Below are 72089 nucleotides of genomic sequence, written 5' to 3'. Positions count from 1 at the left end.
ACTAACTGAATGACCTTGCACAACTCAGTTACTCTTTCTTTAAAGCCTTATCTTTAAAGCCTTATCTTTAAAATACTGATGATAAAAATATACCTCTCAGGAGGAGCAAGATGGCAGAGGAGTAGGGACCTAAATTTCGTCTGGTCTCAGGAATTCAGCTAGATAGGGATCAAACCATTCTGAACACCTACGAACTCAATAGGAGATTGAAGAAAAGAATAGCAGCAACTCTCTGAACAGAAAAGCGACCACTTTCTGGAAGGTAGGATATGCGGAGAAGTGAATCCAAGGCGATATTTGGGAGGCTAGACAGCGGGGGAGGGGGCCTCTGTCCACAGCTTCAGGCAAGTGATAGAGAAGCAGAGCACAAAATCGGAACTTTTAGAAGTCGGCTCTGCTGAGGGACATCACTCCAGTGGCTAAGCAGGGGGTGGAACCCTCGCTGGTACAGTGTGGTCTCAGGACCCTCAGGGTCACAAGAAGTTTGGGGGTTCCTGAGTGCGGCAGAGCTCCCAGGTATCGGAGGGGGGAAGCTGACTGCAGAGAGGGAACCGAGGAGGGGGCTCTCAGCTTGGGGTTGCCATAAACCGTGATCCGCAGCACAGTCGGGCCACTGCTCCTCCAGCAGGGACCCAACAAGCGGCAGATCCGGGGAGACTCCCCTTCTTCCCCTGGGGAGGAGCGGCGTGGGAGCGCACTGCAGGGATCTGCTGGGTTTGGAGACTCCACACGGGGTCAGGTGCCAGAGATAGAAATGCTCGGTCACAGGCCGGGTGAGCACGGAGTGCAGCTGGAGACCGGGGAGACGGGAGTGACTGACTGCTTTTCTCTGGGGGGCGCACTGATGAGTGGGGCCCGAGTACTCGGCTCCTCCGGGGCGGAGATTGGGAGGCCGCCATTTTCACTCTCATCCTCCAAAGCTGCATGGAAAGCTTGCAGGGAACAAAAGCTCCCAAGAGCAAACCTGAACAGATTACTTAGACCGGACCGGCAAGGGCGGGGCAATTCTGCCTCCGGCAAAGACATTTGGGAACCACGGCAACAGGCCCCTCCCCCAGAAGATCAGCAAGAACAGCCAGCCAAGACCAAGTTTACTGATCAATGAGAACAGCAGAACTCCAGCGCTAGGGGAATAATGCACATAGAATTCATGGCTTTTTTACTATGATTCTTTAGTCTTTCAAAGTTAATTTTTTTTTATTTTCTGTATTTTTTCTTCTTCTATTTTTTTTGAATTTTTCTTTTTCCCTTTTTCAACTAAAATCTTATCTTATCAATCCCTTTTTTAAAAATCTTTTTACTTTTAATTTTTAGAGTCATATTCTATCCCTTCATTGTAGTTAACCTTATTTTTTGTATATATATCTATATATATAAGTTTTTCTCTCTTTAAAATTTTGGGATACAGTTTCTTCTAACAGACCAAAATATACCCTAAATCTCTAGTGTATGGCTTTGTTCTAGTCTCCTGCCTGATCACATTCGCTCCCTTTTTTAAAATTTTTCTTTTTTCTTTTTTCAACCAACTTCTTATCTTCTCAATTCCTTTTATAAAATCTTTTATAATTTTCATCTTTACAGTCATATTCCATCCCTTCATCGTATTTACCCTTATTTTTGTACATATATAAGTTTTTCTTTCTTTAAAACTTTGGGAGGCACTTTCTTCTAAAAGACCAAAATACACCCAAAATCTAAATGTGTAGCACTGATTTATGCACCAGTCTGATCATATTTGAACATATTCTTTTTTTTTTTTAATCTTTTTTTTTTCTTTCTTTCCCTTTCTTTTCCCCTGGTTTCAGGTCTCTTCTGATTTGTTTAGTATGTATTTTTCTGTGGTTGTTGTTACCCTGTTAGCATTTTGTTCTCTCATTCATCTATTGTCCTCTGGACAAAATGACAAGATGGAAAAAATCACCTCAAAAAAAAGAACAAGAGGCAGTACTGACTCCCAGGAACCTAATCAATACAGACATTAGTAAGATGTTGGAACTAGAGTTCAGAATGACGATTTTAAAGATACTAGCTGGGCTTGAAAAAAGCATGGAAGATATTAGAGAAACCCTTTCTGGAGAAATCAAAGAACTAAAATCTAACCAAGTTGAAATCAAAAAGGCTATTAATGAGGTGCAATCAAAAATGGAGGCTCTAACTGCTAGGAGAAATTAGGCAGAAGAGAGAATTAGTGATATAAAAGACCAAATGATGGAAAATAAAGAAGCTGAGAAAAAGTGAGATAAACAACTACTGGACCACGAGGGCAGAATTTGAGAGATAAGCAATACCATAAGATGAAACAATATTAGAATAATTGGGATCCCAGAAGAAGAAGAAAGAGAGAGAGGGGCAGAAGTTATATTGGAGCAAATTGTAGCAGAGAACGTCCCTAATTTGGGGAAGGAAATAGGCATCAAAATCCAGGAGGCACAGAGAACCCCCCTCAAAATCAATAAAAATAGGTCAACACCCCAACATCTAATAGTAAAACTTACGAGTCTCAGAGACAAAGAGAAAATCCTGAAAGCAGCTCGGGACAAGAGATCTGTAACCTACAATGGTAGAAACATTAGATTGGCAACAGACCTATCCACAGAGAACTGGCAGGCCAGAAAGGACTGGCATGATAGATTCAGAGCACTAAATGAGAAAAATATGCAGCCAAGAATACTATATCCAGCTAGGCTGTCATTGAAAATGGAGAGATAAAAAGCTTCCAGGACAAACAAAAACTAAAAGAATTTGTGAACACGAAACTAGCCCTACAAGAAATGTTGAAAGGGGTCCTCTAAGCAAAGAGAGAGCCTAAAAGTAACATAGACCAGAAAGGAACAGAGACAATATACAGTAACATTCACCTTACAGGCAATACAATGGCACTAAATTCATATCTTTCAAAAGTTACCCTGAATGTAAATGGGCTAAATGCCCCGATCAAAAGATGCAGGGTATCAGATTGGATAAAAAAACAAGACCCATCGATATGCTGTCTGCAAGAGACTCATTTTAGACCCAAAGGCACCTCCAGATTGAAAGTGAGGGGGTGGAAAACCATTTACCATGCTAATGGACACCAAAAGAAAGCTGGGGTGGCAATCCTTGTATCAGACAATTAGATTTTAAACCAAAGACTATAATAAGAGATGAGGAAGGACACTATATCCTACTTAAAGGGTCTATCCAACAAGAAGATCTAACAACTTTAAATATCTATGCCCCTAATATGGGAGCAGCCAATTATATAAGCCAATTAATAACAAAAGCAAAGAAACATATTGATGATAATACAATAATAGTAGGGGACTTTAACACCCCCCTCACTGAAATGGACAGATCATCTAAGCAAAAGATCAACAGAGAAATAAAGACTTTAAATGACACACTGGACCAAATGGACTCCACAGATATATTCAGAACATTCCATCCCAAAGCAACAGAATACACATTCTTCTCTAGTGCCCATGGAACAGTCTCCAGAATAGACCACCTCCTAGGTCACAAATCAGGTCTCAACTGGTACCAAAAGATTAGAATCATTCCCTGCATATTTTCAGACCACATGCTTTGAAACTAGAACTCAATCACAAGAGGAAAGTCGGAAAGAACTCAAATACATGGAGGCTAAAGAGCATCCTACTAAACAATGAATGGGTCAACCAGGAAATTAACGAGGAATTAAAAAAATTCATGGAAACAAATGAATATGAAAACACAACTGTTCAAAATCTTTGGGATACAGCAAAGGCAGTCCTAAGAGGAAAGTATATAGCAATACAAGCCTTTCTCAAGAAACACAAAAGGTCTCAAGTACACAACCTAACCCTACACCTAAAGGAGCTGGAGAGAGAACAGCAAATAAAGCCTAAACCCAGCAGGAGAAGAGAAATAATAAAGATCAGAGCAGAAATCAATGAAATAGAAACCAAAAGAACAGTAGAACAGATCAACGAAACTAGGAGCTGGTTCTTTGAAAGAATTAATAAGATTGATAAACTCCTGGCCAGACTTATCAAAAAGAAAAGAGAAATGACCCAAATAAATAAAATCATGAATGAAAGAGGAGAGATCACAACCAACACCAAAGAAATACAAACAATTATAAGAACATTTATGAGCAACAATATGGCAGCAAATTAGATAATCTGGAAGAAATGGATGCATTCCTAGAGATGTATCAACTACCAAAACTGAACCTGGAAGAAATAGAAAACCTGAACAGACCTATAACCACTAAGGAAACTGAAGCAGTAATCAAAAAATCTCCCAACAAACAAGAGCCCAGGGCCGGATGGCTTCCCAGGGGAATTCTACCAAACATGTAAAGAAGAATTAATACCTATACTTCTGAAACGGTTCCAAAAAATAGAAATGGAAGGAAAACTTCCAAACTCGTTTTATGAGGCCAGCATTACCTTGATCCCAAAACCAGACAAATACCCCATCAAAAGGGAGAATTATAGACCAATATCCTGGATGAACATGGATGCAAAAATTCTCACCAAAACACTAGCCAATAGAATCCAACAGTACATTAAAAGGGTTATGCACCAGGACCAAGTGGGATTTATTCCTGGGCTGCATGGTTGGTTCAACATCCGCAAATCAATCAATGTGATACAATACATTAATAAAAGAAAGAACAAGAACCATATGATATTCTCAATAGATGCAGAAAAAGCATTTGACAAAGTACAGCATCCTTTCTTGATCAAAACTCTTCAGAGTATAGGGATAGAGGCTACATACCTCAATATCATAAAAGCCATCTATGAAAAACCCACAGTGAATATCGTACTCAATGGGGAAAAACTGAGAGCTTTCCCCCTAAGGTCAGGAACACGGCAGGGATGTCCACTATCACCACTGCTATTCAACATAGTTTTAGGAGTCCTAGCCACAGCAATCAGACAACAAAAAGAAATAAAAGACATCCAAATTGGCAAAGAAGTAGTCAAACTCTCACTCTTTGCAGATGATAGGATACTGTATGTGGAAAACCCAAAAGACTCCACACCAAAACTGCTAGAACTCATACAGGAATTCAGTCAAGTGGCAGGTTATAAAATCAATGCACAAAAATCAGTGGCATTCTTATACACCAACAACAAGACAGAAGAAAGAAATTAAGGAGTCGATCCCATTTACAGTTGCAACCAAAATCATAACATACCTAGGAATAAATCTAACCAAAGAGGCAAAGAATTTGCACTCAGAAAACTATAAATTACTCATGAAAGAAATTGAGGAAGACACAAAGAAATGGAAAAACGTTCCATGTTCATGGATTGGAAGAACAAATATTGTGAAGATGTCAATGCTACCTAGAGCAATCTACACATTTAATGCAATCCCTATCAAAATACCATCAACTTTTTTCAAAGAGCTGGAACAAATAATCCTAAAATTTGTATGGAACCAGAAAAGACCCCAAATAGCCAGAGGAATGTTGAAAAAGAAAAGCAAAGCTGGTGGCATCACAATTCCAGACTTCAAACTCTATTACAAAGCTGTCATCATCAAGACAGTATGGTACTGGCACAAAAACAGACACATAGATCAGTGGAACAGAAGAGAGAGCCCAGAAATGCACCCTCAACTCTATGGTCAACTCATCTTCAACAAAGCAGGAAAGAATGTCCAATGGAGAAAAGACAGTCTCTTCAACAAATGGTGTTGGGAAAATTGGACAGCCACATGCAGAAGAATCAGACTGGACAATTTCCTTACAAGACACACAAAAATACACTCAAAATGAAGGAAAGACCTACATGTGAGACAGGAATCCATCAAAATCCTTGAGGAGCACACAGGCGGCAACCTCTTTGACCTCAGCCACAGCAACTTCTTCCTAGAAACATTGCCAAAGGAAGCAAGGGCAAAAATGAACTATTGGGACTTCATCAAGATAAAAAGCTTTTGCACAGCAAAAGAAACAGTCAACAAAACCAAAAGACAACCGACAGAATGGGAGAAGATATTTGCAAATGACATATCAGATAAAGGGCTAGTATCCAAAATCTATAAAGAACATATCAAACTCAACACCCAAAGAACAAAGAATCCAATCAAGGAATGGGCAGAAGACATGAACAGACATTTATGTAAAGAAGACATCCAAATGGCCAACAGACACATGAAAAAGTGCTCAACATCGCTCGGCATCAGGGAAATCCAAATCAAAACCTCAATGAGATACCACCTCACACCAGTCAGAATGGCTAAAATTAACAAGTCAAGAAACAACAGACGTTGGCGAGAATGTGGAGAAAGGGGAACCCTCTTATACTGTTGGTGGGAATGCAAGCTGGTGCAGCCACTGTGGAAAACAGTATGGAGGTTCCTCAAAAAGTTGAAAATAGAGCTACCATACGACCCCGCAATGGCACTACTGGGTATTTACTGCAAAGATGGAAATGTAGTGATCCGAAGGGGTACGTGCACCCCGATGTTTATAGCAGCAATGTCCACAATAGCCAAACTATGGAAAGAGCCACGATGTCCATGTCCATCGACAGATGAATGGATAAAGAAGATAGAATATTATGCAGCCATGAAAAGGAATGAAATCTTCCCATTTGCAATGACATGGATGGGACTGGAGGGTATTAATGCTGAGCGAAATAAGTCAAACAGAGAAAGACATGTATCATATGACCTCACTGATATGAGGAATTCTTAATCTCAGGAAACAAACTGAGGGTTGCTGGAGTGGTGGCGGGGAGGAGGGATGGGGTGGCTGGGTGATAGACATTGGGGAGGGTATGTGCTATGGTGAGCGCTGTGAATTGTGTAAGACTGTTGAATCACAGACCTGTACCTCTGAAACAAATAATATATTATATGTTAAAAAAAAAAAAAGAAGATAGTAGGAAGGGAAAAATGAAGGGGGGGACTCGGAGGGGGAGACGAACCATGAGAGACTATGGACTCTGAGAAACAAACTGAGGGTTCTAGAGGGGAGGGGGGTGGGGGGATGGGTTTGCCTGGTGATGGGTACTAAAGAGGGCACGTTCTGCATGGAGCACTGGGTATTATACGCAAACAATGAATCATGGAACACTACATCAAAAACTAATGATGTAATGTATGGTGATTAACATAACATAATAAAATAAAAAAATAAAAGTAAAATAAAAAAAATATATACCTCTCAAAGTTCTTGTGAACATTAAAGATACTATAGGTATAAAATACGTATCACTATGGCTGATATATAGTAGTTAACCAGTAATCTATAGGGTAATAAATTTTTTAAAAGGTATATGGGCACATCAAGCACTCAATGTAGGTTATAATGTAATTACTAGGGTAATATATACTAAGGCAAATATATTCACTAGACCAAAACTTCTAAAACCTAGTAATGCTTGGTCAATTAATCTTGGAAGCCCTGTGTCTAAATTTTCTTTTTTAATTCCTTCACTCAGTCATTCATTCACTCATTCGATAAACATTAGTCAGCATCAAGCCCTCCTGCAGCTTACAGTCCAGATAAAAAACACACGTTAACAAATAAGCACATAATTATACATTTTAGTTAGTGATATGAAGGAAAAGAACAAGCAAGCAACAGAGAGATTAACATAGTTAGTGCACCAAATTTATTTGTGGTATCAGAGAAGACTTCTCTGAGGAAGGGCTAAGTTAGACTGAAAAGATGAAAAAGAGAAAAGAGAAGAAAGTTAATCCAGAAAATTGGAAGAAAACGAATGAGGGCATGAGTAAAACAAAGCAAACCAAACAAAAAGCACAGTCTTACTGAGGAATTAAAAGAAAACTCAACTCAGTGAGAGTTGGGAAAGTGGGACAAAATGAGGCTGCAGAGATAAGAAGGAGCCAGATCACATACAACTGCATAGGTTATAATAAAAAGTCTTTCATTTATTCTAAATGCTTTATTCTTCTGTCACTGAAGAATTTAAGCAGCTAAATGATGTGATGTGATTTGTGTTTTTAAAAAGATCACTAGAGAATTTAGGCAGAATGAGAACATTTTTTAAACTACCCTCCCTCCCTCAAAACCCACTGAAAACAACAAAAAAAAGGCAAAAGAAAAAACATCATCTCCAACGAAACAAGGAAAGGACCACAACCACAAACCACAAAATATGATGATTATCTTCCAAATACTGAGAAATTTTGTGGTAAGGAAAGATGTTGAGAGATGACCAAGAACAAAAAACCTCCTCAGACCTCAAATCTTGGACAGGCTGCAGATATCTAAATGCATATCAATCCTGAAAGTTCATTCCAAAAATCCTTTGATTAACAATGATGAGGTTTAAAGGGAATGAGAAAGCCACAATAGGTATGATTAATGACCCAGTGAAGACCCAGCTCCAAACAGCCAAGAGTAAAGAAGGTAGATTTGAGGAGGAAGAACCCATCATTTTTATGATCTGCAACTAAACCTCCTAACCCCAGGAGATTTCTGGTGGTGAGAAGGGATAAAAAACAGGAGCATAAATCATCATATTGGTTCTTAGAGGGCCTGTGAAATAAAGGGCTTCATAACAAATTGTACATGAAAATAAGAGGAGATATGTCTCTGGGTAGAGGACAAAATAAATACGATCAGATGGTGTTTAAAGGCAGCCACCTAAATTTGACACTGTGTACCACTCCACCTTACTTCCCTTTGCCTTTCCCTGTACTATTCTAAAACAAATAGTGGCCCAGTTAGAGTTCTCTTTATTTTAAAAATGGCTAATAACCAGAAAGAAACCAGCAGGCGATCTATACATACATATCGAGGAGAGGGGGAAGTATGAGGACAGAAACGTAAATTAAAAGTAGATGAAAATTATTTATCAGAGGAGGAATTACTCCACACAACAGAGAAAAAGTTCAGTCATATAGATGCAAAGAATTTCAAGATGCCATTTTTCTATAAAAAGAGAGCTTAAAAAAGAGTTAAAAGAAATAAAAACAACAATGAAGTTCATGAAATGTGAACCAGAAGAGTTTAAGAAAGACATGAAAAGAGCAAAAAAGAAACCATTATGGATGAAAGCCATGCCAGATACAATAAAATCTGATTAAATACAATTGAAAAATCAATAAAGGTATGTGAGTGCAGAATAACTGAATTCACACAAAATTAAATAGCAAAAAGCAATCACATAGACATGCTTGTAGAGAAGATAATAGTATCTATCATCACAAAGGACATCCAACATATATGTATGTTGGGGTGTCTGAAGAAGCTGGAAAAATGGAAAAGAAAAATATTTGAGGAAATAAGGGAAGATGTTTCTATAACGAAATAAAAATAATCTTCATATTAAAGGAGTAACAGAAAAAAACCTGATACAGACCTAAATAGGTTTAATGAACTTCAGAGATGATGAAAGAACTGCACAGGTGTATGGTGGAAAAAATCATCACCTACAGGTAGGAAAAATCAGGCTGGCCTCAGAGACTTCACATAGTAACATCTACTTCAAGAAATGGGGCAACAATCCCTACAAAGTTCATCATTTCATCACCATTCACACTTTCATTAACTTTTAAAAAATCTACCTTTAGTCTTCTACCTTACGCTTAAGTTGGACCCATGAAGTTCAATAGTGACTTTCCTATCAGAAGAGCCAATGCATTTCCTGCACTGTTTTTCAGTACGCATCCTTCTTGACTTCTACATAGCTTTTGGCGCTGCTGATCAATTTCTTCTCAAAACTCTCTTCTACATTATACTCTTCTCTCCCATCTGACTGTTCATTCACATTTCTGCTTTTTTTCTGCCATAATCCCAAAGCAAATATTCCCCATGATTTGGCTCTTGACCCTATGCCAAACTCCTTTCCCTGAAAATTATCCAACCCTATAGCTTCAACTATAATATTGATAGGAAGACTCCCAAATCTATATCCTTATCTTGATCTCTCTTTTCCACTTCATTTTCTTAATTTTTCCAACAGCTGACTGAATTTTCAACAGTATCTTCAATGTTCTAACTCAGTTTCCTCTCCTAAAATTGACTTCCTCTCTTAATTACTGATTTTAGTAATGGTATTACCATTCTCTCAATCCACAGACTTAAAAACTTTAGACATCTTTGATTCTCTTCCTTTCTGTTTGGTCCCTAGGTCCAATTAATTTCTTAGTTCTACCAAATCTTTCTTCAAAATATTTCTTAAATCCTACCTTTCCTCTTCATTTTCACTGCTGTCATCCTAGATAATGTCCTAGTCTTGTAACATCAAGATGATAGCAGCAACTTCTTGTCTATGCTGGGCACTACTAACAGAATGACTTCCCTATTAGTATCTCTGCTCAGAAACCTACAAAATTCCCCATGAGAACAAGATAAAGTTAGAACTATCAGTTTGACAATTATAACTCTCCATAACCTGACAACATCTAACTTGGATCTTATATTTGTCCAACATTATTCAGTCTAACATCATGAAAGAGCTGGAGCTTTAGAGGCAGAAAATCTGAATCCAAACCCTGGCTCCATCATTTATTAGCATTGTGGTTATGAGTAAGGAAATTAACTTTTCTGGGCTTCAGTTTCTTCACCTGAAAAATGAGATAATAATACCAACCTCACCAAGTTTTTAAAGATAAGATAATGAATGTAAAGGGTATGGTAGAGCATCTGCCACAAAGTAAAAACTCAATAAATGATAGCTGTCATGCCACTTTTCCTGTATAAAAGACCAGTTCCTTTCCCCTATCAAAATCTATCCATTCTTTGAGGCCTAAGTTATTACTAACTTTGTCCACAAAAACCTATTTTGAACAGCTCAGCCTTAAGTGATCTTTCATAGGGATCTCCTCAGAAAATATTTCTCTTATAAACATTTGTACCTCATACCCTTAGTTTGTAAGCTCCTTCTGAAGAGTGACTATGATATACATACTTTGTGTTCTTGTTTTGCCCATACCAGAAACTAAGTAAATATCTGTTAAATATTATTGCTTCATCTACCAATTTTGAAATGACTATTTTGGGATTTATAGAAGAGCTTAATGCTCATCTCATCATACTGACTTTTTCTGAAGAAACTAAATGGCTTCCATAACTATTTATTTAATTTGACCTGCCCAGTAGCTCAGTTTTATTACTAAGATGTTAATAATTAATTGCTATAGCTGACAAGAGTTTATTTCTCTATAATAATACATTCTTCAGATTTTATTTTAAAACCTTTAAACATTAACTCTAATAAGAATTGTTCAATACCTATCAAATCACTTCAAACAAGAACCACAAAGGAAGCATAAGCTAAGCAGGTGACGTCATCTTCTCCCATTCAATTGCCTCTGGAACCAAACCAATGACTCAAATTTTATTTTCATCAAAGAAAGAAATACTTTAAGATATATTTTAGTCTGCTTGCAATTAGAAAATTATTTTCTAAACACATACAGGTTGAGTACTTAATATATAAAACATAAAAGGCAAAAACATGTTTCTAATGTGATTTTAAATAGATTTAAATAAGTTTTAAATGACTAAGAAATTTTTCAAATGCTCATCTGTAATTGCCCCTACACAACAAAAGAATTTCAGAGCTGAAAACATCTGTCTATTATCTCATAGTTTTGTTTATATATTATTAAATAAGTGATTTGGCTGGGTTTTTTCCCATTGAATAGACAGATGGGCTGTTAGCTATTTTTTTGTATTAGGTAGCTGGAGATTTTATTAATTCATAAACGTAAATGAACTATGTCATTAAAGATTTAATGAAATATGTTATTCTTAATAGATACTAAACTATTTCATTTAGAATGATAATGCAAGGGTTTTCTTTTTTCCAGTCAGTGATTCACTACAAAATTATCTCTATCTAAAATAAATTTTTATACTCTATTTTAATCCACTTGATATTATTTAAAGTGGATAAATCCACTTTAAACACAAAGATGTGTTTAATGATTATCAATTAATTTAATTGATGTATTTAATGTATTTTTCTTTAGTGTACTACAACTTTCATATTCTTCTCTTAACATGATTATGTATTAAGTCTATGGTTTTTCTATAAAGAATGCTGATCTATATTTAGCAGTTGAATTCCTGGTTGAATTTCAACTGGACAAGAAAAACATAGCTTACTCATCACTTTACCAGAATTAAGTAACCTTTCAGTCTGCCAATAAAAACAGCAACAAAAATACAACATTTGAGCCAGGGTTGCATTCTGGTTGGATGTATTATAATAACGACAAATTCACTCACTATAGCCAGGATATATTTCTGAAAGAGATCCGATCTGTTCTGTATTGTTCAGTCTAGAGATTTCTTTTTGATAAGTTAATACATTAAGACAGATTTAAAAAAAAAAAAACAACTTACGGGAGGTCCAGTGTCCCCTTTTGGCCCTCTTAGAGTCTCCATTTCGAGCATTGTATTAAGATCCTCATAATAATAATAATAATCATAAAGTTCAGTCTCATAGGTACTTTCGATGGGGTAGGTAGCGTCAGGATCAAATTCACCTTCTGTCCTCAGGTCAAGGTGATTGTCCACAGCCGGCTCATCTGTCACTCTGTATAAGGTAGTGTTTAAAATCTGGTGTAGTTCCATGAGTTCATTAGTGTGTAGATTTGCTGTGATAGCCTTCTTGAGATTAGTAATTGTTTCTTGTTTCATATGTGGAAGAACAGATGATATTTTCTTAAATGGTGACAAACCAGTTACTCTATCATTATGTTGTGTGATATTGTCAGACACATTTGGGAGAGAACTAAATTTCTCCTTGCTATTTGTTCTCGCCTTATTGAGATGATGGGTCACTGACAGGCTTAAATTTGTCTGAGTATGTTCCTCAGTGATCATTTCTTTGGCCTGAATTCCATGGTTTACAAGATCCACAGCAGAGACATTGCTTGAATGAAGAGAGGTTGACTGAGATTTTGATATCTGGTGTCCTTGTTGTTTATGGACTGTGGCAGAATCGTTATTTACGATATTTGGGATGCTTTTGCCTTTGGTAAATGTGTCCTCTGACATCAATTTTTCACCAAATTGTTCGGGCAAAGGAGAGTTTTCCAGTATCTCAGCTGGTACGATGGTTGTATGAAGAAGGCTTATCTCAGGGCGACAACGCTGCTTCACATATTTGCAATAATCTGCAGATGCTTCTGCAGAAGGAATAATATCCAACTGACATACTATTCCTTCAAAATGTACAGAATTATTATTCATACTTCCTAAGGTAAACACACTGTTAGAATCGAAAGTCTGAACTTCCAAAAGAGTCTCTCTGCTAAAATATTTCTTTCCACACTCAACAAACATTGAGACAACTTGGTTTCTAATAGTAATAGCAAATGAGTGCCATCGCTCATTGTGAAAACTGTAGTTGAAAAATACAGACTGCTTTCCTCCAAGGTATACTACTAATTTTTTAGGTAATAATTGCACTCCTAATTGCAGTCTATTTTTATTTCTAATGCTGAAGAGAAATGCATTGTTTACTCTATGTGACTGCAACCCAATTAATATTGTAAATGGCTGTTCTAAGTTGACTGGTAAAATTTTCAAGAGAGGTGACTCAATGTAAGCATCATTTGTTAAAATGACACCTGATTCTGTTAAATGGAACCCCTGAGGTAATGGTGTAGGTGATGATGGTACAGCAGTCACTGATGATGAATGTCTTACATCTTTGCCTCCAAGGCCTAGCTGATGAAGAATATCTATGCCTGGGAATTAAAAAGAGAGAGAGAAAGAGAAAGAATCTTACTCTTATGCATTCATGTGTTCATATAAGTGTTTGAATATGAGAACATATTCCTTGTCTGTATCAACAGTAATCCCTAAAATAAGCATGCTTTATCAATTTCCAGGTAATGAAAGATAAGGAGAGGAAGAGTAAAATGTTATACTCATAATTTGAAACACACACATACATACAAACATAGCCATGCGAGTGTGCACGCACGCACATGCACACACACGCACACACACTAATATTCCTAAACCCAAAATTCAATAAATGTTCCCTCATTTTTCCTGATCAATTAGGAATCTTATTTGTTACTCCAATGAATATTATTTCTTTAATTTAAAACTTAAAACTTTATGACCTCTATGTTAAAGAGGAACAGGGGACACAGTTACCAAAAAAAATTTATAACTTGGAAACCATTTTATAAATTAAGTTCACATAATCTTTAAACTATAGTTTTTCAGGCTATTTTCCCTGTGGCCTTCTGGGAATTTACAAGTTATATAAAAGTTTTCCCTATGCCTAATACCTTAAGTTTGCTACACATAGAGTATTCAGTCACCTTGATATCTCCTAGACAGGAGAACCTTAATTCCTATTGTTGATGATCACATACTTTTTCTTTCCATTCCAAGTTTCTCTTGCTTCCATTATTTTCTCAGTCCTCCACAGTAATTTTTATCCAAACAATTTTTAGCCTCTTTTTCAATAATTATTATATAATATAGATTTTATGTAATATAAAATTTTATAAAATTATGGCCTTTCCTGGTTTATTTTTATTGTGGTGTTACTAATAGTATACTGTTTCTCTCCTTTATCCAATTATAAACTCTTAGAAGACAGATTCTATGTCTGATTCATTATTGGATATCTACTATTCTTGCCTTGCAAATAGTTCTACAATTTCTAGATTAATGAATATGCCCCACCAGGATCTTATCAGATGCCACGTTTATCTCTGAGAGAGTCTTATAAGATAAAATACAATTTGTAAAGAATGATGAATCATTTCTTAGAGATATAGAACAGTTTCGTCAGCCATATGATCTTTATGATTTTGGAGGTTATAAACCTCCCACCTGTATCTTTGTACATATATAATCATTTCCAATAAGAAATGTCAAAGAATATTAATTCATAACTGTGATAACAGAAAAAAATAAACGTTTTTGAAGATTAGCCAAAAAAACTGTGAATCATCTTAGTTTTTCTTTTATAAAAAATTAGTAGATATTTGATGTTCATGTTTATTACAAATAGCAAACATAATGGCAAATATAACTCATGCATAATCTAGCAATACAATTAAAATGTTTTCTCAGCAGAGAGCTTTACAAAATACTCAAGTGTTTTAAGGTTATAACAATCATTATATTTATAAAGTAGTTGTAGTTTTATAATAGTTTTAAAAGTTATAAATGTTTGTATCTAAGACACAGTATGACAGCAACTCAATCTTTTCCACCAAAACATTACTAACAGCAGTTTAGAATTATATATGTCTCCAGGAGTTTGGAGGAATATTTTAAAGAGACCCCATAAAAACACAAAAAATATCTTGACTTCTCATATTTTATAATTATAATTTAGGAAACACTTTAATTTTACTCTATAATATGGCTTTTTTTTAATATAAAACATAAATTACAAGTTAAATCAGTTAACTATCCCCATCCCCAATCTTCATGGAAAATTTATACTTCTGAAACATGTCTGCTTAGTCTGACTTTGGGTACTCTTGCCCAATATATCTGCCTCTGTGGGTGTGCATATCTCAATCTGAGAAGTAAACTATGTTAGAAACACTACTCCTATAAAAATCACAATGCTTAAAATATAATCATATATTATGTGAAAGTTATCATTCTAAGATGCCAGATAGGCTATCTTTACACAAAGGAAGTGCCACATTTATGTGGTATGATAACAAGAGCTGCTCCTTGCCCAAAGAAAACTTCTCCTTGCATTTAACAATAACCCCTGCTATCTAGTACCTCAGATTTCCAATGCTATTAAAGGAAATATTCCTGGAAAGAGTATTATTTGAAAACTTCATTATATATATGTGTGTGTGTTTAATATTTCGTATATATTTTTCCTTTAATTCTATTTTATTTGAGTTTTTATAACAAATAGCTGAGATTAAGAAAAAATGGCTTTGAGAATTTGCTATTCAGTAAGTGTCTTGTTATTGAACCATCCTTGCATTCCTGAAATAAAATCTACTTGATGGTTATATATTATTCTTTTGATACCTTGCTGGGTTCTTGAAAAATAATGTATGTAGAACCATCACATCAATATTTATAAGTTAAGACTGGTCTGTGTTTTTTCTCTTATTGTACTATCTTTATCAGACTATAATATTGATTCATTATTTTCTATAGCCTAATTTAAATTGAATTTATTAGGCTATGTTTTAAAAACATAAAGTACAAATTAGATACCATTCTCTCATCACAATGCTAAAAAGTTACATTTTAATAACAAAATTAGAAAACAAAAAAACAAACAAAACCCTTTAACTGAAAAATGTAAAGGTTTTCTCCTAAATCATTTGGATCAATGGGAAAATACAAATAAAAATTACATGGTTTTTAGAAAACAACAAAAATGAAAATACTGCAGATCAAAATCTATGGGATACAGCTCTAGAATTATCTTTTAGAAAAAAAAGATTTATATTTTTATTCTGTTACCTTTAAAATTATAAATTTACACAATGTCCCTAGTCCTCTTTATTTAGACATATCTATTATTTCTTTCCTATGAACAGTGTTTCCTTTTTCTTTTTCTTCCTCCTCCCCTTTACCTTACCATCTAATATTAGCCAATAGAATTAGCGTTCTTAGCATTTACCTTTTTATTATTAAATATCCTGATAGTATTTTTTTATTTGCTTTATCAGCTTTGGATAATATTAATTCCCAGCTTCTACATATGAGCCAGTCAGCAAATTTAATATACCTCCTGTCTTTTTTCCCTCTTCCCCTCCCATTTGTCAGTGATTGTACCATTCCTACATTAATTCATATGGTAACTTATATGCAGTTCTGTTCCCACATTTTCTTCTGATAAATATAGCCAGGCTTTTGCAGTCATTTTCTCAGTTATTTATTTTTAATGAAGTTATCCTCTATTAGTCTCCTCAAGAAGCATTCATGGGAAAATTTCCTGGATGTTTGACTTTTTAGAATTGTTTGTTGTTATCCTTGTATCTTAAATTTCATTGGATATAAAATTCTTTGCTGATACTTTCTTTCCTTAAATATCTTATAGATATGATTCCACTATCTTTAGGTGTGGAATGTTAGGATAGAAAAATCTGAAGTCAGCTAATTTTATTTCTCCCCTAAGTGACTCAATTTTTTTTGTTACCAACATGCCCCAAAGAGAAGTTCTTTATCTTTGAAGTGAAGTGCATGCAGATTTTATTAGGATATGGCTTCATATTGACCCTTCTGGATAAATATTTCCAGGCATACAGTATGCCCATTTGTTGTATAGATCCAAGTTTTGTTGTTGTTTACTTCAGCAAAGTTTTCATGAATTATATCCTTGAATATTTGTTCTATTTTATAGTTTTGGTTTTCTTCTTCAAAAATTCCTATTATAAGTATTTTAATCTCCATTGCTATCTTCTATGTCTATCATTTCTCTGCAATCTTTTAAAATATGTTCTTTATCTTCAGTTCTGTTATTTTCTCACTTCTGTCTTTACAGTGTTTCCTATAATATCTAATCTCTCTTTGTGCTCCTTCCAATCTCATCTTGATTTATATTATAAAGGTTTTTTCCTACTACATCTTTTCTGAGTTCTACAAGCTCACAATTCATATCCTTTTAACATCTTGCCATATCTTCCTTCTCTTGAGTTCTTACATTTCTGTTTTATGATCTTCCTTCATAGAGGTGTTTTTTTTTTCTTACGTGTGCATTCTCATTTTGCTGCTTTCCCCTATATTTTCCTTACTGTACCTTTCTATTTATGCTGTGCCAGTTGCTTTTAGTTACTTATTATTTCATAGCCCAACAATTTATAAAAGGATGCTGAGGGAGAAGACAGAGGGCCATGCCTTCCAAATCTCAAAACCCAAAGGCTGTTTCAGCATTACCAGCATTCCTTCTCAAATGGCTTTTTGATATAGCCTCACCTTCTTCTCTAAATCAAACCTATCTAGCAGAACTTCTACAGCCAGCCCAGCTGGCAACACCTTACTCTCCTTCCCCTATATCTGCTCTCATTGGTATATGGTTCAGAATGAATCCTTCACCTTACAAAGTAGGTTTGTGCATGTTCTGAGATCTGTCCCCACTGAGCCATCTAGCTATTATCTGTACTTCTTTCTTGTACTTGCTCCTGGGCAGCTTCTGTCCTCCCCAGATCCTATAGCACTTGTTTTGTACAAGGGCTCAAAGTTAAGTACTTCAGGGTATGCTCCTCATCTTTGAGAAGTGTGTGGTTATGCTGGCACTTAATATGTTTTCTCAGCATATTTTAAGAGTTTGCAGATTTTATCAGTCCCCTAGTTTTGCTGAAAATGGAGTTTTCAAGGTTATTTATTATTTCATTCATCTTTTCTTTTCATATGATATCCAGAAACGGAAGTGGGAAGATAATATCTCATGGTTTCATGTTTATACTTAAAATCTATACCTATTTCACAGATGAAGAATCTGAGGCCCAGAGAGATTACATAACCTAGTCAAGTCATATAGCTGATAAATAGTAGAAATGGATCCAATCAGGCCAATCAGTATAGCTTCAAAGTCTCTAATCTTTGCCCCACCACACTGCCTCACAGCCACTCTATGCTCCACATCACCTCACATATCCCTTGGCAAGTCTCGTGAATCAATCATGGTTATTTCTTCCCACAGAATCTCACAGTGGGAATACTGTCTAGGTAGCCACCAGAGTTGGTATCTGAGTGGATATCTAAATGTTAATCCAGTTTTAAACTTTCAAATCTTAGTGTGAATATGTTTAGCAAATGCTTTGAGCAGATATTGATAGGAGAACAGAGAACTCTTAAGGAAAAAAGGTATAGATGAGAGGGAGTGGGGAGAACAGGAGAAAGAAAGTCTCCTATCAGAGGACAGATTCTTCATTGTTAATTTAGGTTTGACCTTGGATATCACCAAACTGCAATTTAGAAGTTAAATTTAGATCATTGGTTATGTGGGAAACAAAGGCAGAAGAGAAATTTTTAAATTTCCTTACTACCTACAGCCCACTGACAAGTCCTTGAGACAGGCAGAGTGACCTTCCTCTAGGGACTCAATGCCTCCATGTTAATACTTAGCTAAGGGTAAAAAGCAACGTTAGCCCAACCCCCAGGATCCTGTAAGTCTACTTTAACATATAAAAATTCCTTTAGAAATTTCTTTTATCTCTAAACCCCCCAAGATATCTGTTGGCAATCTTCCCCCAAGCATATGGCCTACCGACATATATATCTGAAAAGTCTCATGACTAAGGTTTTATTAGATGGTAATAAATGACTTTCCCAACAATAGCTAGCTCCCTCAAGGTCCTGGAAACCTTGCTTCCAAAATTCCTTAGAGACTTACACTATCCCTAACCCCCTCCCAACTTGAAAGTATATAATGGGCCACTCCTCAGTACCCCATGGCAGCTCTTTCTGCTCACAGGTCCTGTCCCCATGCTTTCATAAAACCACCTTTTTGCACAAAAGACGTCTCAAAAATTCTTTCTTGGCTGTCAGCTTCGAACCCCAATATCTTTCCCTTTATCAATTGGTACTGATGAATACAGCAAGAAAAAACTTAGTTGTCTATAGTAAGTTACTTGTTTCATGAGTGGCCCTAACCACAAAATCAATCCAATTTGTGTCACTTAGGAAATCAGTTACTATTTAAAGAATACTGATTACCAACTAGGCACTTCGTTAAGCTCTTTGCATTTTTTTTTTCATTAAGAAAGTTTTTTCCTTTAGAAATTTTTTTCTAAATAATTTTTTTATTTGAGTATAGTTGGCACACAATGTTACATTAGTTTCAAGTGTACAACATAGTTATTCAACAAATCTATATGTTATGCTATGCTCACCATAGCATAAGTGTAGCTCCCATCTGTCCCCATACAATGCTATTATAATACCATTGACTATATTCCCTGTGCTGTACCTTTCAACCCCATGACATCATTCCATAACTGGAAGTCTGTATCTCACACTCCCCTTCACCCCTTTTGCACATCCCCCAACCCCCTTCCCTCTGGCAACCATCAATTTGTTCTCTGATTTATAGCTCTAATTCTGCTTTTTGTTTGTTTATTCGTTTGTTTTGTTTTTCAGATTCACATGTGAGTGAAATCATATGGTATTTGTCTTTCTCAGTCTGATTTATTTCTCTTGTTCTTTGCATTTTTTAAAGAATAAAAATAATAGCAGAATTCATTAGTTCTATGTACCAAGCACTGTTCTCACAACTTTATTAAGCCACATAATGCTCACAATAACCCTATGAGGTAGGTACTATGGCTAACTCTGACAGTCATAAAAACTAAGTCACAGAGAATTTGAATAACTTTCCCAAGGTCACCTAGTAGGAAGTGTAGAGGCAGAATCTGAAAGGAGGCAGACCCCCTGACTCAATCTCTCAGCATGGCCACTTTTAGGAATGCATATGTCACCTAACAGCAGAGCTGATTTTATCTTTCACCTATTTGCTTCTTAAACAGAGAATAAATCATGGTGTCACCAAGACAACGGGCTTTGCTCTTTTTACTGTAAACACCAAGCCTAATGACTTTACCCAAAACATGATTTCAATAACCACATATGCTGACTCACAAACCTCTCTTCTGGACTTGCATGTCCAATTGCCTACTGAATTTATGCAGTAGAGATTAGATGTCCTGCAAGCACTTCTAACTCAATATATTTTCCGCCACATTTGTTCCTCTTACTTTAATGCATCTCTTAGTGAAGAACCCTACTACAAAACCACCAGCCAGAGTGATATTTTTATAATGTCAATTATATCATGCCAATCTCCTGAACAAAATCCTCCCATGGCTTCCTGTTACAGTAAAAATACAATCCAACTCTTTACATGGTGTAGGAAACCTATGTGGTCAGCTCCCTTCTTTCCTCTCTTATCTCATCTCTTTTCATTTCATCCCACCTTACTTTGCACCAGCCACACCAGTCTTTTCTTATTCCTTCAAACCACTAAACTCATTTTGAATTCGTGGCATTTGCACTTATTGTTCTTTCTGCTTAGAATGCTCTAAACCTTTCATTCATTCAGATCTAGGCTCAAATGTGACCTCTTCAGAGAGGCCTGCCCTGACAACAATGCCTAAAATATAAAATTGTCCTCCTCCTTGCCCCAGTGATTCTCCAACATCTTACTATGCTTTTTTTTTTTTCCTCACAGGACAGAAAATTTAGGGGGCAATATATATAAATATATCATATATCATATATATCACATTTTATATATGTGTGTGTATATATGTGTGTGTGTGTGTGTGTGTGTGTGTGTGTATACACACAGACTTGCCTATTGCTTTTCTCCCCATTTGAAATGTAAATCTATGACGGTACTTCATCTTGTTTTACTGTTATATTCCAACATATAGAATAATGACTAAAACAAAGTAGGTCCAAAATATTGCTTGAATGAATGAATGAATCAATACAGCCATCTAACCCAAAAACCTGGTCATCACCTTTAATACCTCCTTTCCACCCATTCTCCATAGCTATTCAGTCACCAAGTCCAACACAAACTTTAGTTAAGCTGTCTTTATCCTTAGATTATTATCTTAGTCTCCTAATAGATTTCTCTGCCTCTTTTAAGACACCCTTATCCAATCTGTAATCCACACTGCTGCCAGAGAAACCTTTCTCTCTTTGTACAGAACAAAATGAACATTTAGTTCATGACACTGCTTCCTATAACACATCAGTGGTTCTCAAAGCTTTTAGTGTAAAACTGAAACTTCTTTTTTTTAAAGATTTTATTTATTTATTTGAGAGAGAAAATGAGATAGAGAGAGCATGAGAGGGGGGAGGATCAGAGGGAGAAGCAGACTCCCTGCTGAGCAGGGAGCCCGATGCAGGACTTGATCCCGGGACTCCAGAATCATGACCTGAGCCAAAGGCAGTCGCCCGACCAACTGAACCACCCAGGCGCCCAAACTGAAACTTCTTATTTTAGCCCTCAGGCCCTTAGTGATCTAACCCCTGCCTGCATTTCCAGTCTCATATCTCATGCCTTCCTAATGAGCTTTCCCATTTTTAATTTATGCTAAACATCAAAGGTGATCAAACCCAAAAGACCAGAACAGGAAGATTTAGAATGTAGGGAAAAAAGGATCACTCTCCACAAGAGAATACACTAGAAATAAAAAAGAACCATTAAACAAGGAATGAAGTATCCATGCTCTTTCAGCCTTATGGATGTCCTGTTTAAAAAAAAAAAATTTATCATTTTCCATGCCCTCACTCTTTCATTGAAAGATTATGACTTCATTTTAAAATAATTTTTGTGTTAAGATATTCCATGGAACTGTGTATGTCTGTGACACCGTTGATGAGGTTGAGCAGATTAGCATATTTAAGATTATCCTTATAATTGTGAGTGGTATGGTGGCCTTATTGCAAACTATCAAATTATGCAAGTGAATCATTGGGACCCCCGTCTTGATTTCATTTTCCCCAGCCCTTCTTTTCCACCCTTTCCACTATGGCACCCAAAGTCCACTACTTGTGTAGTAAAAAATTTAACCTTGCCCAAAGAGCAGTCAGATGTTTGTCCTCAGCTCCTAGGAGGCACTCTCTAAGCCCTTGAATATCTTGCCTGATAAAAATATCTTTGTTTATCTGGGGGTTGTGGACCACACCAGATAGTCCAACAATGTGATTTATGGTAAGGGCTTTGGTCATGTGGTATCTGTTCAACCTCAAGAGGGACTAGAAACTGAGGTCAGCTACATGGGCAGTCCACTGTCTATGTGACAGAGCCCCAGTAAAGACTCTGGACATGAGGGCCCAGGTGAGTTTCACCAGTTGGCAATATTCTGTGCATACTGTCACATATCATTGTGGGAGAGCTGGCACTGACTCCTGGGAGAGGACCACTGGAAGCTCCATAGGTGGGACTTTCCTAGACCCTAACCCATGTGTCTCTTCTGTGGGCTGACTTCAATCCATATTCTTTTGCTGTAATAAACTGTGAGTATAACAAATTTCACTGGGTTCTATAAATCCTTCTAAAGCATTACTGAGACTGAAGGTTGTCTTGGGGACCCTCAAACTTGCAGTTGGTGTCAGAAGTAAGCTTGGTCTTGCTGACTGCCCCCTAGTTTACACTAGCCCTTACACATTTCCTTCAGTGGTATCTGCTCACTCCATGGCATTCTCCACTCTCAAGTTTTTTTCTTTTCTTTTTCTTAAATTTCTTGCTATATCAAAATGTATCTGTGTTTAAAAAAAAACTTGTATAGTAAGCACCACTGATACTATTATCACTAGTTAGAAGAAAAGAAAGGGGGAGAAAGAGAAGAAGAGAAGAAAATGGGAAGAGAGATAGAAAGTGGGGAGAGGAAGGAAGAATAGGAAAGGGGAGAGAAAAAGGAAAAACTGAGTCTCAGCCAATGATAAAATTATAACTCATTTCCCAGTATTTGACTTTAAATCCAGTGGCTATATAATTAACTCTATGGTGCCTAAAGAAATAGATATGGGAAAGCCAATTGTTATACTTGTTTTACAAGTTTTATAAGCACTTCTTTTTATAAGAGAGCCAAGGAAACATTGTAGCTGTCAATATTCAACAATATTCTATCATAAATTGGAGGAACAATAGTAATATTATGTTTGCCCCTCAAAAATGTAAGGATTCCCATATTTATTAGTATGTGGTAGCATGAAAGATTTAAAAGTTGTCAACTTTTAGATAAAAGGTAAAGAGTAATATCACTTAACAGAGTACAGTGTTAACTCATTAAATAACTAAATTAATATAATATAGCACTTAATAAATTCTCAGTTTAAAATTTTTATATATCTGGGTCAGCAAAATCTCCAAGCTATATTCTCTTTAGTTTGTAGAAATGAAAGAATTGAATGATTGTTTAAAATAAAATCACAAAGGGGCGCCTGGGTGGCTCAGTCAGTTAAGCATCTGCCTTCAGCTCAGGTCATGATCCTGGAGTCCCAGGATGGAGCCCTGCATCAGGCTCCCCACTCAGCGGGGAGTCTGCTTCTTCCTCTGACCCTCCCCCCTCTCTGCTTTCTCTCTCTAACTCTCTCTCTCTCAAATAAATAAAATCTTTTTTAAAAAATAAATAAAATCACAAAGTTGTAAATAAGAAAAATAACATAAGCCTTAATATATTTTCTTTGCCCATTTACCCAAATTGATTAAACTAACCAGATAATTGTCCAATAACCACTTTCTATTGTTCTATATAGTCTCAGCCAAATAGTTAGTGCTAGAATCAAGACTCAAATACAAGCTGCCTAGCTTCCAGCTCACTGAGTTAAGGAACTAAAGGAAGTTGCTTAAATTCAACTATTTTAGTTTATTTCAGTTTTTCAATATTATGAGCATATGGGAAAAAAGAGGGATCTTGAGTATTCTTTTTTCCTAAAAAAAAAAAAAATTATTGTGTCTTCATCATATAACAGGCATGCACTAAACACTTGACATGTATTCTCTCATTTTACCCATACAACAACCCTATGTAGTAAGAACTATTGTTATCTTTACTTTGGAGTTGCTGAAAATGAAGCTCAGAGTATTTAAGGGACTTGCTCCTGATCACATAGCTAGCAAGTACTGGAACCTGGCTTCTAGCTCTAGAACACCTGTGCTTTATTTAGCACCACTGTCACACTGGGTATGTGTGACTTGAAAGTACTCCTACTGTAAATAACACATCTTTTATGGATAAAGAGATAAAAGCAAACTTATTCATAAAATGAGAAATGAAGCTTTATCCTATGTGTAAAGATTTTGGTTAAGTGTCCATAAGGGGTTTCGGCAGAAAATCCTTAGAGTAACTGCAGCTAGAATGAGCTGATTCTCTGTTAATAATAAACACATTTTGGATTCATTTCCACAGGAAATACTCTTTTTGGAAATAGTATTCTACACACAGAGATTTCTATACATGTGGTTTTCATACTTCGGGATCATGAGCCTGAGAATGCTGTGCATGTTGAGGATTAGCTACATGTCGTGCATGTTGTACGTTATCCTGTAGAGGTACTGCAGCTAGGTCCGTCTCTGGCAGCCAGCCCACCAACACAGACCGAGTAATAAGGAAAGCAGACCTTGTCAGATAAGAAAAGGGATCTGTCTCTGCCAAATACTCAGAAAACTCAGCCTTAAATAAATTTTTCCTTGAAACAGAATCATGTATTCAATAAGTTATACCTAAAACTTGATTATAAAACAAATGCAAAATTTAAAGATTTTTATTTATTTATTTATTTATTTATTTATTTATTTGAGAGAGAGAGAGTACTCATGCACATGAGCAGGGGAAGGGGCAAAAGGAGAGAGAGAAGTAGACTCCCCACTGAGCAGGGAGCTCCACATGGGACTTGATCCCAGGACCCTGGGACAATGACCTGAACCAAAGGCAGATGCTTATCTGACTGAGCCACCCAGGGGCCCCGTAAAATTAAATTTATTAACAAAGTATTTTAAATTATTTTCTTGGCTGTGTTAAACCTTCAAGGAATAACTGAAAACAGGGCAAATAACAGATGATTATATCTGTTTGGTCTTAAATCTCACTAAAATGGGAATAAGGAAATGTGCTTTAAACCTACCTGGGCAAAAGGAATGGCTGGAAGAGACAACAGCAGATAAGAGATATCAATAAATTCTTGAAAGATGAAAAGCACAGGAAGGAATTAGCAAAACTGAAGAAAAAAAACCCTGAAGACTAAAGGCTTGTAGCATAGCGTTGTAAGTGCTAAGCAGGTGGGCCAACTCACATCCCAAAACTCTGAAAAGGCTCAAGAACTGAAGATGCCAAGTCAGTGAATTTGGAGGGAGGCATGGGGCTTCAAGTGGGGGTGGGGGTAAGGGGTGATAAAAGTCTGTATAAGAAACTTTGAAACCACAACAGAATATTAAAGCTTACTTGTGTAGAAAATTGAATCACTCATAGCAGTAGACGGAAGAGAAGCACCATATGAGAACAAGGGGATTCAATTAAACTCTCTGTACTGAAAGATGAGACAGCTCCTCTTGCCCCACCAGTTATATAACTTAACTCCAATAACAGAGGCAACCAGGATTATACTCCACAGGTAAGATACTGAAGAATTCTTCTCTAAAGAAACTGTACAACCTTAGACACTTGTGGGTCCAACAAGAAAATGGTCAGCTAAGTTCCTAGTGCAAGGCCTTCTACGCAAAATATACCAGTTAGCAAGCCAACCCATGAAAACAGTTCCCAAACATATTTTAGTGCCTTACTTTTAAATGACAAAACAGGTGGTACAGACATAAAGACTTTTTCCAACATAAAAGACAGACCAAAACAAACAAAGATTTGTAGGAAAGAAAGGCAATGTGGGGAGCACAAGAAAAGTTCAAAAAAGTTCTTTTTTTTTAAGATTTTATTTATTTGAGAGACAGAGTGGGCAAGAGAGAGAGGGAGAGAGAGAGAGAGAATGCACACGAGCCAGGGGAGGGGCAGAGAAGCAGACTACCCGCTAAGCAAGGAGCCTGATGTGGGACTTGATCACAGGACCCTAGGATCATGACCTGAGCTGAAGGCAGACGCTTAACCAACTGAGCCACCCAGGTGCCCCCAAAAAGTTAATCTACCTTTACATACATAAGAGTAGGTATTGCATCAAAGAAACAAGAACAAGATGCTATCTTTCTTTTTTTAAAGAACAATCTGAGTAAGAATGCTCTTAAAACTATAAATAGAGCAGAAATAAAAAAATTAAATGTTTGGAATGGTGACTCATGAAAATCTAATTATAAAATATAATAAAAAACAAAGATGGGAAATAAGAGCTAAAAATAAGAATATAAGGATCCCATATCCTTTTTTTAATGTAACTAGAACTTAAAATACCTCATTTTTATTTTTTTTATTAGCATATAATGTATTACTTGTTTCAGGGGCACAGGTCTGTGATTCATCAGTCTTACACAATTCACAACACTCATGATAGCACATACCCTCCCCAGTGTCCATCACCCAGCCACCCCATTCCTCCGACCCCCCTCCACTCCAGCAAACCTCAGTTTGTTTCCTGAGATTAAGAGTCTCTTATGGTTCGTCTCCCTCTCTGGTTTCAAGCTGTTTCATTTTTCCCTCCCTTCCCCTATGATCCTCTGTCTTGTTTCTCAAATTCCTCATATCAGTGAGATCATATGATAATTGGCTTTCTCTGATTGACTTATTTCACTTAGCATAATACCCTCTAGTTCCATCCACATCATTGCAAATGGCAAGATTTCATTTTTTGATGGCTGCATAATATTCCATTGTATATATATACCACCTCTTCTTTATCCATTCATCTGTCAATGGACATCTAGGCTCTTTCCATAGTTTGGCTATTGTGGACATTGGTGCTATAAACATTGGGGTGCAGGTGCCCCTTCAGATCCCTACATTTGTATCTTTGGGGTAAATACCCAGTAGTGCCATTGCTGGGTCGTATGGTAGCTCTATTTTCAACTTTTTGAGGAACCTCCATACTGTTTTCCACAGTGGCTGCACCAGCTTGCATTCCCACCAACAGTGTAAGAGGGTTCCCCTTTCTCCACATTCTCACCAACGTCTGTTGTTTCTTGACTTGTTAATTTTAGCCATTCTGACTGGTGTGAGGTGGTATCTCATTGAGGTTTTGATTTGGATTTCCCTGATGCCGAGCGATGTTGAGCACTTTTTCATGTGTCTGTTGGCCATTTGGATGTCTTCTTTAAATAAATGTCTGTTCATGTCTTCTGCCCATTCCTTGATTGGATTCTTTGTTCTTTGGGTGTTGAGTTTGATATGTTCTTTATAGATTTTGGATACTAGTCCTTTATCTGATATGTCATTTGCAAATATCTTCTCCCATTCTGTTGGTTGTCTTTTGGTTTTGTTGACTGCTTCCTTTGCTGTGCAAAAGCTTTTTATCTTGATGAAGTCCCAATAGTTCATTTTTGCCCTTGCTTCCTTTGGCAATGTTTCTAGGAAGAAGTTGCTGTGGCTGAGGTCAAAGAGGTTGCCGCCTGTGTGCTCCTCAAGGATTTTGATGGATTCCTGTCTCACATGTAGGTCTTTCCCTCATTTTGAGTATATTTTTGTGTGTCTTGTAAGGAAATTGTCCAGTCTGATTCTTCTGCATGTGGCTGTCCAATTTTCCCAACACCATTTGTTGAAGAGACTGTCTTTTTTCCATTGGACATTCTTTCCTGCTTTGTCGAAGATGAGTTGACCATAGAGTTGAGGGTGCATTTCTGGGCTCTCTCTTCTGTTCCACTGATCTATGTGTCTGTTTTTGTGCCAGTACCATACTGTCTTGATGATGACAGCTTTGTAATAGAGTTTGAAGTCTGGAATTGTGATGCCACCAGCTTTGCTTTTCTTTTTCAACATTCCTCTGGCTGTTTGGGGTCTTTTCTGGTTCCATACAAATTTTAGGATTATTTGTTCCAGCTCTTTGAAAAAAGTTGATGGTATTTTGATAGGGATTGCATTAAATGTGTAGATTGCTCTAGGTAGCATTGACATCTTCACAATATTTGTTCTTCCAATCCATGAACATGGAACATTTTTCCATTTCTTCATGTCTTCCTCAATTTCTTTCATGAGTATTCTATAGTTTTCTGAGTACAGATTCTTTGCCTCTTTGGTTAGATTTATTCCTAGGTATCTTATGGTTTTGGTTGCAATTGTAAATGGGATCGACTCCTTAATTTCTCTTTCTTCTGTCTTGTTGTTGGTGTAGAGAAATGCAACTGATTTCTATGCATTGATTTTATATCCTGCCACTTGACTGAATTCCTGTATGAGTTCTAGCAGTTTTAGGGTGGATTCTTTTGGATTTTCCACATAAAGTATCAAATCATCTGCAAAGAGTGCGAGTTTGTCTTCTTCTTTGCCAATTCGAATGCCTTTTATTTCTTTTTGTTGTCTGATTGCTGAGGCTAGGACTGCTAGTAATATGTTGAATAGCAGTGGTGATAGTGGACATCCCTGCCGTGTTCCTGACCTTAGGGGGAAAGCTCTCAGTTTTTCCCCATTGAGTACGATATTCACTGTGGGTTTTTTCATAGATGGCTTTTATGATATTGAGGTATATACCCTCTATCCCTATACTGTGAAGAGTTTTAATCAAGAAAGGACGCTGTACTTTGTCAAATGCTTTTTCTGCATCTATTGAGAGGATCATATGTGGTTCTTTTCCTTTCTTTTATTACTGTATTGTATCACATTGATTGATTTGCGGATGTTGAACCAACCATGCAGCCCAGGAATAAATCCCACTTGGTCATGGTGAATAATCCTTTTAATGTACTGTTGGATCCTATTGGCTAGTATTTTGGTGAGAATTTTTGCATCCATGTTCATCAAGGATATTGGTCTGTAATTCTCCTTTTTGATGAGGTATTTGTCTGGTTTTGGGATCAAGGTAATGCTGGCCTCATAAAATGAGTTTGGAAGTTTTCTTTCCATTTCCATTTTTTGGAACAGTTTCAGAAGAATAGGTATTAATTCTTCTTTAAATGTGTGGTAGAACTCCCCTGAGAAGCCATCTGGCCCTGGACTCAAGTTTGTTGGGACATTTTTTATTACTGCTTCAATTTCCTTAGTGGTTATGGGTCTGTTCAGGTTTTCTATTTCTTCTTGGTTCAGTTTTGGTAGTTTATATGTCTCTAGGAATGCATCCATTTCTTCCAGATTATCTAATTTGCTGCCATATTGTTGCTCATAATGTTCTTATAATTGTTTGTATTTCCTTGGTGTTGGTTGTGATCTCTCCTCTTTCATTCATGATTTTATTTATTTGGGTCCTTTCTCTTTTCTTTTTGATAAGTCTGGCCAGGAGTTTATCAATCTTATTAATTCTTTCAAAGAACCAGCTCCTAGTTTTGTTGATGTGTTCTACTGTTCTTTTGGTTTCTATTTCATTGATTTCTGCTCTGATCTTTATTATTTCTCTTCTCCTATTGGGTTTAGGCTTTATTTGCTGTTCTTTCTCCAGCTCCTTTAGGTGTAGGGTTAGGTTGTGTATTTGAGACCTTTTGTGTTTCTTGAGAAAGGCTTGTATTGCTATATACTTCCCTCTTAGGACAGCCTTTGCTGCATCCCAAAGATTTTGAACAGTTGTGTTTTCATTTTCATTTGTTTCTATGAATTTTTTAAATTCTTCTTTAATTACCTGGTTGACCCATTTATTCTTTAATAGGATGCTCTTTAGCCTCCATGTATTTGAGTTCTTTCCAACTTTCCGCTTATGACTGAGTTTTAGTTTCAAAGCATTGTGGTGCAAAAATATGAAGGGAATGATCCCAATCCTTTGGTACCAGTTGAGACCTGATTTGTGACCCAGGATGTGATCTATTCTGGAGAATGTTCCATGGGCACTAGAGAAGAATGTGTATTCTGTTGCTTTGGGATGGAATGTTCTGAATATATCTGTGGAGTCCATTTGGTCCAGTGTGTCATTTAAAGTCTTTATTTCTCTGTTGATCTTTTGCTTAGATGATCTGTCCATTTCAGTGAGGGGGGTGTTAAAGTCTCCTACTACTATTGTATTATCATCAATATGTTTCTTTGCTTTTGTTATTAACTGGCTTATATAATTGGCTGCTCCCATATTAGGGGCATAGACATTTAAAGTTGTTAGATCTTCTTGTTGGATAGACCCTTTAAGTAGGATATAGTGTCCTTCCTCATCTCTTATTACAGTCTTTGGTTTAAAATCTAATTTGTCTGATATAAGGATTGCCACCCCAGCTTTCTTTTGGTGTCCATTAGCATGGTAAATGGTTTTCCACCCCCTCACTTTCAATCTGGAGGTGGCTTTGGGTCTAAAATGAGTCTCTTGCAGACAGCATATCGATGGGTCTTGTTTTTTTATCCAATCTGATACCCTGCGTCTTTTGATCGGGGCATTTAGCCCATTTACATTCAGGGTAACTTTTGAAAGATATGAATTTAGTGCCATTGTATTGCCTGTAAGGTGAATGTTACTGTATATTGTTTGTGTTCCTTTCTGGTCTATGTTGCTTTTAGGCTCTCTCTTTGCTTAGAGGACCCCTTTCAACATTTCTTGTAGGGCTAGTTTCGTGTTCACAAATTCTTTTAGTTTTTGTTTGTCCTGGAAGCTTTTTATCTCTCCATTTTCAATGACAGCCTAGCTGGATATAGTATTCTTGGCTGCATATTTTTCTCATTTAGTGCTCTGAATCTATCATGCCAGTCCTTTCTGGCCTGCCAGTTCTTTGTGGATAGGTCTGCTGCCAATCTAATGTTTCTACTGTTGTAGAACATATTTTGTCCCAAGCTGCTTTCAGGATTTTCTCTTTATCTCTGAGACTTGTGAGATTTATTATTAGATGTTGGGGTGTTGACCTATTTTTATTGATTTTGAGGGGGGTTCTCTGAGCCTCCTGAATTTTGATACCTGTTTCCTTCCCTAAATTAGGGAAATTTTCTGCTACAATTTGCTCCAATATAACTTCTGCCCCTCCCTCTCTTTCTTCTTCTGGGATCCCAGTTATTCTAATATTGTTTCGTCTTATGGTATCATTTATCTCTCGAATTCTCCCCTCGTGATCCAGTAGTTTTTTACCTCTTTTTCTCAGCTTCTTTATTCTCCATCATTTGGTCTTCTATATCACTAATTCTCTCTTCTGCCTCATTTTTCCTAGCTGTTAGAGCCTCCACTTTTTAATTGTATCTCATTAATAACCTTTTTGATTTTGACTTGGTTAGATTTTAGTTCTTTAATTTCTCCAGAAAGGGATTCTCTAGTATCTTCTATGCTTTTTTCAAGCCCAGCTAGTATCTTTATAATCGTCATTCTGAACTCTAGTTCCAACATCTTACTAATGTCTGTATCGATTAGGTCCCTGGCAGTTGGTACTGCCTCTTGTTCTTTTTTTGAGGTGAGTTTTTCCATCTTGTCATTTTGTCCAGAGAAGAATAGAGGAATGAGAGAACAAAATCCTAAAAGGGTAACAATGACCCCAGAAAAATATACACTAAACAAATCAGAAGAAACCCAAACCAGGGGGAAAAGTAAGGGGAAAAAAAAAAGTATATGATCAGGCTGGTGAACAGGACAAAGCCACACACTAGATTTTGAGTGTATTTTGGTCTGTTAGAAGAAATTGCCTCTCAAAATTTTAAAGAAAGAGAAACTTATATATATATACAAAAAATAAGGTTAAATACAATGAAGGGATAGAATATGACTGTTAAAATGAAAATTAAAAAAGATTTTAAAAAGGGAATTGATAAGATAAGATGTTGGTTGAAAGGGAAAGAAGAAAAATTCAACTAAACAATTAGAAAAAGAAAAAAAAAAGAAAAATTTAAAAATTAACTTTGAAAGACTAAAGAATCATGGGGGAAAAAGCCATGAATTCTATGTGCAGTATTCCTCTAGTGCTGGAGTTCTGCCATTCTCATTGAACTTGGTCTGGGTGGCTGTTCTTGCTGATCTTCTGGGGGAGGGGCCTGTTGCCATGGTTCCCAAATGTCTTTGCCGGAGGCGGAATTGCCCCACCCTTGCTGGGTCCAGGCTAAGTAATCTGCTCAGATTTGCTCTCAGGAGCTTTTGCTCCCTGCAAGCTTTCCGTTCAGCTTTGGAGGACGAGAGTGAAAATGGTGGCCTCCCAATCTCCGCCCCGGAGGAGCTGAGAACTCGGGGCCCTGCTCCTCAGTGAGCCCCCAGAGAAAAGCAATCAGTCACTCCTGTCTCCCCGGTCTCCGGCCACACTCCGTGCTCACCCGGCCTGTGACTGAGCGTTTCTATCTCTGGCACACGATCCCATGTGGAGTCTCCAAACCCAGCAGATCCCTGCGGTGCACTCTCGTGCTGCTCCTCCCAGGGGAAGAAGGGGAGTCTCCCCGGATCTGCCACTTGTTGGGTCCCTGCTGGAAGAGCAGTGGCCCAACTGTGCCACAGATCAGTTTATGGCAACCCCTAGCTGAGAGCCCATTTTTTGGCTCCATCTTTGCAGCTGGCTCCCCGCTCCAATACCTGGGAGCTCTGCCGCACTCAGGCAGCCCCGGTCTTCCTGTGACCCTGAGGGTCCTGAGAACACACTGTCCCAGCGGGGGTTCCACCCCCCACTTAGCCACTGGAGCAATGTCCCTCAGTGGAGCAGACTTCTACAAGTTCCGATTTTGTTTTCTGCTGTTCTATCACTTGCCAGTAGCCAGCTCCCTCCCCCCACAGTCTCTCTTCCCATATATCGCCTCGGATTCACTTCTCCACACATCCTAGCTTCCAGAAAGTGGTCACTTTTCTGTTCCTAGAATTGCTGCTATTCTTTTCTTTGATCTCCTGTTGAGTTTGTAGGTGTTCAGAATGGTTTTATACCTATCTAGCTGAATTCCTGGGACCAGAAGAAATTTAGATCTCCTACTCCTCTGCCATCTTGCTACCCCACCCAGATCCAATATCCTAACTACAGAATTTACAGAAAGATGAAATAAATATGAAGAAAGAACTAACACAGAAAAACTCCCAGAAAATGAAAGATGTTTCTACATTGAAAGTCCTACTGAGTGGCCAGCACAGTAAGTTGAGAAAAGATCTGTACAGGCAGAGGCTGCTGGGAAGATGGCGGAGTAGGACGTCCCTGAGCTCACCTCTTGCCACGTGGCCGCCTAGAGAGCACCCACAGCGGCATAAATAACCCAAAAAGCAGCCTGAAAACTGGCAGAACAGACTCTCCACAGCCTGGCATAGACAAGAGGCCACAATGAAGCAGATCCACCCCCTGCGATCGTTCTTGACAAGATCCCGTCAAAGCGGTGCCACAAGCCTGGCAGTGTGCGGGCAGCCCAGACAAGGGTGAGCACCACTCCAAAGTGAGTCCTGCCCCAGGGAGAGGGGAAGATAACCACACACCAGTCTGACTGACCCCAGCAGTGGGCTGGGTGCAGGCAGTGGGTCTGACTGCAGGCCCCACCCACCAACAAAAGCTTCTCCGGGGACGACAAAGGGACAGTGCCTGCACTTTGGTGCTACTGCATCTCTGGCAAATGCCTGGTCTGACTCAACTCAAGCCCAAGGCAGCCCCGGAGCAGCCCACTAACACCACAGGCACCAGACTCTGCCCACAACAGGCAGACAGCCATCGCAGACAACAGGACTGAAGGCAAACATGTCCTAGCCACAATGGTAGGACACCCCTGGAGCAACACACATAGGAGACACCCCCTGAAGCACCAGGTTCTGGGGAACAGACATTGCACTGCAGGACCTCTTCTTCATAAAGCCACTACTTTCAAGTGCAGGAGATGTAGCTGACTTTCCTAACACAGAAAAACAGACAACGCAAGAGACAGAATGAGGAGACAGAGGAATATGTCCCAAATCAAAAAACAGGACAAAATCAGAGCAGGAAACCTAAACAAAATGGAGGTAAGTAATATGTCTGATAGCGAATTTAAAGATACTCTCATAAAGTATAATGCTCATAAAGATACTCGCTAGAATTGTGGAAGGACTGCAGGACCTCCATGAGACCCTCCACCAAGAGATAGAAGACGTAAAAAAGAACCAATTAGAGCTATTGGACTCACTAAATGGAAATAAAAATAGACCATCTGGAATAAATAGCAAGCAAGAGGAAGTAGAAGAAAGGATCAGCTACCTGGAGGACAGAGTCATGGAAAGCAATCAAGCTGAGCAGATGAGAGGGGGAAAAAGATACGCAAAATGAAAATAGGCCGAGGGAACGCAGCAACACTGTCAGGCATAACAGTCGCATGATAGGGATCCCAGAAGGAGAAGAGCGAGAAAAGGGGGCAGAAGATTTGTCTGAAGAAATAATAGCTGAAAACTTCCTGAATCTGGGGAAGGAAAGAGAAATCCAGATACAGGAGGCACAGAGAGCCCCCAACACAACCAACCCAAAGAAGTCTGCACCAAGACACAAAGTAAATAAGATGGCCAAAAGTAGTGATAAAGAGAGAATTTTAAAGGCAGCAAGAGAAATGAAAGCAGGTACATACAAGGGAAACCCCATACGGCTATCAGTGGGCTTTTCAGCAGAAACTCTGCAGGCCAGAAGAAAGTGGCATGGTAAATTCCAACTGCTAAAAGGAAAAGATCTACAGCCAAAAATACTCTATCCAGCAAGGCTTTCATTAGAATAGAGGGAGAGATCAAGTTTCCCAGAAAAACAAAAATTAAAAGCAAAACCAGCCACATCCCTGTCACACACGATGCCATCAGCCTGTGGGTCCCAAATTCACAGTCCAGCTGCCCTCCTGCCGGAGTCAGCATGCACGGCCTGCCACCTGCTAAATGCCAAGTCAAATGCCTTCACCTCAGATTGCCAAGGGCTCAAATTGACACTCTTCCCCTCAAATTCCAGCCCCTGTGCTCAAGTTTGTGCACAAAAGTGGGCATGATTATAACAGCAGAATGAAGCAACCCAAACATCTAACTATTTCTGTGGAATATAGAATGGATAAAAGGAATGTGCTAGGCTGAGAACATCTCCAACAAGCACATCAAAGAACAATACATACAGCATGATTCTGGTTAGTAAAAAAAAAAAAAAAAAAAAAACCTGAGAAGAATAAAACAAGATGAAACCAGAGAGGGAGACAAACCATAAGAGACTTCTTAGGCATAGGAAAGAAACTGAGGCTTGCTGGAGGGAGGTGGGGGGGGGATGGGGTAACTGGGTGGTGGGCATGAAGGAGGGCACATGATGGAATGAGTACTGGGTGTTGTATGCAACTGATGAATCACTGAACTCTACCTCTGAAACTAATAATACACTATATTGTTAATTAATTGAACTTCAAATTTAAAAAAAGGAAACCCCCCCCCCAAAAAAAATCTGTACAACGCACATCATTGTAAAATTTCAAAATACCAAGGATAAACAAATGATCTTAAGGATTTAAGGAGGAAAAGAAAAAGGTCACATGTAAAAAATTAATATAACATCAGACTTCTGAACTGCAAGCCAGGAGAAAATGGACGAAAGTCTTTAAAATGGAGAGAAAACTATTTACAGACTAAAATTCTGTACCCCCTCAAATTACCTTTAACTTTATGGGTAAAATAAACACATTCTCAGGATGCTACTGGATGATACACTCCACTCAAATAAGGAAATGAACGATGAAGATGAAAATATGAGTTCCAAGACACTGGATCTGACACAGAGGAGAGACATTAACTCCTCTACAGGAAACTTAGAGAACTACCAATCCACAGTAGAACAGGAGAATTTTAGCTTCTAAAAGGAATAGCTCAAAAAAAAAAAAAAAATCAGATGGTTAGTGTATTTGTTTTTTTTTTTCTTTTGGAAAATATTTTTCAAAGTTTTTAAATTCTTTTCCAGTATCTAAGAATTATTGATAGTGATATCTCCTGATTAAATGTTACATTATTGTTTCATGCCAATTTAATAAAAAATCTACTTTAGGAAAAAAGTACTTCTAAGTTTAGAGTACTACTATTTTTATTTCATTTTTTAAAAAGATTTATTTATTTATTTATTTATTTGAGGGAAAGTGCACTCATGTGCGCACACTCATGCACATGTGAGCAGAGGTAGGGGCGGGGGGGAGGGAGAGAAAGTCTCAAGCAAACTCCCCTCTGAGCACAGAACCCAATGTGGGGCTCAATCTCACAAACCTGAGGTCATGACCTGAGCCAAAATCAAGAATCAGCTGCAGACTGAGCACCCCAGGTGCCCCTTCATTTCTTTTTTTGAGCTCAAAAAAGTATCCAATTTTTGGAAGTCAAAGAGGTTTTAAAAAGATTTTTCTTTTTATTAAGAACTCACAATAAAATGTTATGGTTATAGGAAAACTAAAAATCATGATGTTCACTCTGAAATAAAGGAGCATATTTTGTATTCTATAAATGAAATCTCAAGGCTGAAAGACATTATTTCCTTCATTGGTTCTGAAATTTTTTTTTAAAAAAATCCATTCAAAAATATTCAGTTTTCCTTATATTCTTCTTTGCCTGGGTTTTTAATATCTTGATAATGCTACCTTTTGTAAATTATCAAACTCAGGACAACAGCAGATGGCAATTGTGAAGCCAAAAGATGTATACTAGAAAGAGGCTTTTTTATTGTTATCAGAGATGGACAGGCCTAGATTCAAGTCCCAGCTGTATACACCTGAGCAAGCCCCTTCCGTGAACCTCAGTTTCTTCATCTATAATCCCTATCCTGCAGGCTCATTATGAAGATTAGAATAATAAATGTAAAGTGCCAGCCAAGGACAAGCCACAAAATATATATGTAATTAATAATGACAATTCTCCTTCTCTTTTTGATCTTCTCTGTGGTCCAAGAGGCTTAATTTTAAAGAATTTATAGACTTTGCAATCAAAATACCTGAGTTCAAATCTTGGTTCTTCCATTTATTTGCCTGTAACCCTTGGGGTAGTTACTTATTCTTCTTAATCTTGGTTTCAGCAATTCTATCATGGCATAATCATAAAGACCCTGTGATGAGGTAGTGGTGAATATATATTCTACAAGCATGGGGCTGGCACACCGTAAGTTCTCAGAAGGTATAACATAAGTAATAACAATGAACCAAAAGATACAGTTTCTCTCCTCTTCATGGCTAATTAAAGCAAAATAAAGTAACAGAAATGACTTGGTCAAGAATAGCATTTCAGGAAGTTATACGTGACATGTGACCTAAATTAACCATTTCTCCGTAATACAGAAAATGCCTTCCAAGATATCTTTTAATTCATCTACGTGCTACTTGACAGAATACTTATCTGTCTACTTGTCAGTTTGGTCAATCAGGTGAAGCACCACCCCTTCCTTTGTGCACCCTCTCTCTACCTACGTATATTTCATTTCCTTCTCTCTTTCTTACTATTGTTTAGTTGATTGACCAAACTGACAAGTGGCTTGTGGAATTGGTCACTGAATTGAAATGTTGGTTTTGTCAGAATAAATAATTTGGCAGCCCTCCTGATATAAGACAGAGGAGTAAAAAAAAAAAAAAAAACATGGGGCCATGATGATAGTGTCTGTAGATCCAGCATACTTCCCGGGTTTTTTCTCTTTGACTTTGGCTTTTTATTTTTTAATCTTTGACAAAGTCACTTGTTTTTACACTTTGAGGCCAGATACATTATCTTATATATATTTCCATCACTGGCAACTAGGATATTATGTGGCAAATTGAAGATACTTTTTTAAATGTTGTTTAATAAATAAAGTAATTTGAGTATACATAGATTCCTGAAACTCTATCACCATACTACCAGAGGAACTAGCTAGCACGCAAAAACAAAACATTGAACTATTTTCTAAACCTTTCCATTTGAATTAAATAAAATCCTAAACCCACTGGTATGCAAATTGTATTTTGTTTCTTAATGATGTAAATCTAGATGGAACGTTTAGTATATGCATGTGTTGTTTCAAGAAGTGCAAAGGTAACTCAGTCACAGTTTTGCCACCCCCAAGAACTCCCACTTCAAATGAAGTCACAAGCAAAGCCTTTTCACTATACAAAACTTCCCTTTTATAAAGAGTTTGCTTAAAAATGTAAGTAATTTCTTAAAGGTCATATTTCCCCCCAAAATTGGTTTCTTCACCCTTACATTCTCATTGTACTGCGTAGAATTTTTTGTTGTTTCACTTTGAATTTAAGATTCTGATGATTTTAAAGTCATATACCTCTGCTGTTTGGAAGCAGAATTTTTATATAAGCAAATAAGTAACAAGGTAACTTTCTTACCTTGTTCTTGTGCATGAACAGCACCTCCTGCCACACATAGCACAATAAAATGAAGAAGCAATTTCCTAAAAAAAAAAAAAAAAGGAAAATTTTAGTGGATATTTATAACCTATAAATCATATAAAATACAAAATGAACTCTAGTACAAGATTAAGAAGTGAGCTATCATTTTTTAAAAGATTTTATTTATTTATCTGAGAGAGAGAGCGAGAGAGAATAGGAGCAGGTGAAGGACAGAGGGAGAAGCAGACTCTCCGCTGACCAGGGAGCCCAATGTGGGGCTCGATCCCAGGACCCTGGGATCATGACCTGAGCCGAGGGCAGATGCTTAACAGACTGAGCCACCCAGGTGCCCCAAGAAATAAGCTATCATTTTAATTAACACAGTATTTTAATACTCATAATGGCTAAGAGCAAGGGCTCTGAGTTTAAGTTCCAGCTTTGCCACTTACTATATGACTTGGGCACACTTTTTATCACCCTAGTGTTTCTTCATCTGTTAAATGTATCTCATAAACTTTTTCAAAGATTAACTGAAAAATTTCATGTAAGGCACACAAAACAATACCTGGCACATAGGAAGCACTCAATAAACGTTAACTAGTATAAATGATATTATTAATATTATGACTACATATTATACCAAATTATCATACATACAATTTTATACAAAGTAATATAAGTTTATGCAAAGTAACAGAACTTATAGTCACTTAACCATAGTGATTATAAATTGTGGAACCAGTGATTTGTTTAAATGAATGTTTATATGTAAAGCCATTTGATTATCATATCAAAGCCATTTGAATATCACTTGTACTAGATTCATGATATTTGGGTTCTGAAAATAGCAATGGCCTGTAGATGTCAACATTGAACATTTTGATTAGCAATAATTGTGAGCACAATACTCAATCACTGCATATCAAAATGTTCATTCATAATGATTAGCTGACTTTTGGTAGATTTTATTGAGTAGTCTTCATAATTGGCTATAGCTACCTCTCAAGTAAAAACCATAGAGATAATTTCAAAAAGTAATGGTAGGCTGGTTAAAACAATAGTTGATCACATAATTCTTTTTTTTTTATTATTATTATAACCCAGGGACTTCCCAAATGACATTTCTGTAAAATAGAGTTCTGTGAGTGATTACAAAGTTCCTGGTGTGGTAATAGTAATTGGTACATTTCCTGTTTATTACCAATGATAAATATGTTTTTATCTTCTCAACTAGTATAAGGAGCATGTTAATATAACAAAGATAATCTTTTACAAAGTGAGTCAATAATATGTAATTATACTTTTCTCCTTGGTATAATGGAACTATAATTTATATTAAAATGGCCTTAACCATATTTTAGTAAATGAAAAATGCACACGCTATGGTCTTACTCAGTACAGAGCACAACTTTTATAAGATAAGTTGATAGAATACTTAAAACTGTCATCAATTCTATAATCTAATCAACTGAACAATTACAGAAATTTCAACTGGTATGGGCAAATAGCTGAACCATATATTTTAATGAAGCATATAAAAGATTCCTATGTATGGTGTTATCCATTTAAAACAATAGTTCTCAAATGTTAATTTGCTAAAAGAACCACCTGAGATGCTTGTAAAAAATGTAGATTCTAGGCTTGCTTCAGAGATTATGATTTATAAATTTGGACTGAATCCTCAGTTTGTATACATCTTTAGGTGATTCTAATATGGATTGTGCATATATCAAACTCTGAGAAACAACAATTTAGAACATTTACTATTTATAGTTACATTGTACTTAAAACACACAAGTATTATTAAATCACAATCTAATTTTATGACATGACCTAAGATTATTTGACCCTTGGGGGGGGTGTTGTTTTTTGTTTGTTTGTTTGTTTTGTTTTTATCCTTTTCTCCTGCTCTAGATCAGTGGTTTCAAACTTTACTGTGCAGCAGAATCACCTGGAGGGCTTGTTAAAGATTCGCTGGGCTCCACCCTGAAAGTTTCTGACTCACCAGGTCTGGGGTGAGTTTCGAGAATTTGCATTTATAACAAGTTCCCAGGCAATGCAGATGCTGTGAATCTGGGGTTTACGCTATGAGGACCACTGCTCGGGAATAGATGCTCAAGAGATGATGAAAGGCCTACCTGTTTTGAATCTGGTTTTTACCCTCACTGCACAGTGGAATCACCTGGAGAGCTTTAAAAACTACTAATACTTGCATCTTGCCCTCTCCACCTATGCCCCCAGAGATTCTGATTTTAATTTGTCTGTGGTACAGGGATTTTTAAACACTCCCCAGGTGATTCTACTGTGCAAACAAGTTGAGGACCTCTGTGTAAGATTAAAATGATATCTCTAGGTTCTCCAGGATGGATCCCAAAGTGATCTAGAGTTTGAGTAAAAAGAGGCTCTTTTCCTTTCAACTTTATATTTTCAGGAAATAACTGGCAGGATATATAGACCAGTGAGACTAAAAAATAGCTCAGGATTACAATCACTGAAGGAGAGTGCAGCAGATTATGCTGTCTTAGCAGAAAATGGAATGTGAAACGAATCACGTCTCATCTGCCCAAGGTAATCTGGCTCACTCAGAGTTTAGAAATAACCCAACAGGCGCTCTTCTATTCAGAGGAAGCTAAGTAATGAAGAGTACAACAACCAGCAGTATTCATTTAGCAATTCAGCCAACTCATAGACTTCCCCAATGACCTCAGGGGAGAAAAATGAAAAATAAAGTTCTTTCTAGACATGTTAACAAGTCCATTCCTGTTGTAAGGCAGCAAAACCTGAACACATCAAACATCATCCCTTAGCCAGGTGATCTTAGGGGATTATGACAAATCAATTGAGCCATACCTTATGTAAATGTACCTACGTATTAAAACCGATGACTAATAGAGACGTAGAGATTGATGACTGAGATTTTTTCTCTTTTTCTAATTATGTCCCAAACTAACAGCCACCTAAGGAAGAACATATGGATATACATATCCATAGCAATATGGATTCCATTACGCCTGACCTCCCCTCCCCTGAAGCTACAGCCATATCACATTATACTGTATTCCCTGGAGAGACCTTGTAAGTATCTTAAAGGCCCTCTTCGTCTCCACCTGTCAGAATCTTAAGTATCATCAAAGCCTAATTTGAATAACATCTGCTCCATGAAGTTTCCATCATCTCTAAAGAAGGCTGGATTTTTCCCTCCTCTCTGTACTCTTAATGCTTTAATTGTAACTTTATTATATCCCATATACATTGTACCTCTTAGGATTAATTAGTAAGTAAATACCTGAACAAGCAACAGGTCTTCACCTTTTATCTATTTCTTACATGAAATTGACAATAAACATTTTTAACCGACTGAGCCACCCAGGCGTCCCTTTAAAAGAAATATTTTATTTATTTATTTGTCAGAGAGAGAGAGCACAGGCAGGGGGAGTGGCAGGCAGAGGGAGGGGGAGAAGCAGGCTCCCTGCTCAGCGGGGAGCCCGATGTGGGACTCAATCCCAGGACCCTTGGATCATGACCTGAACAGAAGGCAGAAGCTTAACCGACTGTTTAATAAACACTTTTAAAATGGAAAGGAGTAATAGTAACATCTCCCAATGACTGAGGAATTCAGTTTTTCCCTATGGATCTAATTCTTTTAACACTTGGGAAAAGTAAAGTAAAATAAGTAAGAGTACTTTTACTTGGCTGTCCAAAGAGAGAAAGAAGAGAAAGAAGAACGTTTAAAAATATCTGCTAAGATAGGGTAAATGGAAAGGCTTCTTTTTTTTTTTCTTCATTGTGACTGTTTTTCTCATCTCTGAAGTGGGAACACAGAGAAGACATCAAGCTTAATTGACGTATTCAGTGAAAGAGCCAAACTCCATCATTGTATGAAATGGATGTCTAATGAATCCAAGCTTTCTGGAAAATGTCTAGTTGGGCTGGGCTTGTTTATTTCTTTGGTTTTGCCCCCCTCCCATGATATCACATTTACTATACATTCACTTAAGAAAAAATGTCACATTTCCACATTAGCAGATGATAGAGTTCTCAAGGGCATCAGCTGTGCTTTATGCTTTATGTACCATGTATACATTTAGTGCTAAGACATGCCAGAGTCGTTGAATAAGTTAAAATTAAAACTGCATTAGGTTGGAGAGAAAACAGCATGGTAAATAAGAAAGTAAAACTAGACTGGGAGTCAAAAGACTAAAACTGGTTCTATTTCTAACTTACTGTGTGACCTTGGGTGGTTCATTTCAATGTTTTGAGTCTTGGTTGACTTATCTTTCATGGGATGAGATAATATAAATTTTATATTTTGCATTCTAAATATAAAACCCTAAAATCTGTGTGTATGGTAGGATCCTTTTAGTATACTGGCATTAAAGGACAAAGATCAAATTATTTAGCAAGATGTTCCATAAAGTACTATATATAATAGACGATGTTTAACCACAAATCTGGAAAGGTCTTCCTGAAGGTCTGGCCAATATTCTTTTAATTATATAACCTAAAATAGTCTACTAAGTTTGCTCATTTGTCCACATATTTACTTTCACAAAAAGTCTAGTTGGTATATTAAATATGACTATTTTTCAAATATTTGGAGCATGTCTGCTTTTGGTCACTTTTCTGTATGTCTGGAGTGTATGTCACTAATAGAAACTACCAGAAGTACCTGTACTCAAACATTTCACAAAAACAGACCAGATCTAAAAGAAGTAAAAACTATGGTAACAGTCAATAAAAGTTCAGAAAATATAACCCACGATATTAATATCTGAGGATCTCTAGCAAAATATGAAATATTTCTGTGTCTGGTCTGCTAGCCACATTTTCAGTATAGCAGAAGCCACAATCAAAACATAACCAGACATGTGAGCGATGAAGCCTGGAGGGGATGAGACCGGAAATAGGTATCCGAAGACCATACTCCGAATATTTAAGGAACTAATATCCATCCCAGGCATCTTCCCTAAATAATTCTTAGGGCTATTCAACTTTCTCTTTATCTGAAGGGTTTAAGTTACTTTAGGAGAATCCCAGGCATCTTTTCGTTCAGGGCACCCATGAGACTCTCATGTATCGTGTCTGCAGGCTACCGAAGCTCATTCCGACATAGATTCCAGTTATAATTATAAGAAGGACTTGTGAAATCTTGTGAATAGGGAACCTTTTTTTTAATGAGTTGGTGATTTTAATCTAAACCAATTTCTAAACCAACTGAAAACCATACGTGTGATATATATCGATAATTTCAGCAATTACCATTACACTACATTTACAAGCCAAAAACTCCTTTAAGTTATGACAACTTTACAAATTTTGCTCTTTACTAGCTGCAAAGATCCAGAAATAGTAACATTTCTGTCCTTTGTTGCCCAAATAACTGAAGATCAGTTCTCATCCCAGCAGTGGGGATAAAGTTGGATGATTCAGGGAGTGAAGTGTTGTCACTAACTTATATACAATGAATTTCTGAGACTATCAATTCAGCTTAGTAGGTGCTTGTATAACTAATGCAGTGGTGAAGCATACTAGAATTTTTGGTTAAATTTCAAGCAAACAGGCAATTCATGAAGTACAAGGGAGATAAATGCTTAAGGACTTCAAGTGATCAAAATGCCTAGAGTCCAGTCAGTAGCAGGGAAGAAAAATACCTCAGCTAGTCCATCCTCGTAATACCCCAGAGATTGTTAACATGATTGCTGCCTAGCCTGACAAAGTTCCTGGCACACACTAGTGTTAACTAAAGTTTTTTAAATGAATGAGTCAATCTTCAGTTAGCAAGACTATCAGGTGGTCTTGAGTTTCAATAAACATACAACTTCTCCAGCATCTTCTACATGCACACTGATCCCAAGATCAAGAAGTCAGGCCATCCTAACCTCCATTTATTTAGCTAAGAAAGTAACCTGGTTTAAAGACCTTTCAGAATCTGGTCTCTGGTGTCCAGATCCAGCTCCAGTTACTCCTCCTCTAGAAAGTGTGCTCTACAACCAACTTCACTTCTTTCCGGCCCTCATATGAACCTGTGCTATCACCTCTCAGCCTTTTACTGTTCTGTCTGGAAAGTTCCATGCCTTTTCCTGTTGGGTCTCAGTGAGAATTTCATTTCCTTTGGTCAGCCTTTCTTTCCAGGATTTCCCTTCTGTATCTACCCCACCTACCCAGGACTTCTAGGTGTCCTCCTGTCTGTACCTTTACCTCATTTTGGTATACCTGGTTGTTCGTTTTCTGTTTCCGATACTAACCTGGGCACATTGGGAGGGCAGCAGTTGTGTTTCTGTCTTGTTCCACCACTGTATCCCTTCTGCTTAGAGCGATGCTGGGCACGTAGTTGGGGCTCAGAAAACATTTGTTGAATAAATGAGTGAATGATTGAGTGAATGAATGCCAGAATAATGTTAGCCTTTTATGCGAATGAAAACGAAATGGTCTTTACCTCACTTCTCATTCAGAGTTACAAATTCTAAAATAACTCATAGTTGCAAAGCATGGCAAGGAAACTAGCACAGCTATTTGAATTTCCACAATAAAATTTATTTTTTTTCTCCTGCCACTTCAGATCACCAAGCAGAATGTCTAAGCAACACACTTTCCATAAGTATAATCCCTCTCCTTGAGACATCAGTTTATTTTAAACATCTACTTGAAAGCAAAGATAACTAAGCAACTTTAAAGAAGTTTCATGCCAACTAGGAAATAGATGTTTATATCCAAAACTGCCCCCCACTCCCCCACCCCCACACACACCTTGGTTATAGAAACCCTTTAATTACAATAATAGCCTGCCTGGGGAAATTTCTGATACTGTTAAATCATTGTATCTAACACTGACTTTTGGTTTTAATTTCCTTTAATATTACTTCCACAAATTCACATTAGGTAACTCACTCAAAAGCAGCCCTATGAAATAAAATGTCTTTAAGGATCCAGTTTTAAAACTGTAAATGTTTTTGGGTGAGTAATCAGAATTGTGATTTTAAAAAACTGCTCCTGTTCTTACAAAAACATCACCACAAAAGGATGGTGGAAAATTAAAACCTCAAGGATTTCATTAGACACTCTAAGGTTTAATTCAGTGGACTGACATTATCATCAGCTAATCAGCTGCTTCTGCCAAGTCCCCTCCCTATAGGGTTGGTAGTGGTGTTTTTTGTTTTTTTTTTTAAGATTTTATTTACTTATTTGGCAGAGAGAGAGCACAAGAGGGGAGGGAGCACAGGAAAAGTCTGAGAGAGAAGCAGGGAGCCCAATTTGGGGCTGGATCCCAAGACCCTGAGATCATGACCTGAGCCAAAGGCAAAGGCTTAACCGACTAAGCCACCCAGGCCTCCCAGTTTTTCTTTTTTAAAATTGAAGAGCGCTTAATTCTTTAAGGAAATTGGATTTTTTTGAGAAACAATTTTCTCAGATCAGTCAGTAACTACTCTTTCCCCTACTTGGCATGTGTATGGTTGGAGCTATAAGGGGGTGCAATCTGATGTAACCTTGAATTCCCCTTATTCTCTGCAGCCCACCCCCACTGACAACTGTAGTGGAACAGACTGGAAGTCAAAGGAGGCTGCAAGGTCCCTGACGGAGAGACCTTCTAGGCCAGTGCCTTCACCCAGGATCTGCTCTCAACCCCAATTCTCTCAGCCAGGGTTCTTTACCCATTCCACGTAGTTTCATTTTTCCTCAGTTCCTTGGTGTAATCCATTCTGTTTGGTTTCTCTGCCTCCCCACCCCCAATCATCTGGACCCAATTTACAAACCCCAAACTGCCCCCAAATTTATGCAGGGCCTTTTCTGGGACCGTCTGGAAGGGAAGTGTAAACCAGACAAGACAGAGGCCAGGAGCAGAAGATCTGCTTTAATCTGAGAGGTTGGTCACAACTACCAGCCCCGCGGGTGGTGGGGCACCGACGCAGGCCTTGCTCAGTGGCCAAGGAAAAGCCCTCCGGTGGGAGTTGGCCGGCAAGGCAAGAAGGGCAGAGGGATGAACGCGGAGGTTGCGGGCCGGCCAGTAGGTGGACTGCCTCACCCACCCTCTCCTGGTGTCTCTGGACCCGCGGGAGCCCGCAGCTCTTGCCACCATTCCACCGACTGGCATCAGCAGGAAGATGCGCGCGGTCCCGCACGATCGGCTGCGCCCGGAGCCCGGCTCTCCGACTGGGTCCACGCTGAGGGGCTTTTATTGAGAAATGTGGCGGGAAACGTGCCTGGGAAGCCGGCGCGACCCGCGTGAGTCGCCCTGGGGAAGTTAAGCGGCATTGCCTGAGCTCTTCCGCGACCCGGGCCTCCCCGGTCCCCGGCACCTGGCCCCAGGCACGGGATTACGAGCTTGCCTCCCCAGATTCGCCCGGCTTCGGGCGCGCGAGGAGGTGCGTCCTCCTCCGCCGGGAAGCCCAGCTGCCCAGGCTCGCAGGGGTCAGAGCAGAGAGCGCGCGAGCCCCAGCCACGGTCGGCGGCACGCGGCTGGGAAGCACATGTGCACACAAACACTGCCACAAGGCGGTCTCTCTCCGCGCCCCGCCTCCCTCCGCCTGCCCTCAGCGGGCACGGTCAGTTCTACCCGCGACCCTCACCTACTCTCCCAAGGGACAGATCGGGGCAGAGAATGACCGGAGCCGCTTTGGTCCCTCCCGCCCCAAGGGCCTGAAGCAAACTTGCATAACCCACTGACCTCTTCCAGGGGGAGGAGGGCAGCCAACCAAGGCATGCACCCCCCTCCAGGCTCTTTTCCCAGTAAGGGAGTGAGCAGGAGCAGGTACAGCGCCCAAAGAGGCGGTGGGGTGCCAGTCAGGGCCTGCGCGAGCACTCTGCGGGAGGAGCAGCCCCGCCCCCGCGTCCAGCCCCTTCCCCAGTGATAGGCCAGTGAAGCAGGACGCAGCCTCGGCCACAGATGGGCAGCACGTGTGTTGGCCTCCTAACGACAAGAGGCTATTGCCTCTGAGTCTAGTCGCGCCCCGATGCCCGAGGTTTTGCGGGTACCCTCTCCTCCAGTCCAGCAACCCCGCCCCTCGTCTGTGCCCCGCGGTCCAGGCTGCGCGCACAGATCCCAGAGGACCGCCGGCGCCCGGGCTGTCCCCAGACTGGACGCCCGAAGAAGCACCACCGGGAAGCAGAACCTCAGCCAGGGCCCTGAGAAAGAAGGGGGGGAAGGCGCGAGGGCGGCGGGAGCTGGAGCTCCAGCGGGCGTCTGAGCTCAGCTCGGGAGTCGCGGGAATCGTGGCCGCCGGCACCGGGACGCGCGCCAGCGAGCTTTCCCTCCCCAGCCGTAGGACCTCTTTAGCATAACTTTTTGAGAGATCCGCTGGCAGGAGGCTTCCTTTCAAACACCGTATTTTACAAATTGAGGAGACAAGAGGAGGATGCCACGGCTGCTCTCTGGCTCCCAACTTCATAAAAAGTGCCAAGGAGCAGGAGCACAGATCTCCAACCCGCCCAGCGGGTCCGGAGGCTGGGGAGAGGGGTGGGTCTAACCCCAGCCTCCCGGGGAAGTGAGCTACTTACGTTTTTGCCGTGTGGGAGACCTTTCCACGCCTTGTCCTGTGGGCTCCTAAATGCATTTGTATGCATTTGTCCCTGCAGCGAAGCGCTAACGGAAAACAGAAGGCAACTCCGAACTGCTAAGGGTGCAGGTACTGGCCATGAAAAAGGAAAAAAAAAAAAAAAAGTCACATGAAAACGATGCTCCAAAACCGCAACAACAACAACAAAAAGGGAGGAGGGAAATAGGAAGAGGAAAGAAGTAGCACCCAAAGGGTAGATCAATCAGCTAGGCTTAGCTCCCTAGCTCGGTAACGGACGAGCCCGGGGGGAGCGCTCCCCTGGGAGGGCGGGCGAGGAGCAAGACCTCACTGGCAGGCGGCGGGGCGCCGGCAGCAGCTGGAACTCCGCCGCGAGTGCAGCCCTCGAGTTCACTTGCGGTTCAAAGGCGACTCTGTGACTCCAGTGGAGTGCTTTGGGCCTGGGAGGAGAGAAGGGCTGGGGGAGGGAAGGAGATGAAGGGGGTGTGTGGGGGAAGTCCTTGGAAACAACCCGCGCCGGAACATTTGTCAGACAAGCACACACACCCACTTCAGAAATCTAGTCGGTGCGAGGGGGCCGGTGGCAACTCCAGGCGCTCAGCGTTGACTGCCGCCGGCTGCTTCCCCTGGAAGAAGAGGAGCCCAGCAACTCCCGCCGGTGTTAAATTTCACCGCTCACTGACTTGCAATGACATCACCAAACACAGTGCACACCTCCCCCTCCGCCCCGCAACCTACCCCCAACCCGCGGGGTCCTCCCGCGCCCGGGTCCGCAAAGCCCCTGGGCCCGCCGCGCCTGGGGAGCGCCCGCGGCCGCCCGGGCAACGCCCGCAAGCTCTTGCTTCCCACGCCACCCTCCTAGTGTCCCCGAAGCTCGTAGGTGACTAGTATCCTTCCTTCGTCCCTTTTTCGGCAGCCCCCAAATGATGTTTTCCTCTTGCATGTCTCCCATCCCCAATCTTTTTCTCTGTCCTCTTCACGCACGCCCGTCTGAAATCCTACTCAGCGGAGCCCTTCATTCTCGACCTTCTTGCATTTTTTTGCAGTGATTCTTGTGGCCCACCTAAGTCATATTATAAACGGACTGCGACGGTTCTCATTTCTACCTTTCCTTCCTTCACTCTTGCCTTTCAGTCTGCCCCTGTACGACTTTGCTGCTGATTTTTCTCTCCTGTAATCCACTTTTCTGCTTTCTGCCCTTCCCTAGCTTATAAACATGAATTAATGATCTGCATTTATGCACCTAGAACATGCTAACAGACCATGGTCTTTCCAATTTGAATACCTTCTCCAATTTTTGCAACAAATTTCTTTTTTGACATAAGCCTCCATGCCCGCACAGCCTTTCACAGCCTGACAAGTCCACCTTCCAAGTTTTGGGGGGTAAAAAAAATTAACCTTCTGATTTTATCTTTATTAATAAGACTGGAAATTCCAGGAGGCCAGGGATCTGTTATCTTGCTCATTGCTGCATTTCCAGCACCTAAAATACTACTTAGCATGTCTGTTTAACCAGTGACTGTTGTATACCATTGAATATCATTTCTCTAACAAGTTTTCCTGGCCTATTCTGTGTGCCATCCACAGCTAATGATCCCTCCACATGCTGAAAAGCATCCTACAGTACACACACATTATAAAAGTTAAAGCAACCATATTGATGAATAGAAATGATTGATGCAACCTTTGGAATTTTAGGAATTATTTCAAAAAAAATGGGGGATTTTTTTTTTCCTCCAGGAATATAGAACTTAATTCATCTTCCTTTCCATCAATTTTTCAACTTTTTATTTTGAAATAATTTTGAAATAGATTTACATGAAAGTTACAAAAATAGTAGAGAGAGAGTTCCTGTAAACTCTTCCTCTAATTAGACTTCCTCTAATACTGATATCTTACATAACAGCAATACAATGATCAAAACCAGGAAGTTAACACTGATACAATACCATTAACTAATCTATAGCTCTTATTCAAATTGTGCCAGTTTTCCAAAATATCCTTTGTCTGGTCTAGTATTTAATTCAGGATCTTATACTATGTTTAGTTAATTAACAGAGAGATTCAATGGTTAGATCTCCTCAGTTTCCTCCCATCTGTGGAAGTTCCTGTCTTCTTTTGTCTTTCATGACTTAGACCCTTTTGAAAAGCACGGGTTAGTCATTTGGTAGAAGGTCTGTCTCTCAATTTGGATTTGTGTGATGTGTTCTCGTGATTAGGTTCAGGTTATGTATTTTCGACATAAACACTATTGAAGTGATGTTGTCTCTTTCTCAGGGTGTAATATTGGGTGTATATAATGTTGATATATCTTATTACTAGTAATGTTATCTTTGATCACTTAGTCAAGGTGCTACCTGCCAGATCTAACCACTGTAAAATCCTTCCCACCTCTTGATTTTTGTAACAAATAGCTACAGCTTTCTGGAATTCTTCTAGAAATCCAGGGCTGAGTGAAGATAGTTATTTTAAATAGCCTTAAACTACAGTTTTTCTATTTTTGGATAACTAGTCAACTAAAGAAAGATGGGTAATTTGGTTTGGTGGAAAGAATAGGTAAGAATTAAGCAGTAACTCACCTAATCTCTCTCTCCATTTTCCCATCAAATTATTAAGGATTAAAAACATTTTTTTTCTATTGAGTATGAATATTTGAATGCTATATGAAATTGAATTATTATTAAAATGTATCTCAGGTTCTTTGACTATAAGAAGAGAACAGTTGCTCATTATAGTTAATAGAGCTCTTATCATCCAGAAGATTCCAAAGTGTACACACAGCCTCAAATAGAGTATATTTGTTTGTGGGAGCAGAGGCATTTGCCTAGTAAAAAATAAACAATGTAAGGTTTAAATGCTATAGAGTTTTAGGATGGTGGAGATTCACATAGCTCAAATTGATCAAGACAGAGACCTTGGGACTTAGCTGAAAAGTGAAGAGGATTTACATAGGTGGAGCAGAGAAAGATAATGTGCTTGGAAATGGAGAACAGGAGATTCAAAACAATGGGCAAAACGAGGATATCTTAATTATATTCAGAGGGAAAGAAATAGATTCATTAGTTTGTATTAGAAGTTTGTGCAGTGGAAGAGAGATTGAGGGCAAAGTATGGAAGTCTCTGAACCCCAGGATAAGGGTTCATTCAATCATTGAGTAAACACTTAGTGTGTTACCTACTATATGCCAGGAAGTCTTCTAGGCACTGAGTTACATTGGTGAACAAAATGCATGAAAATTCCCTTCATGGAGTTTACATTCTACCATTTAAGATTTGATTTTTGGGCAATAGGAAACAAATTAAAGAATTTCAAACTGATAAATGATTATGTTCCAAATTCCCATTTTAAGAAGACTGATCAGTACCAGATGCCAAGATTGAAAAGAGAGAAGGTTGGAGGATAAGTTAGATGTAAGTGTTGAAATATGCTAGTATTTTCAACTATGGGAGAAATGGTAGAAAACTAAATAAGGGAATCATTATTAAAAGAAATTAGGAAGGTCTGATAAGTGGTCACATTGGGAAGGGAGAATGAAATTTCAAGTCTGAATGACTGAAAAATTATGCCATTGGCCAATGTCAAAGGGAAGACAACTAACTCAGTTTTAGACATATTTATCTTGATATCTTGGTAGGAAATTCTATTGGAACTATCCAAAGATCTGTTGGAGTTGAAAGCTAGAGTTCAGGAGAAACTCCAGAGCTAGAGTTTTAGATTTCTTCATTATCTGCACAAAGTGGTATTTGAGGCTTATCTATTTTCAAAGAAGTGAATGTCGAAATGGAGAACAGAGAGCCAAGGATATAAACTTAGGTTACAGGAAGTGGGGAGAAACAATGCAGAATTAAAAGAGAGAGAACCAAGAGTATGCAGCATTATTAAATAATAGTATAGGAGTTCAAAAAATAATAATATAGTAAATACTTCATAATATTTACTATGCATAAATATTGTTTTAAGTATTTTTTATATATTAACTCATTTTATCCTCTTAGTGAATCCTATTAAGTAGGTACTGTTTATCATCCTCATTGTACAGAGGAGGAAATTAAGGCAGAAAAAGATTACAGTGGAACCTTGAACAACTCAGGGGATTAGAGTGAGTTACCAAGGAAGGAAGGAAGGGAGGAACGGAGGGAGGGAGGGAGGGATAGGAAATGGAAGGAACGGTGGAATTATTGAGAACATCAACTTTATCCAGGGTCAGTCTACATGGGTTTAAATCTTGATTACCAGTTTTGTGATCTCAGGCAATTTAACTACAACTGACCTTTGAATACATGGTTTTGAACTGTGTGGGTCCTCTTATACATGGATTTTGTTCAATACAATACGGTACTGTAAATGTATTTTGTCTTCCTAGGATTTTCTTAACATTTTCTTTTCTCTAGCTTACTTTATCGTAAGAATATGGTACATGAGTTGCTTTTTTACAATTATGGATTCCTGAGTCTTATGCCTAGAGATTCTGATTGAGCATGTCTGAGGTGGGACTCAGGAATCTGCATTTTTAACAAGTAATTGTTAAAAGTACTACAAGTAATTGTGATACAGATAGACTAGTGATATGTTAACTTGTCAACCCATTCTTGACTTAGTTATTAAACATAATGCTGACTGCCTGTGAAATGCCTTAATGAGTAAGTATTCTTGTTCATATGTACCTGAGCAGAATCATTGTGGCTTAATCAAAATCCCATGCTTAAATATTTATGGAATGAATAATTAAGAGTGTCATGCCTACTGTATATAAGGCAATGTCCTAAGACCTGGGGTTATGAAGATATGTGGCATAATTATTCCTCTTAAGGAGTTTATTACCTGCCAGGAACAGGCTCTAATAAGAAAAATGAACTGGTATAGATGGTAGAAAGAAGTAAGAATAACCAACTGGTGACATAGGGCAGGAGATAATACATTATTCTGTCGAGAGTGAGTGGGAGGGAGCATGTGAAGCTTGGGTCTTTAAAAACGAATACGTGTTTGCCAAGGAGACATGAAAATTCAAGCCAATCTCTGTGGAGGTGGCAACATAGGCAACAGCATGGAGGTATAAAAGGTCCTAGCATCATGATTAGGGACCTGCAGTTGGAATGACTATAATATAGAGATGAGGATGGAAAGATCGTGGAGTGTCTTCATTGACATTTGAGAGATACGTGTTTAAACTTTACTCACTTTAAAGTATGGGTCCTGGAAATTAAGATTTCATTTTGTGTTTGGTACATAATGCACCTAAGTTAGAGACACAGAGTTTGTTAAAGTATAAAGGATACTTACTCTGGCTACAGTAATTAGGTGGGGGCCCCAGGCCAATAGCTGGAAGTGTTCTTTCACTGGGGCCTTTGAGAAGATGACAAAAAAATTCATAAAAATGACTTAATATTCACTTTGGGAAGAGAACTATATACACTTGTCAAATAGCTAACTAAAGCATGTTTATATATATATATTGCAAATGATAAAATATTTCAGTCCCTCCTCACTAGAGAAACTGATGAAAATTCTTAGCTTGGATGGTGAGGAATTTTTTCAGTTCTGATCCAATGTGAATTTCCTGTCTTTTATTATGCAAACTTTTTTGATCTTCTTTGCTGCCACTATTTCCTTCCCAAGTCTGTTTATGCTAGGATCTTTCTTCTTTTCTTCTGTTCCTTTATTCTCAGTGTCATGAACTAACTCAAATGTGCTTCTAAAACAGTTGGCAGAATGATGTTCCTTTCTTAGTTTGCTGGTCCAGGAGCTAGTGAGCTTTCCAAAATGTGTTCTTCTTCCATGTGGATGCCCATGTTGTGGGCATGTGGTGCTGGAAGGGTGTTTTATTCTGACTTTACTGGGAAATGTAAACTGGGAAGTTTATTGGGACTAGACCTGAAAACCAGACAGAAACACACCAGACAGTCTTGACACATTTTGCATATTACAAAGAGTCCACCATCACAATTCCACCCAACCACATTCCCTTTGAGCAGGATCAGTTTGATCAATTCACACATACTAGAGACTAGCTTACCTGTTCAAACAAAACCTGGAAGTACCATGAACTAAGCTAAGCCCACTGTCTATTAATTACTTGCTTTTGCCATCCCACTTGCCTGTTTCTCATTCCTTCTGTGTCATGTCTTACTGTTCTTTCCATTTAGCACAGATTCTGTTTTATTCATTTGTGAAGTGAACTAGATGGAGGCTACCAGTTGATTTGAAGGCAAATCACTTTTCTCTGGCAAGGAACCTTAATCAGTTTTAAGGTCCTAACCAATGGACTAGGATAATCCAAGTCCAAATACCAGACAAGATAAAATAAAAGGGACACATATGTTCAGTATGTCCCACTAAGTGCTCTGATATTTTATTTTGGTCTGCCATTCAAACAAGTGTCTGTGTGTTGTATGTTAAAGTTTGAATGAAATTAAAGTATAGCCACAGGGATGTTCATTACAATGGGCATCATGCCTATGAAGCAAAGTCTTACAGCGACACCATTCATATCACTGAAGTTCACGATCTGTCAGCATTTCCATTTTAAACTCCTTCTGAATGAATTCCAAAAGCTACAGTATTACCAGAGGGCCCATTAATTTCCAAATGTATATTTAAAGTTAAATTAAAACTGGTACTCTAGAGTATGTCTTTGAAACCTTAAAGATTTCTCCCCTGACTCTCTCTTCCCATTAAAAATTAATTGCTACAAATAATGTGCTCCTGATACCAGATGTGGTAGCAAGGTGGAGACAGGAGACAGACTGACTGAGGGAGAATTCTCTATAGGGATATATATTTTCTAAGCTTTTTAGTGTATCTCTACCCAAATTCCTTTATGGGACTGTTATAATGGAGTTATTTTATGGGAGTAATAGGTATTTCAGTAGTGAAAGGAATTTCTACTCAGATTTACTTCTCCTGAATCTCCCCTGGCAATTTCCCTCATTTTTCATAGTACAAAATTCTAGTCTAAAAGCTGGTGAAAAAAGTTTAATGTTACAACTTTTAATTAGAATGTGAGATTCTAGATGTACATAAATAAAATAATTTTTAAATAACAGTTTGAAGCTATGTTAGCAGGTAATTATGGTACATAGAATCATAATAGCACACCAAATGACATCTCCTAATACTAATTTTTTTTTTCATCAAGAAACATATCATTGGGGATGCCTGGCTGGCTCAGTTGGTAGAGCATGTGATTCTTGATCTCAGGGTTCAGAGTTCAAGCCCCACGTTGGGCGTGGAGCCTACTTAAGAGAAAAAGAAAGAAAGGAAGGAAGGAAGGAAGGAAGGAAGGAAGGAAGGAAGGAAGGAAGGAAGGAAGGAAGGAAGAAAAGAAATATATCATATGTCAATATAAAATTTAGAGAAGAATAAAACACAGTACCATATAGGAAATATGACAATATTAGTACCTTCAAGCCTTTCTGTGCTTCACTCCCAGCATCAAGCCCCACCCTTACCCCAGTCACATCTTGTAACATTTTAGAAAATATTTTAAAAGAAGGCTTAGGCTGAAACAATTTTGTTTTCAAGTATATGAAGAATTACTATTTACTCAGTGGCTTTTGTGAAAGATTATGCTAGGGGTTATAATATTTTTTTCCCCACTGAAAATAAATCCTTTGGTTTTTAGCTTCAGACACTTCTACATTTGTCCAGTCTGTCCATGACTCCATCTATGAGACTCATCCAGATCTTTGGTTGGAAAGGGCTCTCCCATTTCTGATCTCTCTGTGCCAGCCCTGTCTGTCACACTTGTTTCCCAGCAGCCCTTAAAGAAGAGTGTATGATTAATAGCAGGACTCAATATATAACTACTCTTGATTCCATTGGCTCTCATCCAATAGAGAATATGAATCCAAATGATTACATGTGACCCTCTTATGCTCTAAAATAAGATTTCCAACATATTCACACTTTTATTTATACCAAGGTCTCAAAGGTTTCAGATTGGCAAGAATCCCAAGATGAAGTTTTCTAAATTTACCCTTTGAATTGCACCTTTTAAAATTATTTATCCTGACATACAATTCTTAGGTTTTAACATTTACTATGATATAGTGCAGGTCTCCCATTTTGTTCAAGCAAACACTAGAGCTTATACTGACCATATGAACTCATCATGTAATTTTCCTTCTATTTCGTTTAGTGTTTGCACACAAATACTAAATCAAAATTCTTTCCTGTGCACCTGTTGGGAGAGACAGAGAGAGTAGAGAGACAGAGACAGACAAGACTCAAGACCCAATTTCTTTCTCTTTGAGTCTATTTACTTAGCTCACATTTCCACATTTCAATTTAGGAAGTAAATTGACTAGAAGGCTTTATTTGGATAACATACAAATCATTTCTCTCCTCAGAGGAAATTTTAGTCATATTTAAAGACTCTATAACAGTTCTAAAAGTTCTTTAAATAGTTGTGTTAATATTGAATAAAACTAAAAGAATTGCAAAACCACCTTGATGTTTAAATTGTCTCAAAATTAGAGATTTAGGATAGTATCTGCCCACTATAATCACTCATCATTTTATTCTCAGAGAGCATTTAGTTTTTCTTCATTTACCCACCCTCATAACCACAATGTGTGGTTTGTTTTTTTTTTTAAAGATTTTATTTATTTATTTGACAGAGAGAGACACAGTGAGAGAGGGAACACAAGCACGGCGAGTGGGAGAGGGAGAAGCAGGCTCCCTGATGAGCAGGGAGCCCGATGCGGGGCTCGATCCCAGGACCCTGGGATCATGACCTGAGCCGAAGGCAGACGCTTAACGACTGAGCCACCCAGGCGCCCCTCCAATGTGTGTTTTAACAAAATATCTGTAGCCTAGGACAAGAACAATATATTTTGGAATATATATTCAAGGGGAAAGTATTTAGAATTCCTTTAGTGCCAGCCCAAAAGTATGGGGCATTACTTTAGTCAAAGAAATACTAAATGTGGATAGAAAATATTTAGGAATTATAAGAAATGGAAAGAATTAGAGGGTGTCTTCAAGGGTAACCCTACTAATTCTAATAGAGATGGATGTTCTTCCTAAAAATCTTTGGTTTAAATAAAATGCAAGGGAAATAGTGTTGGACTACAGTAGCAAAGATGATTTTCCCCCCAGATCAGCATTTTACAAAAGAAGGAATATGAAAGGAAGGATTTTTAAACTTATGGCCCAGATTGCATAAAGGATTGTTTCCATTATATGAAAGTTAAGTAGCTTCTGAATGTCATGAATGAATATCTGCTTTGTGTGGAATGCTTCTTTTAAATGCATTGTGATATTAAGCACATTTATGTAAATAATGGGTGATGGTTTAAATATTACATAAACATCACCTTTGAAATGTGATACTTCTGAAAGACTCCACTGACCCTGTTACTTTTGGCTTAAGAAATCAGTGAAATCATACAGGATTTTAAGGAAATCCACAGGAATGTATAAAATCCCCGTCCCACTCTGGAAGAGAAAATCAATGCTCTTTTTATGTACCTATAATTCTATAGGCAGGTCTATAGTTTATAGCTGGAATAAGTCCATGTACATTTGTATGTGATATGGTAGAGTAGGCTTAACCCAGTATGGGATCAAATCCTAGCTTTGCCACTTAGAAGCATGGGATCTAAGGTGGATTACTTAATTTCTCTCACCTTCAGCTTCCCTGTTTGCAAAGTAAGTGTAATATACTGCTATTTATGTTCACAAGGGTGCTGTGAAGATTAAATGAAATAATCCCAGGCAGCTGGGTGGTTCAGTTGGTTAAGCATCGGACTCTTGATTTCGGCTCAGGTCATGATCTCAGGGTGGTGAGATTGAGCCCCTCACCAGCTCCTCACTCAGTGGGGAGTCTGCTTACTATTCTCTCTCTCTCCCTCTGCCCCTCCCCTCTCTTACTCTCTCTCTCAAATAAATAAATCTTTAAAATATAATAAATGAAATAATCCCATGTAAGTTTCCCGTCTCTGGCACATAGCACATGCTCAATAAATGTTATGGCCTCCCAACCACCCTTTGAGGTCTGTAGTCCAGGTATTGTTTATCCCAATTTTACAAATCATGAAACAGACTTGAAGACAAAGCTGCAGTCACAGAGCTAAGGAGTAGCAGAGTCACATTAGGAATATAGGTCTTGGGATGCCTGGGTGGCTCAGTCGTTAGGCGTCTGCTTTCGGCTCAGGTTGTGATCCCAGGGTCCTGGGATCGAGCCCCACATGGGCTCCCTGCTCAGCGGGAAGCCTGCTTCTCCCTCTCCCACTCCCCCTGCTTGTGTTCCCTCTCTCGCTGTGTCTCTCTGTCAAATAAATAAATAAAATCTTTTAAAAAAAAGGAATATAGGTTTTGCTGATGATAATGATAATAATAACAACAGTAGTAATACTATTTCTGACGATAATGATAACAGTAGTAACATTATATTTACTATTATTAGGTAATGACTTTCATGCTGGCTTATTGATTGACATTTTACTTCAGTTTACTTCTTATTTGCAACTGCTGTGAAGCTTTCATTGCAGCCAGGAAACAGAGTGTCCTCTCACAGAGAGAAAAGCTTCTCTTCCCTGGCTGCATGGTACAAGCCCGGGACAACCAGAAACAGCCCTGTTTTCACTTGGAAACAAAACAAAATAAATGCTGAAATTACTTAAGCTATCAGTTCAAACTGAGATGCATCTGCCTCCTAACCTTTCCAAATGGTAATAATTACTGGTTTTAATGTTGATGACTTGCCACTACTCAAGACCTATATTTATATCCCTATAAATGAATGTGTATTCACAGAGCTAGTTTACATGTGAAATAAACATTCCTATGAATCCTAGAGTGTTTGCTTTAGACTCTTAGCCAGTTAGTTCACCAGGTATTAGCAGGCCAGAGTCCAGGTCTGTGCTATGAAAGATTTATTTCAGTAACATAGACAGCTTAATACTGGCTACTGAATCTAGTATAGTCAGGAGAGGAAAATCCTTTGCTCCCTTTATTGGTTTCAATATTCTTGAAAACCTGCGAAATCTGTGGCCGTGTGTGTACAGGGTAGAATATAATATTTCTTTATAAGTGAATCAATGTTGATCCAAGATAAGGTTCCAGAGGGGTTAATTCTACCCAGTTAAAGGACTGCTCAGACGTCTGTGAGTGTGTGCATACATTGCACACACACAAGCTGTGACCATATGAAGCCAATATGAGTTCACAAATGACAGGATCTGACAGACTAATCTAATTTCCTTTTTGAACAGATTGGCAAAACTTGGATCAAAGGAGTGAATATCAATACAGTGTATCTGGATCTTGGCAAGGCATTTGACTAGATTTTTATGATACTCTTATGAAACCAGAAAGAAATGTGTTTTAGATGATAATAAGCCAAATAGTATATAATTACTCAAGGGATGTTAATTAATAAATAGATATGAACCACCATAAATATCTTACAGTATATTATAAGTTCTGATGTTAGCAATTTCCAAGCTGAAGTTTTCAAGTTCTTAAATGAGGACATCAAGGACATTTGAGGATGCTGATTAAATTTGGAAACACTATTATCATTGGGATTTGAATGGGGTGACCAACTTTTCCCAAATTGCCTCAGACTTTCCCACTTTGAGCACTCAAAATCCCAAATCCTGGGAAACCCCTCAATCCCAGGTAAACCAGTGTGATGATTAGTAATCCTAGATTTGAGCAGTGACCAGGAGCTAGAAATGACCAAGCAGCAAACAGGAAAGCACTGATTCAAGAGAGCCCGAGTATTTTGAGGACTATAAGTGGTTCAGGCTCACTGTAGATAACAAGAATTCAGGTTCTGCAGGATTTTTTTAAATTGTTGTGAAATATACCCAACATAAAATTGACCATTTTAACAACAATTTTTAAGTGTATAGTGGCTTTTAGGTACATTCAGCTTGTTGTGCAACCATAACCACAGCCAATCCAGAACTTTTTTCATCTTCCCAAGCTGAATTTCCAATTCATTAAATAATAACTCCCATATTTCTCTTACTGCCAGCTTCTAGCAACCACCACTCTATTTTCTGTCTCTATGAATTTGTCCACTTTTAATTACCTCATATAAGTGGAATCATACAGTATTTGTCTTTTTGTGACTGGTTTATTTCATTTAGCATAATGTTTTCAAGGTTCATCCATGTTGTAGCATGGTCAGAATTTCCTTCCCTTTTTAAGTCTAATATATATATATATATATATGTATGTATATATACCACATTTTGTTTACCTATTTATCTCTATTTATCCCATTCATTCATTCATTGAGTGACATTTGGGTTGCTTCCACATTTTGACTATTGTGAATAATGCTACTATAAACATGGGTATACAAATATCTGTTTGAATCTCAATTTCAATTGTTTTGGGTACATACCTAGAAATGGGATTGCTGGATCATATGGCAATTCCATTTTTAATTTTTAAAGGAACCTCCATACTGTTTTCCGTAGCAGTGATACCATTTTACATTTCCACCAGGAGTGCACAAGAATTCCAATTTCTCCACATCCCTGCCAAAACTTACTTTTTTAAAAAAAAATATAGTAGCCATCCTAATGTGTGTGAAATGGTACCTTATTGTGGTTTTTCATTTTCCTAATGATTAGTGATGTTGATCATCTTTTCACATGCTTATTTTCCATTTGTATATCTTCTTTGGAGAAATGTCCATTCAAGTCTTTGTCCATTTTAAAAATTGGGTTGTTAGTTTGTTTAGTTGTAGTTCTTTATATGTTATAAATTCCCATCCTAATGAGTGTGTCCACAGGATCTTAATGCCATCAAATGCATTTAGGATTATCCTCTCACAAGATGAAATTATTTAAGAATTTTGAGCAGATAGTATCAAGAGAGTTAAATTTGGGTGGTTCACTCTGGAGAAGAAGAAAGATTGAAGGGGGGGGGGAGCCTGAAGCAGGGTAACAATACAGAAGCTTTTATCATTATCAGTCAAGAAACAATGAAGACCTTTGGTAGTGGAGTTGAGGAGGAAGAGATATACATGAGATTTTTAACAGGACAATATCAAAAGGGCTGGATGACTGATGGGCTGTGAGTGGGAGAAATCCAAGATGATTTCCCAGTTTCTTAGGAGACTGGGTGGATGGTAACATCATTCACCAAACTCAGGACTCAAGGGAAAGGTAAAACCAGTTTTATTTAAATTGAATATGAGGTACCTGTGAGGCAGCCAGGTGGATATGCCTAGTTGGTGGCTAAATATATTAACCTGGAGGTGAGCACAAAAAAATCTGGGCTTGAGATAGACTTATCACTGTGTAGGTGAACCCTGAAACCATAGAATGTCCAAGGACAGTGGGTGAAATAAGAAAAGCATATTGATTTCTGAGAAACACCCGAATTTATGGGCTGGGCAGAGCAAGAAAGAACAACTTCAGCTCAATATAAGAAGAATGTTCTAAAAATAAGACTTGTCCAAAAAATGGGGGGAAAATCCTTTTGCTGAAAGTAGTTCCCAGCCACTGGGACTATTGTCAGAAGCAGGACAACCACATACCTGCATGTCACAGGAGGGATTCATTCCCTGGTAAGGATTTGGTTTCTATTTAAGAATATACTTTTTAAAAAAGATTTTATTTATTTGAGAGAAGAGAGAAAGAGCGCACAAGTTGGGGGGAGAGGAAAAGGGACAAGCAGACTCCCTGCTGAGTGAGGAGCCCGATGTGGGGCTTGATCCCAGGACCCAGGGATCATGACCTGAGCTGAAGGCATTCGCTTAACCTACTGAGCCACCCAGGCGTGCCAAGAATATACTTTTTAATGACTAAAAAAACCTACCATTTCATCAGAAAACAATGTGAATTAACAAAACCCTGGGAGATCTTTACTTGTTTAATACTTGAAGTTTCTAGGACTGATTGAAAAAGAAGAAATACATGAGGCTTTTTTAGTCTTCTAAATTAAGGGCTAGGCATATCCCACTCAGAAACTGCTGCAAATATTTTCAGAATATAAGCCAAAATAATAACGGATTCTCTTTTAAATAATGCTTGCTGAAAGACTCAGACTTACTGGCCAAAAGTCTTTAGTTCCAGTAAGATGAGTAAAAGAACTTGCCAGCTCTTCTGAAGACAACTCCCCCTGTGGCAAAAGAAGGCTGTGTGTTCAATTTTTTTCCAGTTATTAATTATGAATATGGGGACATAATGAATAAAGGAAATATGAATAAGAACATAAAGCAGAATTACTCTTGTTCTCTGTCCCAAATCATGAGGATTACAAAATCCTCATGATTTGGGACATGGGAAATGGAAAGCAACAGAATAAAACTTCTCCAAAGAGCCACTTGATAAATATTCCATCTTCTGGCTGGGAAGAAAGAGCAACCTTTGCCTTTGAGTCCTTTCTTTGGTTCTGTAACTCATAACGAGGCCCACCTGCCTCAGCATGCTGACTGACAGCACAGCTGCACTCTGTCAGGCAAGGTCTGCTCCCAGGATCCACCAGACCTGGATGAAGGTCAGATCACCAGTTAATGCAATCTCATTGCTGGTCTCTGAGGAATGGTAACTGGCTTTCCAAACAAATACAAACAGTTTGGGAATCATCTCTATAGTCCACACATAGGCAAAGCTATTTGGGAATGAAGGCAGTAAGTCTTTTTTTGTTTAAAAGCCTGAATTATTCATTTTTTTTGTCAGTCCCTCCCCCATCCTCACCTCTGAGAAAGTGAGATTTCTATAAAACCTGCACCATTCTAATATCCTTTCAAGGTCAGACAGTGATGATTTGAATCCTGCCTCTATCATTTGTTAGCTGTGTAAACTCAGCTATCTTTGCCTTGGTTTCCTTATCTGTCCAATTTGTTATAATACATACAGAGCTTATAACAGTGCAGATACATAGTACTCAACAATGTATGCAGGATATGCAGAGTTCCTGTACCCATCGATTTAGAGAACTCATCAAATCAACTGATGTTCTTCCTGAATGGGTAAGGGAAGAGGACCAAGGATGCTTAGAAAATTAGCCTTTGGTTCAAAATTGTAATAGATTGCTTCATTTGTTGAGCTATTGGTGTAAATCACCTTTTCACACTTATTCTCCAGGGTCTAGGGTCTCCAATCTTATCCCGATGAGGAGCTATTTATGAAGTAATGCCATCCCCCAAATCTTCAGTATGCTGACCTGTGTGGGGTCCTTTGAGTTCCAGGTGATGAGAATTTTGGAGGCAGGAGAAAACCAATTGCTAAGAATTGATACCATCTGGCTCATTGATTCAATTTTTGAATTAAAGTACCTTTCTATTTTAAGCTATCACCATCACCATCAAATCCTAGAATTTTAGAGCTGGAAGAGACATTTTATTATTATCAAATCTAACTCCTTCAATATATATATATTATATATATATATATATAGAGAGAGAGAGAGACAATGAGACACAGATGCTAAGTCATTTGCTCAATATATTTTTTAAAAGATTACATTTATTTATTTGAGGGAGAGAGATTGAGAAAGAGCACAAGCAGGGGGAGAGGGAGAAGCAGGCTCCCCATGGAGCAGGGTGCCTGACGCAGGGCTCGAGCCCAAGACCCTGGGATCATGACCTGAGCTGAAGGCAGATGCTTAACTGACTGAGCCACCCAGGCGCCCTGCTCAATATTTTTTAACCAATTAGTGGTAAAGGACTAAAATCCACCCTTCCTGGTTCAGTTCCCTCATTCATACTTTCATCCAACAACTATGTCTTAGATTCTTCTGATGTGCAAAATATTGAGAGTAAGGAGGTCAATAAAGCATAGTCTCAGCCCTCAAAATGTTACAGTCTAGAGGAGCATTATACCAAGTAGATGGACCATTCCATTTTAATGGTAAAATATTCAGTGCTCTACTGTTGAATGGAAAGATGCCAGAAGGGCATGCTGTAGTCTGCTGAGAACATCTCATCATCACTGAGGAGGACTTACTTTGTGTCAACACTGTCTAAGACTTGGGATACAAATGTACAAAGGCACTCTGCTACCTTCCAAAGGTTGTAAAGTGTATCACAAATACAGTAAAAACTAGCACATTCCGTGTTATGTGAGTATTGCAGACAGTAGAGTACTAAAGAGTTTAAAAGATGGAGAGCTCACCAAAGGATGGGGCCATCGGAGGAGATAAAAATGGCATTGGACTTCAAAGGAAATAACATTTCGTGTTTGGAATTTATCCCAAAAAAGTAGAAATGTGATTCTTCCTTATGTCAAACCTGATTCCTTCCCCCAATATGACAGGTGTTCTCACAACAGTCTTTTTCAGAATTTGTAAGGAAGAACTTAAATGTGATAGTCTTAGAGCATCCCTTCCTCTGCCACATGTCTTATTTTCTCTATGCTTCCTAGTTTATCCTCTCTCAAGGATTTTTTTAATATTCAAATGTATTTTAGAGATTATTCACTTATTCCTTCTCATATCCCATTCTAGCTGTTCCTCCACAAATCTTTTTCCTAATCCAGGTTTTTAAGAAATATTTCAAAATGGGTTTTATTTTTCATATTAAATTTTGACATTTTCCTAACATAGCTCAATATGTGTCTTTTAAGTAAAAAGTTTTCCAAACAACAAAATTGTCACAATGTTACCATGAAATATCTTTCAACCATTTAAGTGTGAATATGTGTTTGTGAATTTTAAAGTATTAAAATCTACTAAGTGAGTGATAGGAAAACAGACTAATATCGAATGCCTAGACATTATTACCTAAACTTGGATAAAGCAGGAAATTTTCCAAATCAAATATGAAATCATCAGCCCAATATGATTAGGAGAAAAGTGATGTAATAAAATCAACTTTTACATATCTATATGGCATGTTGCATTTCCTAGGAATCTTCAAATGTTTGCTTAAGGATAGCCAAAGCAATTGTAATAAAAGATAACTCTTTGAAATCATATTTCTAAAAATTTATAAATTTCCCCAATTCCCTACATTATTTAAAGAAAAAGTTATTTTCCCAGGAAGGAAACTTCATTTTAAAAAACCACTCCAGTATTTCCCTTGCAAAGAAATAAGCCAGATAATTCTAACACATGGAATTTTACTTGGGGAAAATTCAGAAATAGAGGGAAACTTTAATAACTCTTTCATACTAACAACCACTGTGTAATTCCTGGAAGTTTTCTTCTTGATGAAGGATGATGAGATAATAATCAAAGTCTACTGAGAAACAAAATAAACAAAAAACCTGGAAACCAGCAGCAAGTGGTTATATGGTATCCATACAATATTCTATGAAGAACCTGGACTGGCATCAAGATGCCTGAATTTGCCACTGACCAAGTAGAAGAGAACAAATTCCATAGATTTGTTCCATTTGATGTTTTTGACAAATGTATATACCTCTGAAGCCACCACCCCAAACAAGATACAGCAGGTTTCCATCACCCTACAAAGTTCCTCATGTCCCACTCAATCTCCTCCCCCATCCTGGCCCCAGGCAGCTACTGATTTTATTTCTACCACTGTATACTAGTTTTATCTTTTATAGAACTTCATGTAAATAGAACCATATAATATATACCCTCTTGTCTGACTTCTTCTGTTCAGTTGTTTTTGAGGCTCATCTCTGCTGTCATGTGTGTTATTCTTTCTGCTGCAGAGTATATCCCATTGTATAAATATACAATTTATTTATCCATTCCCTTGCTGATGGATATTTGGGTTGTTTCCAGCTTGGGACTATTATAAATAAAACTGCTATGGATAATCTATCATCATACTGTTTTCTATTTGTCTCTTCAAATTATTTGTTCCTCTGTTTTTCCTTTCCTGCCTTTATTTGGGTTAATCAAACATGTTTTTAGTGTTCCTCTTATTTCCTCTATTGGCTCCTTTACTATAACTTTTTGTTTTTAATTTTTAAGTGGTTGCTCCAGCACTAACAATATGCCCATTTAATTTATCAAAGGCTATTTATAGTCCAATATTTTACCACTTCACTCTTTATACCAGACTCTTCACACTTTCCATTTGCTACTCCCCATGTCACAAATATAATAATTTACAAGAATATAACTGCATTTACCTACCCTTCCTTTTACTCTTTCAAAGCTGTCAACCTCACTTTACAATGTTGTTATTTTCCATTTAGATGGTAAATGACTTTTATATTTACCCATTTACTTACCATTTCCAGCTCCCTCCATTCCTTACTATAGATTGGAGTTCCATATGGCATAACTTCCCTTTAGCCTGAAGAATACATTTTATCGTTTCTTATAATGCAAGTCTTTATTATGGGAGTTTTTGGAAACTATTTCTGAAATTCTTCAAAAATTGAACTGACAGGGTTTTTTTTCCCAGCAATTTAAAGATATTATTCCATTGTCTTCTGGCCTCCATTGCTTCTAATAAGCTAGCCATTATTTATATCATTACTTTCCTATAATTAATATGTCTCTTTCCCTTCTACTTTCCAGATTTTCTCTCTCTTTGGTTTTCACCAGTTTAATGGGTTTTTTCTTTATTCATTACTGCTTATTTCTTGGATATAAATCAATGTTTTTTTTTATCAAATTTAGTAAAATTTCAGTCATTATGTCTTCAAATATGTTTTCTTCTCTATACTCAGTGTTGGGGACTCTGTTACATGTATGTTAAACCATTTGCTATTGTTCTATGGGTCCTGAGGCACTCTTAATTTTTTGTTAATTTTTTCTCTGTTCTTCAGATTAGAAAATACCTGAATTTTAACTCAGGGTCATTGATTTTTTTCTTCTGCCATCTATAGTTTGCTGTTAAGCTCATCTGGTGAATTTTTAATTTTATTGGAATTTTCCATTCTAGAATTTCCTTTTTTTTTAAGTTTTTTGTACTCTGCTGAGATACCCTATTTCCTCATTAAGATCATACATTCCTTACTTACTTGAAAACTTTTGTTTCATTCTTTTTACTATATTTATAATGGCTACTTTAAAGTCTTTATGTGCTAAAACTAATATGTGGGAATTCTGGAAGTTGGTTCATATTAACTGCTTTTTTTCTTTTTAAAAGATATTACTTATTTATTTGACAGAGAGAGAGAGAATGAGAGAGGGAACACAAGCAGGGGGAGTGGGAGAGGGATAAGCAGGCTTCCTGCTGAGCAGGGAGCCCGATGCGGGGCTCGATCCCAGGACTCTGGGATCATGACCTGAGCCGAAAGCAGACGCTTAACGACTGAGCCACCTAGGCACCCCTAACTGCTTTTTTCTTGACTGTGAGATTTCTCTGCATGTCTAATAATTTTGTTTGCATATAAACTTTGCAGATGATTCTTTGCAGAGACACTGGATTTTGTTACCTTACTTTAAAGAGTGTTGATTTTTTTTTAAGATTTTATTTATTTATTTATTTATTTATTTATTTATTTATTTGAGAGAGAGACAGATAGAGCCAGCACAAGCAGAGGGGTAAGGGCAGAGGGAAAGGGTGAAACAGGTTCCCCACTGATCAGGGAGCCCGACATGGGGCTCGATCCCAGGATCATGACCTGAGCCAAAGGCAGACACTTAACTGACTGAGCCACCCAGGTGCCCCTAAGAAGTAGTTTAACTGCTGAGCAACTTGAACTTGGGTAACCATGGTCTTAAACTTTGCTAGCATGGTTCTGTGGAAAGTTCACGGTGTTTTCCACATTCCTATTACTGGGCATATTTATCTCTAGGCAGGGAGAGAGTTTGGAAGTTTAGGTTTTGTTATAGTGGATCTAAAGTTTAGGTTTTGTTATAGTGGATCTAAAGTAGATGTTATTCTAGAGTGTGCTTCTTACTTGTAGGGAATGGCCTTACTGGTATTTCAGCTAAACGGCTAGGATGTTGGTGAAATATTAACTCAATCTCTCTATTCTGATTGGGCTGGAGCTCTAATGTTTTCCAGCACTGCTTGGTCCACCAGCTTACTGTGCCAGGGTCAAAAAATTATCCCCAGACAGAGGTCAAGGGTGAGGCTCACCTTGTGAGCTTTCCTTCTCTCAGAGATTATTTTTGTGCTGCCTGTGGTCAAATGCCTGCAAATAGTTGCCTTGTACATTCTGTTTAGTTTTATGGCAGGAGGATAGTCCTCTGCCAGTTATTCAGTCTTATCCAGAAGGAGAAGTCCTCCCCAGGTATAAAATGACTTTGCTTTCTGGCTCGAATGACTAGGTGGTAAGGGCTCCATTAACTGCCTTAGGAAATCTGGGATCAGGAGCAAGTTTAGGATGAACGGTGATGACTTGGGTTTTGTTTGTGTTGCATAGAAGGTATGAGAGAGGCTGGTAGAGATAGTGATAGTGTTATTCACTCATTAATACTTGCTCTTAAAATTGATCACCATTTATGCATACACAAACTATTCTTTCCTATTATATTACCTTTAAATATCCTCTTTAGGTTTACCTGGGTGGCTCCGTTGGTTAAGTGTCTGACTCGATTTCAGCTCAGGTCTTGATCTCAGGGTCATGAGTTCAAGCTCTGTGTTGGGCTCCATGCTGGGCGTGGAACCTACTTAAAAATAAAATAAAATAAATATCCTCTTTAAATTTTAAGAAACATAAATAGCATTGATTTGGACTCTTTCTTGAATTATTTTAGAACTAGAAACAAAGTTGTAGTAAGGGAAGTGTTTGTTTCCAAAGTGAGTTGTCAAAAACTTTGAAGGTTTTTTTTTTTTTCTTTTCTTTGAGGGGGAAAGAGCATCCGTTTAATCTTGTGATAAAACTATTTCTGTCTTTTTCTTCCACACTGCCTGAGTATTACCATTCAGCTACTGTACACTAGATATAACTCTGTGCCACACACATGTGTTCTCACTGAGGTCAAACTCCTCCAGTGTACCAACCACAAATATGAAATAAAGGTGCTGACACAACTGGAAGAACATGAGCAATAACGACGAATATATTTGGGTGTTCCTGTGGGCTAAGACAGGAATGAAAGTTAAAAAAAAACAAACAAAAAACAAAAAAACAAAAAAAAACCACTCTTGTACAACCTGAGCCATCACTATTCCACTAGACATTTCAGTTTTACCAGTGGTAAAACTGCATGAAGGGCAGTCGGGGATTAGACTGTAAAATTCTCCTGGCAGTCATTCAGGGCGGCCACTGCCAAGGAGAAATGATACCGTGTCCATTTCTGCAGACTGGGCAGGTCAGCTTCCCACTTGCATCCAGTTTATGACATTCCCTATATCTGGTTGGTAGCTAAGGGGGCTGCAACCTTGAACCAAAGGTCCACAGGGATTTGTATCCTCTGGTCTCACTTCTAAACATGTTAAATGCTGGACCTCATCAGCAGGAACATTTTGGTGCTGCAAATGTACCAATTTTAGTCTCTATCTCCCTCCTCCACTCCCCTCCCCCCTTACTAGGACCTGTTTCTCACTATCTCAGGTTCTGCTCTTTGTGCCATATGGATGCATATTAATTGAACTAATCTTGGTTGAATGAAAATGAACAGAAAGTGCTATGGTTTGCTTTTAGTGTTACGGCAGAAGTCAAAATAATTCATAAGAATTTAATATTCTTTAGCTAGACTGGTGACCATTAGATGACAGACAGCTTTAAGTCTGTGTTTTATTTACTTTGCTTAAATTCTTGGTGCCTAATTCAGTGCCTAACCCATGGAAAGCATGCTTGATAATTTTTGCTGTAGAATGAACACCAAGAAAAAGACACCTGTTCCAGTTACTTTAGCATAGGACACTCTAAAGAAAGGTAATATGTTGGCATTCCATCACCTTTAGTCCCAACTGCCCTCGTGTGCTTTCCTGACATAGTGGAATGAATTACTTGTTTGCTACACCAAAAAAAGAAAGAAAGAAAAAAAGATGTTGACAAACTTTGACATTTAAATCCTGGTCTCATTAATTACTACTTAGCTGCATGGCAATGGGCAAGCTACTTGACGTCAAGTCTCTGGACCTCAGTTTTCTCATCTGTAAAATGCAGGTAGTAATTGTACTGACTTCATAGGATTCTTGTAAAGATTAAAAAATAAATGGCATTATACATGTATTGGCCACAATAATATCTTAATATATAATTATTATTATAATTGTTATTGAATAATTTTTAAGGAGATAAATTGACAAGAATGATGTTTATAAATGCCATAAAAGCTACAACTAGGAGCTTCATAAATGCTAACCAGAAGCAATAAATACACATACTTTGGTTATTAACCAAAAATCTGTCTTCAGGCCAAGTGGAAAATAACAAATTTGTTCTTGTATAAGCAAAGATTTTTAAATGCTTGTAGCCCATTCTCATGCCTGAAGTAATGTATAGGTATATTTATTTACTCGATAACTATAGTCGTCTGAATTATATCGCTCCAAAAGTTATGTTGAAGTCCTAATTCCCAGTACCTGTGAATGTGATCTTATTTGGAAATAGGGTCTTTGCAGATATAATCAAGTTACAACAAGGCATATTAGAGTGGGCCCTGAGCCCCATGACTGGTGCCTGTTTATGAGGAGAGGAATATCAGATATAGAGACACAGAAACACAGGGAAGAAGGTCATGTGAAGATGCAGGCAGGAACCCGAATGATGCAGCCACAAGCCAAGGACACTGGCAACCCCCCAGAAGCTAAGAAGAGGCATGGAAGAATTCTTCCCTAATCCTTCACAGGGAGCATGGTCCTGTTGACAATTTGATTTTGGGCTTCAAGGCTGCAGAACTGTGAGAGAATAAATTTCTGTTGTTTAATGCCACAAAGTTTTTGTTACTTTGTTATAAGCCAATACAATAACTTACAGAAAAGGGGGGCCTTTTTTTCTCCATTTTAAAATTTCATTGTGAAACAAAGGTTTAAAAATATCTTCAGTTGGGTTTTGTTTAAAATATATGGTTTGCATTCAGGAACTTCACACTTCATTTTCCTTTTTAAATTTTTTGGAGGGGACTGATATACACTATGGAAAGACAACTGCAGGGAGAGGTGTTTTAAACATGGGGTTATGTTTAAGTAATGTGACTGATCTTTAAAGAGTGTGAGTTACATTCTAATAATGTGGAAGTTCTTTATAATGTTTTCCAGGAGACGGGGTTTTGAACTCTATGTGCAGGAAACCATTACATTGGGGGAAAATATTGCTTTATGGGTCTCTGGCTGGGACTTTTAAGTGTTATGTATGAGAAAACATTGAAGCTGGGGGAAGAGAAAGATGTTATAACAAAGTGATCTTTATTATGTTTCAAAACACTAAATTCTGAAGAGTGTTAATAAGCACTCTTCAAATTCATTCTTATTTGATTGCTTTTGTTCACATTTCTGGAGTTGATTTTACTTGTGTTTAAAAAAAAAAAAAACTCCTTTGGAAGTAAAATAAAAACACGCACAAAGCCTTTCAACCAAAAGCACACAATGCTTCTTGAGATATCACAGTTCTAGTTAGAGAACATGACACAGCTCTCTAAATGATGAACAAACAACAGAGGCCATTATGTAATAGAGGGTATCCAGGATGTGGGCACAGGCAGCATGGGTGAGAAGAAACAGCTTTGAAGTTACATAGAGTCCAGATACTTGGAGGACAATGGTCATTTCAGTTACATTTATTTTACTTTTTATTTTTCACACCTATATAATGGAATAAATTTTTTAAAAGATTTTATTTTTTATTTATTTGACAGAGAGAGCACACAAGCAAGGGGAGCGGCAGGCAGAGTGAGAGGGAGAAATAGGTTCCCCACTGAGCAGGGAGCCCGATGTGGGGCTCAATCCCAGGACCCTGAGATCATGACCTGAGCCGAAGGCAGACTCTTAACTGACTGAGCCACCCAGGCATCCCTTTCTCATACCTCATTGGTTCTTGATGGATCATTTGAGCAAACACACACAAAGTGGATAGAATAATTTCTAGCACTCAGAGAAGCTCAATAAATACCTTTTCTCCTTCTTCTCCATTGAATCTTTTACATTTGAGATGATCTCTCTGTCTTTATATCCGGAGACTGGAAAGAGTCTGGATGAAATGTCAGCACTGT

Source organism: Halichoerus grypus, chromosome 5, assembly GCF_964656455.1.
Source record: "Halichoerus grypus chromosome 5, mHalGry1.hap1.1, whole genome shotgun sequence".
Classification (NCBI taxonomy): Eukaryota; Metazoa; Chordata; class Mammalia; order Carnivora; family Phocidae; genus Halichoerus; species Halichoerus grypus.
The sequence above is the reverse complement of the archived record's forward strand: the minus strand, read 5'-3'. Positions refer to the sequence as shown.